Source organism: Saccostrea echinata, unplaced genomic scaffold (assembly GCF_033153115.1).
Source record: "Saccostrea echinata isolate AGI-Se365-2 ecotype Australia unplaced genomic scaffold, CSIRO_AGI_Sech_v1 ptg000054l, whole genome shotgun sequence".
Lineage (NCBI taxonomy): Eukaryota > Metazoa > Mollusca > Bivalvia > Ostreida > Ostreidae > Saccostrea > Saccostrea echinata.
This window is the reverse complement of record NW_026889803.1, coordinates 37,067,917-37,140,005: the sequence shown is the minus strand read 5'-3', so window position 1 is coordinate 37,140,005 and position 72,089 is coordinate 37,067,917. Positions and strand designations below refer to the sequence as shown.

At 32.8% G+C, this 72,089-nt stretch overlaps 1 protein-coding gene and 1 long non-coding RNA gene across 2 annotated transcripts; both read right to left on the bottom strand.

Moving 5' to 3' along the window:
• Nucleotides 1–50,128: 50,128 nt before the first annotated feature.
• LOC133171993 (twitchin-like) lies at nucleotides 50,129–51,584 on the bottom strand. Its single transcript, XM_061306788.1, has 5 exons — nucleotides 51,564–51,584; nucleotides 51,314–51,422; nucleotides 51,112–51,210; nucleotides 50,818–51,014; nucleotides 50,129–50,176 (listed from the first exon to the last, which is right to left on the bottom strand). Exons 1-5 carry the CDS (start codon nucleotides 51,582–51,584, stop codon nucleotides 50,129–50,131), a joined length of 474 nt encoding a protein of 157 aa, XP_061162772.1.
• A 144-nt stretch (nucleotides 51,585–51,728) lies between these two features.
• On the bottom strand, nucleotides 51,729–66,392 carry LOC133171784 (uncharacterized). The gene is made up of 4 exons (XR_009718869.1): nucleotides 66,336–66,392; nucleotides 62,228–62,444; nucleotides 57,584–57,689; nucleotides 51,729–51,802 (listed from the first exon to the last, which is right to left on the bottom strand). It is a non-coding gene; the product is annotated as an uncharacterized LOC133171784 (long non-coding RNA).
• Between the last annotated feature and the right edge of the window lie 5,697 nt (nucleotides 66,393–72,089).

Genomic DNA, 72,089 nt, shown 5'->3' with positions numbered 1-72,089 from the left:
AACATATTTGGGAAGAAATTCGCAGTTTTAGCTCTATCAAGATGCTCAGTTACTATATCTTATGACAGGCCAGAGATTATATTTTACTTACTTTGATATCCTTTCACATTGTGAGAGAATATCATTTTGGTATACTTTCACACTGTGAGAGAATATCAATTTATTCAATAAATAAATCACAGTATTTCACTGTTGAAAATGTAATATATATATATATATATATATATATATATATATATATATATATATATATATATATATATATATATATATATATAAAGCACTAAAAATGACCAACGACACGAACAATAATAATTGTCAAATTTTCGGGACAACCTGTCCCTTCCTCAGGACAAAGAAAAAAGTTAAGAAGTCTTAAAAACAAAGGAGATAGAGAAGCAAAAACAACTAGCACTACTACTAAACTACCAAACACTAAATATTTACAATGTTACATGTTTAATTTGGAGTTTATAAACAGTTGTGAACAAAGAAATCCGGAGCGCTATGAATTGCGTCCGGTTTATCGGGTGTACTCTGGTGAAGTGTGATTTACATAATTGAACGAATTAATTATCGCTAATTAATTACGGCCAACAGTAAATCGTACATTGTCTTATTCTCTCAAAATAGCGTAACTCTACATGATAAAAAGAAATTAAAGAAAGATAATATGGAAGGACAATTTTGAAATATGAATTTGGATATATTATAAATTTGGAAATCGGAAAAAAGAAATAAACAAAAATGTGAGCTGTAAATATTTGGGTAGGTTGTTCCAGGATTACTGATACGAATTAACGGTAAAGTTTACACTACATAGAGAGAATGAACTTGTTTGTTACAATCCGGGATTGGGTCTAGTTCACGTTCATCCTGGTGAAGTCATTAAGTTTGTTAATACCATTAGGGCGGAATGACTTCAGCCTGTGCATCCAGAACTTTTCCTTGCCTTTTCTCTGCGCGTCTGTTCATCTTGGATTATGGTCAATAACCACTACTGTCATGTCCTCCCATTTGTGTCCTTCAAGGTTGAAATGTTCCCCAACGGGTTCATTGAGTTTTTTGGTCCTAATGGTAGAAGGTGATTATTGACCCTCCTGCAACAGGGTCGACGTCATTGGTTTCTCTTCCAATGAGTGAGAGATTTAAGACATGTCTTTTTATAAAGTCCCTCCAGTTTCTCCCACATACACAATCTTATTACACTTTTTACAAAAAACTCCATATACAACATTGCAAGATTTACAATTAATATAATTTTTGATGTGATAAATATTTCCCTTATTGTCCTCAAACTGGCTTGTTTTAATAATATATTTGCAAAGAATATATTTCTTAGCACCACACGGCTCGCACAAATTTCCTTTCTTGAAAAATAAGTTATTATGTTTTTTATGAACTAAGATGTCTTTTAAATTTTTGTCTCTTCTAAAGGCAACAATGGGTTTGTGTTTGAACGCGTTTTTAAGATGATCAGAAATTTCCAGGATTTGTTAACGCTTTTTTAAAATAGTGTGAATATTTGGAAGTCCTTTTGCATAGGTAAGTACTAAGGAAACACGGTCACACTGTTCATTCTTTTATTATATCTCAAAAGATCCGATCGATCAAGCTTATTCACTTTTAAAAGTTGTTTTTCCACTTCGTTGTTTAAATAAACGCGTTTTCTTAAATTCGTTTTCACTTTTTCCCGTTGATGACGATATCCATTCTCTGTGGAGCATATTCGACGTGCTCGTAGACCAAGGCCGAACGGAATTGCGCTTTTTGTAGATTTGGGATGGCTGGATGTTTTGTTGAGATACATATGTTTGTCGGTAGGTTTGCTGTACACGTCTGTTGAAAGAAATCCCTCTTCGAGCGAAATTAACACGTCAAGAAACTCTATCTTTATTTTTGAAACACGTAAGTCGAGTTGAATGTTGGGGTGTATACTATTAGCAGTTGCATGAAAGTTGTGTAGTTCATCTTCTGTCCCTGTCCAGATTCCAAAAATGTCATCAATGTACCTCAGGTAAAAAAAATGGTTGTTTTGTACAATTTTCAAAAAGAATGCGTTCCCATTCTCCCATATAAACACAGGCGTAGTTCCGTCCAAGTTTTGATCCAATAGTAGTGCCTTCAGTTTGGATGTAATACTTGTTGTTAGAGCTAAAATTATTATTATCTAAGACAGCATCCATGTTTTCCAGTATACTGTTGGTGTCAACTTCTTTTTTCTGTCGTTCATTTAAAACTTTTTTCATGACTTCTCTGGCATCTTTTCTTGATATACTAGGATATAGTGCCTTAACATCCATACAAAACAAGATAGAATCCGGCAATGGTTGATTTAGGCTGGAGAGTTTCTTTAAGAAATCGGTTGTATCCTGTATGTAACTTTTCAACGATCTATTTGCGTTCTGAAGCTGCGACTCGACATACTCAGCTAGCTTCTCCGTGGGGTGTTGACGACCATTTACTATTGTTCTTAATGGGTGGTTCTTTTTATGTACTTTCGGATTAGCCTGTAATTTACCTGAACAAATTTCTGTTGGTAGAAGGTAGTATCGTAAATTAGATGAAATGGATCCTCTTTTATGCATATTATTGATAAGCTTTTTTTATTTTATTAGTAATTTGTTTGCTTCTGTCTTCTTTGACTTCAGTGTAAGATCTGCTGTTCAACATTTCATTTTCTACTTGATCAACATATTTGTCTGTATCCATTACAACTATTCCTGATCCTTTGTCTGCTGGTCCAATGATGATGTTTGGATCTTCTAGTAGCTCTCTCATAGCGTTCTCTTCTGACTTTGTAATGTTACTCGAAAGTGTTCCACTCAATCCCTTGATTATGTCTTCCTTTACTTGTCTAATATATTCACCGAGCCATTCGTCCCTTCCCTCTTCCGGTGTCCAATTTGTTTTTGATTTTGTGTTTTTGAAATGTTCCTCCTTTTCTAGGGTTTCTTCGTCCTCCTCATCAATTTAGTATTCTCGTAGGCGTATCCTACGTTCCCATGTTTGCAGGTCGGCTAATAGTTGCGTGAAATCAATGGTTTTCTTGGTAGGTACAAATTGTAGTCCTTTTTTCAGTCAACTCAAATGTGCCTTTGTTAGTTTTTTTGAAGACATATTGATCACATCCATTTCTATATTACTAGCATTCGGTATTTCCATAGACTCAGATTCCAATTCATTTTCCTGATAATCCAAAGTGTATATTTTTGGGTCTGTTGACGGTGGATGATCCGATATCTCAGAATTAGATAGGCAACAGTCGCAAGGATGACGTGAAGTTTTGATAAAATTGAAATGATTTGAAGAATAATTAAGACACATGAAATCTTTCTTGTGATTGCACTCATCAGATGGTGGGTATTTTTGCCACTGGGTTTGTTTATTTAAATATGATTTCACGAAAATGTCCATATCAAAACGGTACGCTGCTGCAATTATTTCAGCCTCTGTGGCCCAGGAAGCAACACTACCATCCAATAAATTGACATTGTTCAATTAAGGAATGTTTTTAAGTTTTGTGTGAGTTATTGGTGTGTAAATCACACAGACTTGTCACGTAGGCATATTTCATAAAGTGCGCTAGCGCTTCATGAAAAATATGCCTACGTGCAAGTCTGTGTGATTTACACACCAATAATTCACACTAAACTTAAAAACATTCCTTATATTTACATTTTACATGTTTAAATCCACCAAAATATACTTAATGTTTGAATTTCTCGCTGCCCTATATCGTCATATTTTTATTAACGTCTTTGTAGCCTCATTGTGACGTCACTTTAGCGCGAGTTTCTCCGTGTATATTTCTACCCGTGAGTATACACAAAAATGGTTTTTAAATCAATTTCTCAGTTGGCTTAGTAGAAAAACAAAGCAAATGTAAATATATGATCTTGAAAATCACCATCTATAAATTCTTGATAAAATTGTCTATTTGCACTCATTTCTTCTACAAAAGTTTTCCTAATATCAGCATGAAACTTTTGATCGTCAAATAAATTGTACGCAATGCATCTATAAAAGCAATTCCCATCTTCCTCTAATTGAATTCCTCTTGTTTCATTACTTTTGATTGAATTGTCTGCTGATGAATTATCATGCACATCAAACTCGGAATCATCTTGCACACTCCTACTTTTCGATAATGCAGAAAGTTTTTACTCTTAGTTTTATGAAGTTTTCTTACATTTTTTTTTCTACCTTATCCTCGATAGATGAAAGAGCTACATTGTATTGTTTTTCTCCAAGTTTTGTCTTTAAGTTTACGCATTGTTTTTCTATAGATGTTTAAGTTTTCAAACAGTTTCATCACAAACCATTACAGACTCTTGCAAAAGCTTCCTGGATGTTGAAATTAGGATTCCATCAAAATTTTCTTTGTTATCACATGTTGTATCCAAACTCAAAGTCCATTTAAGCTTTTATATATATATATATATATATATATATATATATATATATATATATATATATATATATATATATATATATATATATATATATATATATATAAGGGATGGCAACGAATAACCGAATATTCAAATATTCATTCGATGAGTTGACATTCGAATATGAATTTAAGATTCGAATATTCGGTGTTTTTCATTAAAAGAAGTACTGTGATTGATAAATTTTGATTAGAACAGTGCTGGGATTATGCCTGTTTAAGGTATTCAATGTATAACGACCATTTTTGTACCTAATAAATGAATGGTCTGACTTTTAAATCATGATAGCATTTTGAAGGTGTTATCAAACAAAAATATTCCACCAAAGGAATTTACCAAATTTTGATTATTGTATAATTAATTGTACCTTCAAGTTAACATTGAAGTCTATGGGCAGCACATGTGTTATTAAGATATTTTAAAAAGTAACTGGAATTTCATACAAATCTCTTGATGAATATATGCATACACTCTCTCCTTATTACAATATTAAATAAAATGAATCATTCACCATAGATATTTTGAAAAAAATAAAATTTTCTTCTTTTCATCAAGGGCAGATAACTCTTCAAAACTTTTAAGATGGAAAATGACTGGCTTCTTACATGTTATCTGTCCTGTGAATTTGGTTTATTTCACTTTCATCGTTCTCTAGCAATGCATTTTTAACTAGTTTAAGATGATTAAAAATTGTTCAAAACCCCTTCATTATACATTGAATACCTTAATTTACTAGCGATCAATTTCGATCGCCTGATTCTTTCTTATCTTATAGATCTACTAAATTACATGTATTTTGTTTTGAGTAAGGTGTTAAAGAATTGTACAATAAATAAATGCTTTATGTATGCTACAAAACGCACTTTCGTAGTTTTTTTTAGTTAGATATGATCGGATCTAGAATCGAGGACAACAAAATGAAATCTTAGAATGTCTAAAAGGCGTAAAGAGTACATATGCATATATTAATTGATCATTGAATGGATGTCCGATAGAATTAGTATTATGTAAATGTAATTAATATTGTAAAGGGCTTAATTTCAGAATAAATGTGTAAATTACTTGATTATCTCGGGTTGTACATAATCCTGAATTTTATATTCACTATCGGGAAATTAATTAATTACCTAGGAAAATTGTCTATGGATTTTTTTTTTTCATTGTATCAAAGATTATAATCATATCTTTTATTAGGTAGATAATTGTAATTCATTACACGTATTGAAATCTGAACAGTATACCGTTACGACTATCTTGCCCTTTGTGAGACGACTGGTTCCTCAGTTGGAGCAACTATAAACACACATGTTTCATTTGTTAAAATTATACTTTTCTACATTTAAATCAATTATTTATTTCAAACATTGACAAATATCAAATGAAATTTCTCTTTGTACACGTACAAAAGTCGTCGTACAATTTCACTTCCAATATAAGTATACCTACGCTTAACCTTTCATGATGCATATTTATATATATTATAAATGGTAACAAAAACCAAAGAAAAAAAAAAACAACTAGCACTACTACTAAACTACCAAACACTACGTATTTATGATGTTACATGTTTAATTTGAAGTAAATAACCAGTTGTAAAGAAAGAAATCCGGACCGCTATGAAATACGTCCGGTCTCTCGGGTGTACTCTGGTGAAGTGCGATTTACATAATTGAACGAATTGATTATCGCTAATTAATTACGACCAAGTAGTAAATTGTACATTGTCTTATTCTCTCAAAATAGCGTAACTATACATGATAAAAAGAAAACAAAGAAAGATAATATGGAAGGGAAATTTTACAATATGAATTTGGATGTATTATACATTTGGAAAAGTCTTTAGGACTGTTTATCGGATAAAAGAAATAATAAACAAAAATGTAAGCAATGAATCGGTGTGTGGGTTGTTCCAGAATTGATGATGCGAATTAACGGTAAAGTTAGCACTGTATAGAGAGAATAAACTTGTTTGTTACAATCAGGAATTGGGTCTAGTTTATATATACATGTATATATATATATATATATATATATATATATATATAGAAAGCACAGAGAAATTCACATTTTATAAGGATACCCACTTCCGCCCCAGCCCGGGGTTGAACTCTCGACCTACGGAATCTGTCTCCTAGCAGAACAGGAACAGCGCGCTAGACCGCTCGGCTATCCAGGCAAGTCAAAAAACTTGCTTTGGATGTCGATGGAATTCTCGCGGCGCTGTCCTACACTACACGGTCATTGAGAATGGAAGTGAGATACAGTTATTTGGACATTAGTTTATCAGAGGATCGTTACCAATACACGTTGTAATGAAATTTAATTTTATTTATAAAGCACATTTCACAACAACTCTTAAACTAACATAACTGTCTTAAGTGAAGAAATATTAATATAGAAAGCACAGAGAAATTCACATTTTATAAGGATACCCACCATATATATATATATTCAAGACTTGTCGATTACAGATTTTCCAACCAACTACCATCATTTCGATCGAGTAACCGGTTACAAACTGCTAATCCCTACCTTTTGTCACCTGAAGATCTGAACAACGCATTCTTATATCGTTACTGATAATCATGTCGATGAATCAATTTGATTAACAAATGCACTGAGAGCACGGGCTATTTTATTATTTATCCTGCAATTTGTGCATTTTTTCCTTTTCACTTTGAAGACATATCTTCGCTTTGTAGAAATATCTTGTGCTTTTCTTTAATGCTTACTTGTTAAAGTAATTTCTTTTTAATGCTTAATCTTGTTTTCGGCTGATTTATCTTAAACTTGTAAATAGATATGAAATCATGATTATTGATTGAAGAAGTTTCTGATTGAAGAAGATTCCTGAATGAGATTTTGGTACGCTAATCCATTGATATAGTGCAGTGGTGAAAGCAAAATTGTTTGTTTACCAATCTCCACACGCCAGTCATTACAACACTAATACTTCTTAGTTACACTTCCGCAATTAATTTACCTGATCCATTGGCTGTCTCAGTCTAGTCTAGTTAGAGTTTCTGAAAACTCCTCGGGTACAGCACAGGTATTTGTTGAACGCAAAAATTAATCGGTTCTGAACAAAGTCGCAGGGTGTATTTCATTTTACAAAATAGGGCAAATACTGTCGGTCAAAAAAAGCACGCATTGACATTTTTTATCAAAGAAATTTATCATTTATTTGTAGAACAGTCAGTATTGGCAAAGCCTGCAAGTTGTGTGCGGTGAAGAAAAACTTTTTTTTCTGAATTTCTGAATCACCATGTAGCTTATCAGTGCAGAAACAATATCTTGCGCTCCATTTTTTTAAAGTAAGGGGCACACTTTACAAAATGGATTTCCTATATTTCATCTTTTAAGAAAATTCTGAGGCCTTTTTTTTAATATGTACCATTACCTATCCATTGTCACTAACGAGGATATATAAGTTAAATAGGCATGAACACACTTACATTGCCGTTTTATTTACAATTTTAAATATCTATATTTATATAAGAGGGGGGGGGGGGGTGGGTTAAAAATGATGTTCTACTTGATCTTCGCTTTTGTGATTATTTTCGGCTAAGATTGGAGTTCGGTAGCGAAATTTTTCCACAATCGCCCAAAGGTTGGTAAAAACTTTGTTTTTATAATTAGTTATATAAAATTATATTTAAAAAATAATATACAATTACAAGGGTTTGATCCATAGGAATGTCACAACTGCTATAAAATCATTCATAATCAAATGTTATCAACAAAATTTAACACACTATAACCCTTATCTATTATGATTTTTGCCTTAAAACTGTATTTGATTATATAAAATACTTTCTAAAATATTAACATAAACACATCGTTTTATCTTAATATTACCGACGTCGTTCAGACTTTATTTTCAGTTCATCTGGATATATTTAAGAAAAGAGAAACGTCATATCGATGCGGAACATTTTGCCATGCGGCGATAGACAAGACCCAACGTTATGTTTCATATAAAGTATTGCATATTTTACGTATATCACATGGCATCAAGGGTTATACGCAAGAATGTTTGCCTCAAGGTAACAGGAAAGCCTACTCTCTACCATTGGTTCATACATTCACCTCTGTCGGTGGCTCTCGTATATCACAGTGATAAGCGCGGGAAATAGTGCGTTTGTTATAATTAAATTCCTGCACTAATATTTGTTTTTTAAGGTAGGTATTTACTTCTAGCACAACTAGATATATTAGTTTAATTTGAAATGCTTCTTGGAATATCAAATTCTTTTTTACCTTATGTCAAAAATTTTAATGCAAGCCCATTGCATTGTTTGAGAGAGGAACGAACGACAACTCTGCATAGCAGATTGAGGAAAGTCCTGGACTGTTATGTCTCCCCATGCCAAATATTCTCGTATAGTCACCCGAGAAGCAATGTGGTAAATGTTGTATAACATTAAAAAATAAAAAAGTCTAAATCGTTAGATTTTAGACAAATAATCCAAAAATATTTTTATGACGTTTTGAACTACGCTTCGTTGTTTACGTTTGCTTAGCAACCGACGTCATTAAATCTCGAACCCGAGTTATAATGTGTAGGGTAAGAGCACGCGAGAGGGAGGGTGCTATAACTGTTTCCGGAGTGTGTTATCACTGTTTCGGCATATGTTATTAATAACTGTTTACGGTGTGATTCAACATTCTTCAAGGTAGATAACGAATCATATTACATTTTTGATATAATAGAAAAAACTTATTCAAAAATGTTATACATCTGAATGAAATATATGGAGATAACGAACAGTATTAAATAAAATTATAAGGCAAAAGTCAAAATAGATAGAGGTATTAGTATATATAGTTTTGATGAAAACTTTCGATTATTGAAGATTTCATAGCAGTTGTAACAATTTACTTTTGGATCAACCCTCTTACAATAGTTTTCTACAAGTACGTAAGGCATGTGTATTTGTAAAACTAGACCCGAACTATTATATTCTTTTTTAAATTTACGTCTTTCTGTTTTTTTTTTCGATTTACTAACATGCACTACACACTTAACTGAACACAAACAGCCAGTGGTGTGTTGATTTTGCTTTCTTTTATTTCTATTATGACATTTCTTGATTATGTACTTGTTGTTTTAAAATCTTTATTTACACACCCCAAATTTCCCGCTTTTCTTATATATAGAGGAAAATTTTAAGTTTTGGAAAGTGCAAGGATGTTTGTCAACCAATCACGCTCCAACCTCATAGTTTTTATGGAATTTTCTGATAAAAGAAGTTTCTAAACTTTTAATATATCAGTGTGAAATGCCCTCGCAACATGTTAGACATGGAATATTAATTCTACCGAAATTTTTAATTTGATAGATATAAAGTCCAAAAATGTGTCCAAGCCCCAAAAACGCCGTTTTTCAAAAAAAAAAAAAAAACAAAAAAAAAAAAAAAAAAAAAAAAAAAAAACGGCAACTTAGAGTTTGCAAGAAGAGATTATGTATTCGTATTATTAATTTCATTATTCATTCCTGAAAATTTTGTGATTATAATTCAAATCAAGTGATTCGGAAACAAAGGCGCATATTAGTTCATCTTTCTTCAATGCATATTTTCACAATAGTTGCATATTAGTGACGGGGTATCCTCCCCTAGCATCTATTGAATTTTGAACAGTCTGGTTTGTTTAATTTTCAAGCTTGTACGTAGTTTTAATTAATTCCACTCTCGTACAAAAGTTTGTTCAAATTACAATACTAGATGGTGAATTGTGGCAGCGTCTAACTTTTCAATCAAAAGTACTCAAATAATGTTTTGTTCTATGGGGTTTATGTGTCAAAAAGTAAATATTCCTCAAAGTAAATGAAGATTAACTATATTACACTAAACCTTCCGTAGTTAGGGAAGATTTTCTCTATATAGTATTCATTTTGCATGGTAAAAACTGTTCAAAGCATGATTTGTTTGACTTTTACTCGAAGTGCTATACATGTACAGCATTTATAATCAGTATTTAATACTTCTGTTTAAAATATTTCCAATGAAAAGATTAGGAGATTACATTAAAAAAAAAGTATGTCTTTCAGGGTATAAAATGTTATATCTACCGCTACATCGGACTGATTTTTCAGGAAAATTAAACAAGGGAAGGAGAGAATATTACACCTATGTATCGAATAGAAAGAAGTTTATATCAAATTAATTATTTGATGACGTTAAACTAGTACGGTAACTACTTTGCACTTTTTTTTTTATCAAAATAAACCTTTTTTTCGTGTTTTGTTCAAATTTTTGCTGTGGCCCCACCCTTTCTTATTTTTTTGCTTGTCAAATATCCACAAACCCCTTTTGAAAAACGTTGCTACGAGCCTGAATCCCATACCAATATGCTTTTTAGAAATTTAGACAAATGATTAATATTTACAAGAGAAAACATTCTCATATCCTATACCTCGCTTCAAATGCCACGAAGTACTGAACCTTGAAAATTCGAGTTGACAAATCAAATAAACAAAATACACGTACATGTACATGTAGTCTGACATTACAAGTCGCTTGAAATGCTGTCCAGTACGGATCCAGGGAATCTTCAATCTTGAAAGGGAGGGCAGTCTGGTGTCGGGTAAGGGCCCACGGCACACCAATAAAAAATGATTTATTAAATCTTATGTATATTTTGGATACAAAGGGGGGGATAACGTGCCCCCTGGGCCCCCTCTAAATCCGCCAGTGTTTTCGTAAATTTTGTGATAGGTCTATAAGTCAAATACACTATATTTAATTATAAACGAATAACTGTCGAAGTGACAACTGAACTCTATACGGTATATATATATATATATATATATATATATATATATATATATATATATATATATATATATATATATATATATATATATATATATCCAAATATTTTTCCTTTAGTTTCTTTTCGGTGCACTATAAGTAACAGTGCACTATAAGTTGTGAATATATTTATATATCAAAGACTATTAGAAGGTTTTCTGTTTATCTGTAAAAATTGTATATTAATCACTGAGAGCATGGTGGCAATAAACCCGAAGAAAAATTGTAAATCGTAATGAACTTCCGTACATGAAAAGAGAAAATTAATGAATAAGATATTGTTTAAATACAATTAAAGGTGTAAATTTTGGTACTTTAATCAATTCCTTTAATTTTTTTTTCTCTGAATACTGTCTTTTGTATTAAATACTCGATAGTGGTATAAATTCAAATCCCCGCGCTTGCGCTTGATTTCATCTATAATATATATATATATATATATATATATATATATATATATATATATATATATATATATATATATATATACGAGGGGTTATCAAAAAGTTCGTGGACTGATGCGATAAAATTAATACTATGTAGTCTGTGCTTACAAAATTTGTAAGGAACATTAAACAACAAAAGTTTAAGAAGTGTTGAAAATTTTAGCTCGACACATAGAGAATTTGCCAAATTATTATAAAATAAAAAAGGCATTATATGATCACCTGGCGCTGTCGTCGTTTGGTTTCATGACGTCCGACAACGTCATTTTTTCCAAATGTCTGCTCCTTCTGTCTCAATACACTTATCTTAGTGATATTCCCTGGAGTTTAGTAAAACCTAAAACCTGTCTTGTTTATATGACATAACAATGTCATGAACAGCTGATTTCAAGAATATAAAATTGTGAATGAATCATTACTTACGGAAAGATCCTCGCTTGATTATGCCAGCATATTTTGCTTGTTGGGATTCAATATAAAACACATGCACATGATCAACGTCATTTTTTGACGAGATTGACTTTTCACATCTTGACTACAAATCGACATTAACTGCTCATCTCTCATCTCTTTGAATTTCTTTTGGCATTTACTAACAAGTACTCTGGATGCATTTTATTTCTCTGTAGCCAGTTTAAACTTTCCCTAAGTCTATACCAGTTTTTTTCAGGGGCAAAACTTTAAAAAATGATAGAAAAAGAAACCCCTCCCCCATTTTGACGTCATTTTCAAGCCCTTAATTGTATAGACACTCCTTATAAAATATACGATAAAATTTCATAGAACGTACAGAATAAGGTAAAAATTGCACATTTTGCGGAACAATTGTGTCCCATCACATGCCTGAATTAACGGAATTTTTGGATGTCAAGTGCTCATATCAAAAGAGTTTTTCCTAATTACACTCAGGTTGAAAAAACGTCATGTTCGCGGTTGCGCCGCCTGGACATGTCATTGCTTATAAAAACATTACTAATTTATTAAAAAATAAAACTTATGAATTGTGGTTTATTCTATAGATAGAAAAGTCGATGCTTACTTAATATTTCAAAATCCATTGATGTACCTAAAGCGGTTTTAAATTTATGGCGCTAGTCCACGAACTTTTTGATAACCCCTCTTAGATAGATAGATAGATAGATAGATAGATAGATAGATAGATTTCGTGCCAACACCCACTGAGTAACGGGACTTTGATCATCCAAAGGACCAGTCTTAAGGTCCGGCAGTGTATTGGAACCGGCGACGTAAGGATCAGTTCCTTACTTCGCGACTCTGGAGCAGAGGCTCCAACCACTGCGCCACGCGTGCAACTAAATAAATATTTTAAATTAACGAGGCTGAATCTAATTTGTTTTTTCCCTAGAGATTTTAATAAAATTTCTAACACAGATTTGTACTACCTTTTCAACGACTTTAAAGATTTTAGAAACGGACATTTACCGTTTAGATTTCTAAGGGGACCATCTCAAAGTCTTTCATATTTTCATTATTGGACCCAATGGGATTTCATTTAAAAAATGGCAATTTTTCATATTTTCCCATTTTTTTTTTATATTTCTGCCCTAGGGATTGTTTATTTCAGATGAATATATGAATGTTCTTGAAAATGACTACAAAATGATGAAATAGAACGGAGAGTCGTCATCCGGTTTATTTCAGGAACCGTCTCAAAGTTCATTTTTTCAAAAAAATTTCTTCCAGTTTTAAAATTTTTGTCCATTTATGGCAATTTAATAGATTTAGGTAATACTTATGTCTTTTTTTTAAATTTCAAAAGAGACACAAACATTTTAAAGAAATATTTGTGTAAAATTATAGGTACAGGCAATATTATTTCAGGGTTATGTCTCAAAGTTTGTAATTTCAGATAATTTTGACTAACTTGGAAAGTCGCCCGCGTGGCGCAGTGGTTAGAGCGTTCGCTCTAGAGTCGCGGAGTAAGGAGTTGGTCCTTACGTCGCGGGTTCGAATCCCATTGTGAAACGTGGAGACCGGTCTTTCGGACGAGACCGTATAAACCGAAGCCCCGTGTCGCAATAGGTGCTCAATAGGTGCCCTCACTGCTCAATGGCCCTGAGTGCCGAGTATAGGTCAAAATTTGCAGCTCTCTACCGACAAGTGGTGGCGTCTCCATATGAGTGAAAAGTTCTCGAGTTAAACAATAAAAAAACAAACTTGGAAACTGTATTTTTTTCATCATCACAGTTATAGTAAATTTCTGCTTTCTGTTAAAATTAAAAAAAAAAAATAATGTCAATTACAACTCATATGGATATTAATATGTTTTTTTTACCCTTTTTACCCTTTGATTTATTACCCCCACCCCCTTCCGCTCTTCTTAAATTTTCATATACATTAAATTCAATGAAATTTTGAAATTGAATATACCTTCTAAAAAAATGACCATGGACATCTCTCCAGGAAATATGAACCCCTTGTAATTAAATTGATTTGAAGAGCCATATATATGAAGAAATGAAATGTTTTGTTGTTTTTAGTAAGATTGGACCCCCGTTCCTCCACCAAGGAATAATATTAATTTTAATGCATGTCTTTCATTGAAACATGTAATAAAATAATGGGGGATCATGCAAAATTCATTTTTATATCCATGTTTCCGACAAGATTAGTGAATTATTGTCCTGCTAGCATTTGAAAAATGACAGTACATTTCGACTATCAAAGATCATTGATACAGTGTAATACCTTTTTTTTTAAGGGACTGTTTCAAAGTCTGATTTTACAATAATCAAATGATCACAGCAAGAATATACTGAAGATTATTTTCTTTAGTTCAAGCTTCAGCTAAATAAGTCTATGATGTAATCACATTCTGTTATATTAAACATGTGAATATCAAAATATGAAAATTGAAAAAAAAAAAACGGTCATGTATTTTTTTCGTCACTTTTATCTTTTAAGCGTCAAAACATTTTTGAAGTTGCAAAATCACATTTAAACAGCAACATTTCATGAAAAGCCAAGAAGTTAAGATTAAAGAATGGACTTTATACATTTATTGACTATTTTGACGGCAACATGCGTTTTGTCAGACCCAAGATCTAAACTGTTTGCCTGAGGCCGGTAGGCCTCATGCAAACAGTTTGGTTCAAGGGTCGACAATACGCATGTTGCCCGATAACACGGTCAATAAATGTTTTGTTACACCTTTTATTTTATTATATAAATGGTCAATTCGGAATTCCGTCACTGTCGAACACCAGCAAATGCAAATAAGATTTATCCCCCCCCCCCACAGTGTGACGTAGCGGTCCAATATCTCATCGACAGGTCAAGTATCTCATTGTGCGATCAAACATCGATTTTTTTACCGCTCAGTGAAACATTGGAAATGTTAGACTTTTTGTAAAGTATAGTTTATAGATATAGGAAACAATATCTAAAGGTTTAACAAAGTTGATTAATTCTCACCAAATTACGTATCAGTGCATAATCTTTTTTTAATTGACAAATGGTAAATGTTATTTATTATAACTTATTTGTCAATTCTGTCATTGAAGTTTTTTCACTTTCACTTGAAATAGCTATTTGTTATTCAAACAGGATGAGAAAATAATGATTCTACTTTCAAAATATAATTTGCCAAATCCCCAATATGTGATTCAATTGCAAAGGTACCTACCTTTTACCTTGTTTTGCCATATCACAATTGCATGTATGCACATTAATTAGTGCAAAATTCAACTGCAAACTCATAATGAAGGAGTAAAAAGACACAGTGCTATTGTGAAGTCAAACAACATTGCTCTGACGTTGAACGACATAGATCCCCCCTTTAAAGATAAAATCTTACATTTGATCCCAAACAACAGTGTGAAAAAATTCGGACATTCTTGGGATTTAATACGAGTCGCCCGCGTGAAAATTCAACACGCTAACCATTACGCTATCAAAGACCATCGCATCAAAGTAGCAAGTAATAAATTTTTAGAATATGGGTTAATCAATTTTTAAACAAATTACATATTTAGCATTCTGATAAGACTCTTTATCTAACCTATAAATATCATTAAAAAATAATGAAAAACAAAAAGTTTTTTAAAAAATTACCCTTTTAAATCACTTCCTGTGACGACCGAAAGTGGCGACAACACACGAAATATTTTCATCACACATCTACAAATCATATTCTATCGTACCTGAAAGTTTTAAATTCCTACCTTTAATAGTTTTTGAGAACACTCACGGACTAGATTTTTAGTGGAAAAAGTGAAAAATTGTAATAATTCCTGACCGGAAGTTAATTTTTCCAAACCTTTTCAATATCTCAAAATGGCATGACACGACACATCATTCCTGAAAAATTGGCTGAAAATCATTAAGTAGTTTTTTTTGTTTTTTTTTTTTTGAGATCGCGATTTGAAAATTTCAAAGAGAGAGAGAGGGAGAGAGAGGGAGAGAGAGAGAGAAATATTATTAACTAGAAACTTCCGTCCTATTCTCCATCCTTGTATTGTTGTATGCAATTAAACATATTTATATTTGTTACTAATAGTGACACACACAGGAAATGCGCACATTAAAAGAAATACTTAAGGTAAATATCACAATGAAATAGGTGTGTAGAATTCAACGCATACGTTTGAGAAAAATTGGATAATTGTAATAATTCCTGACCGGGAGTAATTTTTTCCAAACCTTTTCGATATCTCAAAATGGCATGACACGACACATCATTCCTGAAAATTTGGCTGAAAATCATTGAGTAGTTTTTTTTCAGATATCACGATTTGAAAATTTCAAGAGAGAGAGAGATAAATAACTAGAAACTTCCGTCCTATTCTCCATCCTTGTATTATTGTATGCAATAAAACATATTTATATATGCTAGTAATAGTGACACGCACAGGAAATGCGCACATTAAACGAAATATTTATTAAGGTAAATATCACAATGGAATAGGTGGGTAGAATTCAACGCATACGTTTGAGAAAACATTGGATCAAACTTATTATTCTAAGTTCATTTTATACCATTGCAGGAACATATTTTGTCGTTTAAAAAACAAGAAGAAGGGATACTCATAAACTCGATTTTTCATCTTTGTTAGGAAAGAGTTGGAATTTCTTACAGGTACTCACAGATCAGATGACTAAAGGCCAATAATTTAATGTCACATTTCATTATTTTATTGCCTTTGCAGGACAAAGTATTTATATTTTCGTAAACGGGTTATTCATTTCCAAAAACGCCATCTCCTCTGTCTTTAATTGTCAAATTACCTCTATAAAAGTCATTAATTTCTTTTTAGAAATCGGATAGAAAAGTCTTATTTGTATCAATTTTATATGATACTGAAATTAAAATAATATCTTTTATCCTTTTGATGAATCATTAACACTTTGCCTAAGAAAATAACCAAGGTGGATTGAAATTCAACTGCAAAGAAAAATTTCAATCCAATGTTTACTAAAAACGTCCGCAATAAACTCAATGCGGACGTCTCTTGTTATTGTAATAAAATGTTCTTTTGAATAAAGGACCTTTTGAAAAATTAAATAAATATTTTGGTCTTGTCAGTATTAACATGCAATTTCCACTCTGTACAATAGCATTCAAATTCATTCAAAGCATTCATTACAAAAGAAAAAAAATCGGTTGTCATGCCGTTCATCTTAAGTGATTTAATTCCTTGATACATATTTGTAATATACTTGAAGCATTTGCCTTTTATTCCATAATTTAAAAGTTTACTCTAGAAACCATTTCTCCAAACAGTGTCAAACGCTTGTTTGAAGTTTATAAAAGCATAAAAAAGTTTTTTCTTACACTTCATCAGTGTGTTTGATAGAAAGTGTAAAGTCAGAATATGGTCTAAAGTAGAATATCCTTTCCTAAAACCTGCTTGATTTTATTGAATAAGTTCAATTTCAGCTGAATATATTTCTAATCGCTTGCATATAATATACATGTGAAAAGTTTACCTAAACAACTCGATGAAGTTATAGGACGATAATTTTCTGGGGAAGTCGGACCACCCTTTAATTTTGTAAATAGGTTTAACAATACCCACTAACCACTCATGTCGGACCAGACCACTGTCAAAGATAATGTTAAAAAATACCTTGTACACAGGTAAAAAAGTATACAATGTTGATGAAATATGTTCATTTACAATGTTAACAAAACCAGATACTTTACCATTTTTAGTCCCCTATCGGTAAAACCGGAGGGGTCTATAGGTTTCCTCTGAGTCTGTCCGCCCGTCCGTCTAGCTGTCCGTCTAGCTGTCTGTCTGTTTGTCCCTCTGTCTGTCTGTCAGTCTCTCCCACTTGGTTTTCCGCACATTTTTTTTTCTAAACGCTTGTAGATATTGAGGTGATTTTTTGGTATGTGAGTGCATCTTGATGAGTTACAGATCAAGTTTGCATTTCGTTCCGCTTCAATGATTTTTGGCGGAATTACGACCTTTTCAATTTTTCAATTTTTTATCTAAACGCTTGCAGATATTGAGCTGATTTTTGGTATGTGAATTTACCTTGATGAGTTATAGATCAAGTTTGCATTTCATTCCGCTTCATTGATTTTTGACGGAATTATGACATTTTCAATTTTTAGCGGGAACCAGATTACACTTGCCAGTAGGGGACTAGTATTGCTAATGCAATACTCTCAGAATGCTTGTTAGTCCCCTACCGGTGAAACTGGAGGGGACTGTAGGTTTCCTCTGAGTCTGTCCGTCCCTCTGTCTGTCTGTCTGTCTGTCTGTCCGTCTGTCCCTCTGTCTGTCTGTCAGTCTGTCCCACTTGGTTTTCCGCACATTTTTTCCTAAACGCTTGCAGATATTGAGCTGATTTTTGGTATGTGAGTGTATCTTGATGAGTTACAGATCAATTTTGCATTTCGTTCCACTTCATTGATTTTTGACGGAATAACGGCCTTTTCAATTTTTACGGGTTTTCCGCAATTTTCTTCTAAATGCTTTCATATATTGATCTGATTTTTGGTATATGACTTTACCTTGATTAGTTATAGATCAAGTTTGCATTTCGTCCCGCTTCATTGATTTTTGACAGAATTATGGCATTTTCAATTCTTAAAGGGGAACCAGATTACACTTGCCAGTAGGGGACTAGTATTGTTAATGCAATACTCTCGGAATGCTTGTTTAATTTGTTTACTGCTTCAATAATTTCAGAATCACTTTTTTCACCATTGAGTATTTCATCAGAGCTTTCTCTCGATTTTAGTTCCCTTGCAACTGAATAAAAATCTTCTACATCAATCTCATAGTTGCATTCATGAATACCTTCAAAATATTTAAACATATCTTCGATATTTACAGCACACTTTGCTTCTTTAATATTAGAAGAGTTTAGTATGTTCCAATAAGCCTTAGTATTAGTAGTACGTAATTGCAAAAGTTTACGAGTTAGGTCACTCTTATGCTTTCTAATACATTTATCCATGGCTTTTTTGTAACTTCTACTCATCTCTCTAAGATTTTGTTTGTTTACTTCCGATTTACACACGTTATGAATTCTTTTAGCCAAGTGAAATTTTTTCCTAGCTGTTTTGCACTCTCTATTAAACCAAGGTATGTTTGTTTTTTATTATATGAATATTGGCCCGCGGAAGAAGTTCCAAATGTTTCTTTCGCTGTTCTGGTGAAAATATTACAAATGTCTTTTGCTACATGATTAATATCAGTACTACAAATAGTATTATTACTTGTTCGCATTTCAATAAGGTTACGCTCAATTGTCTTTACAGCTGAAATATCTATATTATTGCGAAATTCGGCTTCTCTGTCGGGGCACCATAACTTTACACCTGGCTGGTTTTCACCTGCTGAGCTTTTTTTGGACATTGAACAGGTGGACAATGAAAAAGACAATGGGTTATGTACGTCGGAAAATAGACTACAGAATTCATGGACTTCTAAATGTTGTAACAATTAATGTGTACATTGGCTATAACATAATCCACAGTGCTGCTGTTTTTTTACAAGTAACACCGCCTTTGTTTTTATCAGTACCGAATCTACTGTTCACAATATACATATCGTTATTTTTACAAAAATCAATTAATTTATAGCCAAAATTGTTGATAACTGTATCTTCAACAGATCTATCCAGAGGAATGTCATATTTCCCAAAAAAAGCCTTGATAACATGGAGGCTTCAAAAGCACCTTCAGAATGGGTCACGAGTGTCAGAAAATTATCTGCAGTAAAATAATCTTTTAAATTTCCAACTCTAGCATTAAAGTCTCCCACTAAACATACATATTTTTGGTCTTTTGAAACATTGATAAGTTCTTGTTCAATTTCTATAAAACAATCTGTACAACAGTATTTGCTAGATTCAGGCGGTATATACACAACTCCACATATCATATCTTCACACATTTGAAAAAGTGACTTATTTAACTTAAACCAGAACACATATTTACAATCAGTATTTACAATCTTTTTATCCCATGTTTACCCCTTTATCCCGTGGATATGACTCATTGGATAATTTTTTCATAATCCACAGTTGTGACGTCACAATGGTTTTTGCGTTAGCGCGATGAAGTAAAATAAAGTGGAGTCCTATATAAAACAGTGTAAAACATTGGTTGTGAAGTATTAAACATGGAATAAAAAGAATCTCCCATGATTTGTAGTTGGATATGACTTTTATCCAACTCGTTGTGTGTTTTTATCCCCTCGCCAAGGCTCGGGGATAAAAAAAACACACAACTCGTTGGATAAAAATCATATCCAACTACAAATCATGGGAGATCCTATATATATACTTGACAATTTCATTACGTACTGCTAATATCAATCCACCCGATCTTATTTTTGAAAGATACTTATATTTTTCATGAATGTTGTCTAGCCTGGGATATTTACTTCATCAAAATTATCTGTTTTTGTTTCCGTGAAAGATAGTATATCGTATTAGGTAATAAATTCTATAAATTCGGTGTAATTGAGACGGTTTTTAATTCCGCAAACATAAAAGGATAAACATTTCTAAGTGTTTTTTGTTCGATCAGGTGTCAATTTAGTATCACTACATTTTGCGGATGTCTGCTCTCCTGCCCCTCCCTAGTCGGTGCGGTCTGGGGTAGATCTAGGTAGCGGTCTCTTTTGGGATGGTCGATCCCTCCTCGGTTTTTGCTGATTTTCTTGTGCTGGTGACCTTGAGCCTATAAAAGTTGTTGTATCTTCAGTCAGCTCTGTTATCAGTGGGTTTTGAGGTGAATACACTTTCCTGTCTATATAAAGCACGTCTTGGACTAGCTTGACTGTATGATTGCAAGGAACTGCTCATTAACCCTTTGTCACATCCATGAAGTCTGTGTGGCGCTTTATTTCTTAAGTATTCACGGCTTTGAAGAAAGTGAATTTTGCCACAATATTTCTAGGATTGTCACTGAATTCACTATATTTTCCCATCCTGTGGACCCATTCAAATGAAATTTCGCAATCAATCTTGAATTTCTTTTGTAGAAAAACTTGCAGGAGTCTTTTATTTCAGTATTTTCATTATTTAATAATTTCAGTTCTTGCTCAATCTGTCTTTGTGCTGATATTTGTTCAGAACATGCTTTCTTGAGGTCATTTTTATTAATTTCAGCTTGTTTCTTAGCCGATTCCGCTGTATTCTTTACAGAGTCAAATACTAACCCCAAAGAACTTACATTTGACTCGAGATCTTTAAATTCACTTCGTATGGTCTTTATTTCTGAGTCAAGATCAGTTACTTTTGCTTTAATGTTGGTCACATCACTTTGAATAACATTTAACTGGGACATCTTACCCTCAGTTTCACACAGTCGCGTGTTCATTTGGACAAGTAACGCATATATTGACTGTAATGACACTTCACTGTCACTGGGGTTGGTGGTATTCCCGTAGATAATTGAATTTGTCTCTGTTATTATCTGAACCGTATCTGAGAGAGACATAGTTATTCATACACATATACAAACATAAATCACCACGTAACCTGAGTACAGCTCAGATCCAAAGTTGTCCCCACATGAGAACATTAAAACGGTCATAAAATACACCATAAGCAGCAAATAATACACAAATTGCTAAAAGTCAAACAGTACATATACAGGCAGATGTTACCTTACCATTATTTGGCCCGGGTAGGAGAAAATATCGCTGATGTTTACGAAAAATTCCCGGAGCTTTTTCACTGTCCACTTCAGGTCTCCATGACCCCTTCCGATCAGACTTTGTGCAAAGCTGCAACCATCTAATTAACTGAAGAATATGCAAGATACACACTGTTAATGTAAACAGAGGACATTGCCGTATCCTATAAGGTGATGACAGAAAGAGCTTCAGTGAGCTAGGGCGGACTATATTAACATTAATTATTTGACACTGTAACTTGCTTATTGTTGTTACCAAATATGTGAACCCTATATACAGCTTATTGTACAAAAGATGTGTGCACTGAGTATCAGTAGCTTTCTACCATCTTAGCTCTTAGAGGAATTATGAGAACTTTTTAACAAATTAGCTCCTAGCTAGACGAACTATGAGAGCTTTTACGATCTAAGCTCTGTCATGATCGGGTAGTAACGGAAGAATCCGTCGACAATTCAGTGTGTAAATAATGGCATAACAATAAGTATGGACAACGTCAGTTAGCATTTGTCTTAATGATAAATTGATAATATAAATGATCTAATGCTGCCTCTTATTTTTCATTTATTCTCTTAAAAACCATATAAATAGTGCATGCATACAAATTTACAGCAATTATGGAAGACCAGAGATTATATAATTACCTCGATTAAGAAGGACAGTGTCAAAAATTTTGGTGATAAACATACACAATTTTCTAAACAATGCTGGATCAATATTTTTCATCAAATTACAAAATTTTATATTATTTGGATGTACATAGTATTTCTGTAATGAAAACTTTTTCCGAACATAACATTCCAGTAACTAGTAAATTCATCTCCAATTTGATTGTTATTGCACAATTAACACGTCCCACTTCTTTCAACATTATCCCATTGCCCACTTCTAAGCAAAGACGACGATAGCTTGTTCTGAATTTTGCAAAAATATTTTTAAATTTTCTCGGTAAAACAGTTAAGTATTCTTCATATTCAAACTTTGATTTTAAAACTCCGTAATACCCTTACTGAAAATATTCATATCACTATACCGTTATTGTATAAACTGGTTTTTGAGCTTTTGGTTTATTGCAGTAGCAATCTATTTAACACTATGAAAATTTTGATCATTCCAAACATTACACAGTCCTGTTGTATTATGAATTTTCTGTAGGCACGATATTCATGGACTATTTATTTAAGTTTTGGTATATCTATTTTAAGATGTAAATAACATACTCGAGTAAGAAGGACGGACGTGTTTTAGATTGTGCCTTGTATTATGCCATGTATCAAATTGCATTTGCTGATAATGCCATAGGACATTCCCATTAACAGGTAAGACATGTTTCTTTTTTTTTCTTTTTTATTCTGACTATCATGATACTTAATATAATCAGAAAGGTATTTACTTATAATCGCACCATAATATAATTATATTTTAGATACCCGAATATATATGTTGATTGAACATAAGATTGGTACAATGGATAATAAGTAAGTGGTAATTTGTTTAAAATTTCCGTTGTTTAGAAATTAAATACCTACATTTTGTGCTTTCTTTTGCAAGAAGATGACAAAACTGAACACCAGAAAAAATCTAAATTTGTAAAATTTAGCGAAAGATAAATTAGATATTAACATGCATAAGCCCTTAATTGCGTTCTTAAGATATTTAATATAATAATTTATAAACTCTTGTATAATAATCATAATATTTCAGAAAGAAGTATAACAATAACTCGGCTAGAAAGTAAGTGACAAAACATTAATTTGCAGGGAAAAAAATTGTAGTGGAAATTTATATTTCCAACAAAACTATGCTTTAAGGAAGGATTCTTGCTGTTTCCGACTAAATAGAATATTAAAGTTATATTTAATAAACTGTCATTTATAACGAAATGCTTGGAATTTAGCATTTCATACCTTCCTTCCAATTCACAACTGTACAATTGGTATAGAGATGTTAAACTGGGTATAAAATGTAAAAAGGACTATACGTTTGGTGGATCATTGGAGTAGGATGATATCATGTTTTTTCTAATTTACTAAAATAATGAATTTTAATTAGTTATATTTTCAAACAATCGAAGCCTTGAGAGATTTTCTGAAGTAAATGAATTTCTTTGTCAATGGACCTTAGTTTTAGAATGTATTGAATGAATATCATTTTCCGAACATACTTCAATCTTGTAAGCTACCAATCTACATGTATATAAACAAATTAAAGAGAAAAATATCAATATTTTTTTCTTTATTTTCTCTTATTGAAAAAGATGTGCACCTGAAAGTATTGTAGAGTGATTTTTTTTTCATGAAGTAAACTTCTAGTAAGTATAATGATAAAAAATGAAAATACTACAGAGAAATAAGATTGACACATGCCTTTTTTCTTTGTAAACCCAGTTAAATTGAACCTGTTTGCACTTAGAAAAAGTTTGAAAGATTGATTTCACTATCTATTGTTCTTTTTTTAAATATTAAAAAATGATAAAACTTTTTTATGCAAATAAACACTCATTGATAGTATTAACAGTTTTTTTCAGAAAAAACATCTGATGTAACTATTTTGTAATCTGCATTTTGATTGGCTAAAGCTCTGGGGTTGACGCAATTAATTAACGAGAGTAAAATGTTTTGATTGAACGACGCAAAAACACACAATGACGGCGAAATAAGATATAAACACCAAACAAGATGCACAAATCGCATTAGAATAGGCAAACTATCTTCTCCTTTGTTATATGACCGTTAATATTTATGGTCTCAAACATCCATATTACCGGCTCCGAGTACACTTTCCAGTTTGGTATTTTATTTTTGCCAAATGTTCGCTCAGCAATCAGCAATAACGGTCGCAAATAACAAACACGAAGAGAGTTGTTCCTCTATAATTATATATATATATATATATATATATATATATATATATATATATATATATATATATATATATATATATATATATATATATATATATATATATATATATATATATATATATACTATTCTGAATATCTAGAATGTCTAGAACAATAACATGGGGTCATTTTTCATTTCTTCAAGTTACTGAGGTTATAAGTAAATTTAAATAAAAATATGGAATTTACTTTTCAAAAGAGTTTAAGAATATTTAGGATAGGTCGAGGGTTTGCTTTTGACAACAATTTTCGATACACAATTTTGACGATCCGAGCGATTGTTTTGTCACATTTCTTTACGACGTCAGTTACGTCACAAAGGCAACGTTGCATTTTTTCCCGTTTTATTCTCTTAACATTTCTTCAGAAATAGTGCGTACGAACCATGTATAATTAAATCAAGTACGTGTTTTGTAGGTAAATCTCGTATGATCCAACACTGCTATTTAATAAGTAAATTCTGATATGATTATATGTAATGTCTAGGTGTGTAAATATAAGAACAAACTGAAACATAATAGATACGATAACGATACAAGAAATTATTTATGTCGTAACTGTCAGCCAAAATGATTCAGTATAAAAGTAATGATTTGCATAAAGAGAGTTGTGATAAATTACTTAGCCAAAACCTACAGGGTGCATGCAAACTTTGAAATTAAATAGCACAAAAAAATACCTAGAAGACATATTGATTATTTGATTTCAATATATTTAATTTTACCTCGTCTTGACATTTGAAATTTCTGACTGATTCGTCTACGACTTTAAAAAAGTTATTCGACTTTTCTCAAAGAAACTTTTCTCGTAAAACTGATATAAAGACGCCATTTTTCTATATATTTCAACAGACAACGTAAAAATAGTGGCATAAACTATACTGTGTCTACAGTATTACTGCATTAAAACTCATTGGCAAATTTCCTAAAAATTACCGATAATATGCTGTAAATTCTGAGGAACATTATATCTAATTTTGAGGGTATGTTTTGCATGTTTTTTATGCAGTAAACCCGCGACCTACCTTAAGTAAAATATCGATTGGTTTATTTTTGAATTCAGTAAATTAAGACTTTGGTGTCTACTGTTTGTCAGATATCAAAGGTTGAGCATAACTTAAGAAGATGTTTAAAAGCCACTATAAAATCAAAATACATGTAAGTATTTATATGCATTTTTTGTTTGAAATTCTTCAGTAAGAATAAAAAAAGGAAAAAAATTCTTTAAACAGTATTTGCCTTTCTGTCTTTTAATAACACTATATTGCGTTGCATGTATACAATAATTTCTGGATATAAAAATAAATACTAAGAAAACATTTTAAAAAATATATCATGTTTCTTTGGAATTCAACTATAACTTCCTTTAAAGTTAATATGTTTTATTTATATTCACAACTTTTTTCATTAAACAAATTACACCCTTTAGTAAAGTTAAATGCATTTTCTGAAGCTTGTTCTTGTTGCTTGAACCACTTAAGGAAAACAGAAAAACTAAGGCTGAGTGAATATGTCATTTATTGCCAAGATAAATGACAAGGAGTGAAACAAAATAATGTATAATCTACAATTACTTACAATAATGTACATTAAAAGCTGGGATAAGGTCAGATGATGAATAATTTCAATTTAGATATGTTACATGGCAACTTAGTGCATATCCCAGCTATTGTTATATATAATGATTACAAAGTTTGGGCAACAAGAAGGTGGCGTACAAAAAGAGGCGCCACTCGTATGTTACTAACAGGAATAAAGGAAATGGGCGAACATAGCGTGTAGAAAGCCCAAAGCTTCAGATATATAAAAATCATGTTCAATTTGTGAATTTAGTATTTAGAGTAAAGTTATTATTGAAATTTATGAAATTATGATAAACAAAACTTTTCTGAGGAAAACTTTCTGGGCAAAATATATTCCTTTATTTAAAAAAAAATGTGGTATTCGTGGGATTCGAACCCTAGCAATAAAAAATCTGCGTATCATTTTATTTCGAGACTAGCACGCTAACCATTAGACTACACAAGTCCTAATGAATAGTGGCATTTAAATCATGTTTGTGATATGACCTTGACTTAATAGACTTCAAGTATTTCTCGAAAAGATGCAAATGCTATGTCATAAAAGTATATTTTTAAGGTATAGTGGGTCTTTGCTCCATATTTCTGTTAACTAAAAAATGTATATTTTTATGCAAACTTTGAGGATTAACTTTCAAAAAAATGGAGCGAAGACCCAATAGTGTTGTAGTATGAGAAAATGACTCTTTTTGTCCTCTTTAGTGTTTATAACATTCCATAAGCAAATAATTTCAATCTTTGTGAGATTTATGCAAATTGTAGAGATTTTACATAAAGTATATTTTAATGTTAGATGAAATATCAAGGAAAAATTTGATATAATTGAGATTTAATTTTTCACCTTAATGTTTGTCACACTATAGGCTTTTCGCTCGTCATGTTCATCCATCTTCTTACTGAAAGACAAATTCAAATAATTTGTAAATCGCAGAGAGAAAACACAATTTACATGAAGAAAAAGTGCATTAAATCCATATGGTAAGGATAGTCAAAACAAAAGTTTCTCAATTACAAACATTATCCACTAACATAATTATACATGGGAGGAGGAAGGGAGGTGGTGTTAAAATAACCATAGCCTCATGTTTCCACCGGATTTAAAATATTGGGAGCTCGATCTCGATTAAAGTTGAACCTTAATATAACATACTAATGATAACTGCAAAATTTCATTGACTTTGACATTAACAATGTAAAAAGCTTGCATATAAAACATTTTATGAAACATAAAATTTCATTTATGTATAATTGTATATTTCTTTTCATAATTACATCACCATATGTGAAAATCAGAAAATTCAAATATATGCAGCACGCAACCTTCATTCTTTTAATATGGCTTATATAAAATAATTTTCCCACCCACTTTTGATACTTAACTTAAAAATCTAAGATGTTTCACTAACCCCCTGTTAAACTAAAAATACACTAATATAGTATTTCTTTCATATAATAGAATTATTTTTTCTTCGGTTATTTTAAGCATTTGTAAATAAAAAAACCTAATGGCAAAGGGAAATAAAAAATTGTGGTATCTCTAGATAAGTTATGATGCGCTTTTTATGCAAACTTAAGGTTATTCACTCCAGTAGTTTTTGATAGTTTTTTAATATGTTTATTTCGATATTTTCCTTTGAACTCGAAATAAAAGATACCATAGAGTCTAACACATTTATTTCTTACTTGGATATTTTAGTAGAAAGACGTAAATGGTAACCTAACAACAAAGCTTTATGATAAACGTGATGTCTTCAACTGTTCTATCGTCAACTCCCCTTATTTATGTCGCAGTACGCCACTTTACCTGCATAGGAGTTTATGTCTCCCAGTTGATTCAATACCCAAGTGCATACTTTCTAAAACAAGGCAAGCTATTGATAAATACTACTAGTAAGTTGATGAAACAATATCAACAGTCTCGTTTAAAGTCAACATTTCGCAAATTCTATGGTCGATACAATGCCCTTGTCAGCAAATACAATCTATTATTATGTCGAATATTGACTGAAGTCTTTCATACAAATTGATAATCTATTATTTTCATACTGAATTGTCTACGGATTTTTCCGTATGCCCGATCACAACAAAAAGCACACGGCGGGTGTCACCGGTCGACAGGGAATGCTTACTTCTCCATGGTACCTGATCCCACCTCAGTTCTTTTCAGAGGTCCGTGTTTGCTCTGCTACAAATTTATATTGTTTCAATTGATCTTTGAGCTTGATTACTGTTCGTTCTCTTCTTATTTCCTTAGTAGAAAAAGAGTGTTTAATAAAGAGACGTGTGTTTTAATTAAAAAAAGAATCCTTTTGCATATCTAGACCTCCCTCAAAAAGTGTTTCATTTTCGGACAATTACAATTTACGTATCAATAACGTTTATTATTCAATAGCAATGAAAGAACATTTATCTATTTAACATATTACATGTAGAAGTATTAAAACGAGGCCTATCTATAAACCACGTTTTATGTACTTTTTTAATATCAGATTTTCAAAATTATTCATCCACAGATTTAAAAAGATAAACACATTACTTATTTTGTGATAATAAAATTACAATATAATATGAAGATTCACATTCTTTTTCCACGTCTGTAGAAGATATTCCTGACTGACAATGAGAATTCTGTAGTTTCATTAATAAGAAACTTAAGGACATACGCAACGTACCTTACCTACTGATAATTTTTAAAGATATTCTTAATTTAAGATTATAGTGCCATCAGATGTTCTTAGACAAAAATCAGCTTGCATTACCAGGGGTTTTGAAAAGATATCAATTGATGAAAATTCTTGTATAATTCAAAGAAAAATATACAAAAATTACTAAACATATATTCTAGATGTTTTGTTTATTTAAATTTGTTTTAGAAGAAATGTACAACAGCATACTGTACAGCAGGAAATTAACTCGCGGAGATGATATTCGCTATATTCGCGGAAATAAAAATTCTGCGAATTCAACATACAGTGAATAATTCTTCAAAAATTGATAAGGATAAATTGAAATATTACCGATATTTGTGATTAGATTCGGTAACTCTATTTACGTTTCCTTGTAAACATAAAAAGCAGTAATTAATATAGCAGAGATGTAGACTGTCTTCCTAATTATCCGGGTGTACGGATCAATCACTAACACGTAGTTGTTGTTTTTTTAAAAGCTTAATTGATATATAAACATCCAAAACTAACATTTAATATGCCACCCAGTAGAGGTGCGATGTAATCATCTATAAAACATGTATTGTTAGAATTCACCCGTGCGTATCACGCAGTCTTATTATCTTTAATCAAGGCACTTACGTAGTAAAGACAACACTGTTACACATTAATTCAATTTTATTAACAGTTCAACATTTTGACTATCGGTACTGAAAACTGATTTAGATTCAGAGGGATTAAAATGACCTGCAGTAAATACTACTCAGTACTCTACTCAAAACATACCGATTCATGAACGAACACCTGCCAAAGGGCTTCTTTTTTTTTTTTTTTTTTTTTTTTTTTTTAACATGTTTGCCATTAAATTGTTTGGGATACGACTGGAAATCATTTAAATATATCACTCGCGTATAGACTCATATGTATTTCAAAAATATTTAACAAAAAGAAAGAAAGAAAAGCAAGTTATATTTACAGTACTTTCTTTCGTTTGTAAGGGATTTATTGTACAGAGAGGCGTGGCAGTCGAGTCGCGCAGCGACGAGACTGTCACGCGCCTCTCTGTTCAATAAATCCCTTACAAACGAAAGAAAGTGTCTGTAAATGTCTTGTGTCATGGTCATTTGCATAGTCACTCCTTCAGCACCAAACTGCACGCGACATTACGTCATAGGCCTAGGTCCATCGTAAGTGAACAGGCCCGGTGTTCAAACAAAGCAGAAAGTACGAAGGAGATGGTTGCATTGACAAATCAAGCAATGTTAAACGAGTGTGAAATTGTATTTGATGGATTAATTTAAGCAGTATGAGTATTTCAAAAACCATAACAAATACAGGCACAATACTGGAAACCTGGATCCGCCCGCACTTTGACCCGCTACATTACTGTTACTAGGGATACGCTTGCATGTCCCGAGAAAATCCGAGTCAAGTACTGTAGCCACAGGATCAAAATTATGGAATGTAGTGTGAAATAGTCCAGATACAATTATATACGAACATGTATCAGTTTGCATGTAACTCAAAGAACTCAGAAAACAGTTGCTATTAAGGGAATCATCGAACTGCGCGTTTTCAATATTGTTAGATTTCAGTTATCTGTTGTAATTTGAATACATGTATTTCACGAAAGTCTGTGTATTTCTAAAATATTTCTTTAAATTAGTTAACTTATGAGTTTACATGTAATCCTCATGAAAATGGTTTTCACGTATGCATTTTCAGATCGAAAGGGGGGGGGGTGAAATTTGTGAGGTTTCTCATTTTTCCTCTGGATAGGTTGTAACGTTATATGCTTACAGAAATTGAAGAAAAAAAATTTCAAAACTATTGAATTCCTTTGGAAGTTATTGTACAGTACATTGGAAGTTATTGTACGGCTAAGCTCCGCCCCCTAGAAGTTATAGTACGTTGGAATTCAGCCAAAGGTTTTCTATCTGATTTAAAGTATGGCTAACATCAAAAGAAAAAGTACCGCACCATGACACAAGAGAAAGAAAGAAGAAAATTTATAAGAATGCATAACAGTGTAAATCGTACAACATTTTGTCTTCCAATCGGGATCAGTACGGTTTTTCAATATATTCGAATTCAGTCGGGTTCAGAATCGAAACAATATGCAAGGAAATACTTGCAGTGCGGAAAACGTTTTTGTATAATTTTCCTTTCCGTGAATTCAAATGACCGCGATTTGCTGCAAGTTGAACAAATCGCGATCTTTTCCGACCGCGATTTTAACCTGCTGTACAGTATATAGACATTAAAATGTAGCACACAGTTCCTTTAAGTATTGGAACTCTTCAACTCCAGGGAAAAAGACAATAAAGGTCAAACTACATTGCGTATGTCCTTAAAATAAATAATTCATTTAGCCAAAAAGAGAAAAGCTTTTTAAAGAAATTAAAAAATTCATACATGTGTATTTTCATTCAGAAATCTGAAGTCTTCAAAACAATCGGCACTTCGATGAATAGGAAAGCAGAGTGCAATGAGCCACTCTAATTTAAATGACAGATATTTCGAGTTATTTTCAGTCACTTCACGTGTACCCGTGTGGCGCAGTGGTTTAGAGTCGCGGAGTAAGGAGTTGATCCTTACGTCGCTGGTTCGAATCCCACTGTGTGACGTGAAGACCAGTCCTTCGGGTGAGACCGTATAAACCGAGGTCCCGTGTCGCAGTAGGTGTTGGCACGAAAAAGATCCCTCACTGCTCATTGGCTGCAAGTGCCGGGTATAGGACAAAATTTGCAGCTCTCCACCGGCAAGTGGTGGCGTCTCCATATGAGTGAAAATTCTAGAGAGGGACATTAAACAACATACAAACAAACAAACAAATGTTTACATTTTTGTAACATTTAAAGCTTACAAGGTGTTTTACACCATAGTCTTAAATATATTTTTGTTAAAAACTTACTGGTCCAAGGCAACATAGCAGCCCCGTTTGTTTCCAATATTTATAACAGAAAACATGTTAAGCGTAAAAAACCTGTCATTTGTTTAAATGACGAAAAATGTAATCCATAAAAGAATTACAGAAGAATTTGGCTGGGAGACATACCAGCATCAAGGAGAGCTTGATGACATATAAACTGTTTCTTGACTAGAAATGCAAGTCACCAAAATATTACACACCAGTGGTCTCCCAGCCACAATATTATTATACAACACATGCAATAATGCGATATAATATATATATATTTATATTAAGGATGTCAATTTTGTCAGTAATTCATATTCGAATATTCAATGAAAGTATTCGAATATATTCGAATATTCGATAAAATGAATAAAATCTGTTTTATCTTAAATATGCATCATCCTACTCTCATGAAAGGTTTAGCGTAGGTATACTTATATTGGAAGTAAAACTGTATGAAGACTTTTGTAGGTGGACAATAAGAAATTCCATTTGATATTTGTCAATGTTTAAAATAAATAATTGATTCAAATGTAGAAAAGTATAATTTTAACAAATGAAACGTGTATTTATAGTAGCTCCAACTGAGGAACAAGTCATCTTACAAAAGGCAAGATAGTCGTAACGGTATACTGTTCAGATTTCAATACGTGTAATAAATTACAATTTTCTGCCTGATAAGAGATATGATTATAATCTTTGATACAATGTAAACAAATATTTCCATAGATCATTTTCCTAGGTAATTACATGTAACTAATAACCCGATAATGAATATAAAATTCAGGATTATCTACAACCCGAGATAATCAAGTAATTTACACATTTGTTCTCAAATTAAGCCCTTTACAATATTAATTACAGATTATTTCTATCGGACATTCATTCAATGATCAATTATTATTTTTATTTTTTTTTTGATAAGTATACTCTTCACGCCTTTTAGGCATTCTTAGATTTCATTTGTTGTCCTCGATTCTAGATCCGATCGTATCTAATAAAAACTAGGAAAGTACATGTACGTTCTCTATTATACATAAAGCATTACTGTACAATTCTTTAACACCTTACTCAAAACAAAATACATGTTATTTAGTAGATTTATAAGCTAAGAAAGTAGAGAAAGAAACCAGGCAATCGAAATTGATCGCTAGTAAATTAAACAGGGATAATTCCAGCACTTTCTAATCAAAATTTATTAATCACAGTACTTCTTTTTATGAAATCTGAAAAACACCGAATATTCGAATCTTAAATTCATATTCGAATATCAACTCATCGAATGAATATTCGAATGTTCGAATATTCGTTGCCATCCCTAATATATATATATATATATATATATATATATATATATATATATATATATATATATATATATATATATATATATATATATATATATATATATATATTAGGGATGGCAATTTGTAATCGGTTAACCGGTTACTCGGTCGGAACGATGGTAATCGGTTACAAAATCTGCAATCGGTTAATCGGAAAAAAATAATGTGTAAATTTGAACACAATTTCCTGAAAATTCAAATTACAAATATACAAAAATATCTTAAATGTTCGCATTTTTAACTTTCTGTCAAAGCTGATTTGGAGACAATTAAGGCTCTCTGGATTGACATCATAGGAATAATTGGTCAGTTTTTGAGATGTTAATTGCTGTTTAAACACCTTGTTACACAGCCCGTCCTGTGTTTCTTTAATGATTTTACATGTAATTAAAAGATCGTTGAGTATCGTTAACTGATTATAATGGGTACCTTACTTCTTCTATTCTATGCAGTAACATATCAATTAGGCTAAGTATTATTCAACAAACATTGCAAATAAAGCGAAAGTTTAGACTTAGCTATGATTAAGGTTTAAATTGCAGAAAAATCTTGCGCTATATTTCTTCTGATTTTTTAATGCACTAATACTTCATACACATTCACTGGTTTCTTATTTTTTATTCATTTACTAGTATATATTTTTTGTCTGTTGAAAAACTGAAATAAAATACACATAGTGTTCTGATCAGATATAATCATAATATTACTATAAGTAACATTTTCATAGTCTTGTTTATTAGAGTTACAATGATGAAATATGTTGAAGAATTTTAATACGATTAACCGGTTAATCGGTCGGAACGTCTTGTGGTTAACCGATTGGAAATTCTGTATTCGATTGCCATCCCTAATATATATATATATATATATATATATATATATATATATATATATATATATATATATATATATATATATATATATATATATATATATATATATATATATATATATTTATTTATTTATTTATATATATATATACATGTATATATATATATATATCTGTGTCGTCATCCTCATATCATATATACGAAGGTTGTCCCATACCTTTAAACAAGCGCTGTTTTTTGAAGTAAACAGAATGTGATAAATTGATGAAGCCTTAGAAATAATATAATTGTAAAATATTGAATATTAAATGAAATAATATAATGCTAGACGTAAAAATGCTATGCAGTCCCACACATTGCTAATACAAACGTTTGTACGTGAAAAAATAAAATATCGGAAAAAATAATTTCTACCCAGAATTTCTCGAACAAAAATTACAGTTTTCAAATGAAATACATGTAGTTACATGTACCCAGCTTTAATTGCTCCATATGCATTGATTAATAACAAATTTATAAATATTTTTCATATAACCTGTTTGATAACTTACTAGCTAAAAATTGCATTTGAGTTGATATGGGTTTTGCTCTGAGTGTGATAAAATGTTTTTTTGAACTTGAATTTATTCCATCAGCGACATTTTGTTGTTTTGAGTCTTGTCTTGAGTAAGCGTGCCCTGTAGAACGGTCACCTCCGCCGGGTGTTTTTCGTCATGAACCGGTAAACGAAAAATATATCCGTATATAATTCAGTATGAAATAAATGGCCTAACAATTTGAATGAAAAACTTCATAAGCTCCATATTCATGTGATGATAGTACATGTATATTACTACATAAATAAGAAAAGTAGACGACAGAAATTCATCACGTTTATCATAAATCTTATTCGTTAGTTGCCATTAATGTCTTTCTCTAGTAAAATATAAAGACATATGATATATGTAATAAGACCAGAATTGGCAAAATAGGGAAATACTCATATTTCCAAGGACAGTGGGAAATACTAGTAATTCCCGGGAATTACTGGTATTTCTCTGGAAATACTGGGGGAAATAGGAAATAGCTATATTCCATAATTTTAATCATTATATTTGTTGTGTTATAGACATGTAGTACACATTACTGGCTAAGATATCCACCTGTCCCTGATTTCAAAGTTTCTGGTTTCCTAGTAATTAATTTTATATAAATATAACACAGTAAACTCGTATAACAGTCATGAGTGTCATCTGTTTCATGCTTTAGTCAGATGTTGTCAAAAAAGGTCCCTGAAAAGAACCCAAAGATCCCTTTTGGGTGTTTTATGTAACTTAAGAAGGGTCTAAGAAAATTATTGTATGTATTGCATAGTGTAAATATCCAACTTAACAAGCATTCTGAGAGTATTGCATTAGCAATACTAGTCCCCTACCGGCAAGTGTAATCTGGTTCCCGTTAAGAATTGAAAATGCCATAATTCCGTCAAAAATCAATGAAGCGGGGCGAAATGCAAACTTGATCTATAACTCATCAAGGTAAAGTCACATACCAAAAATCAGCTTAATATCTGAAAGCGTTTAGAAGAAAATTGCGGAAAACCCCTAAAAATTGAAAAGGCCGTAATTCCGTCAAAAATCAATGAAGCGGAACGAAATGCAAACTTGATCTGTAACTCATCAAGATACACTCACATACCAAAAATCAGCTCAATATCTGCAAGCGTTTAGGAAAAAAGTGCGGAAAACCAAGTGGGAGAGACAGACAGACAGACAGAGGGACAGACAGACGGACAGACAGACAGACAGACAGACGGAAGGACAGACTCAGAGGAAACCTACAGTCCCCTCCGGTTTCACCGGTAGGGGACTAATAATTATAGTGTACGAGGGGTTATCAAAAAGTTCGCGGACTGATGCAATAAAATTTATACCATGTAGTCTGTGCTTACAAAATTTATAAGGACCATAAAACAACAAAAGTTTAAGAAATGTTGAAAATTTTAGCTTGATATGTTGGTAATTTTTCAAATTATTCTAAAATAAAAAAAAAAGACGTTATATGATCCTCCGGCGCTGTCACTGTTTAGTTTCATGAAGTCCGACAACGTCTTTAATTCTCAATATCCTCTCTCTCTCTCTACCTAATACACTTATCTTGATGAGATTACCTGGAGTTAAGTAAGGACTTAAGCCCGTCTTGTTTATATGACTTAACAATGTCATGAACAGCTGCTTTCAATGCATATAATATTGTAAATGAATCTATACATAGGAAAAGATCCTCACTTGATTATGCCAGAATACTTAGCATGTTTGAGTTCAATTTCTACTACACATGATCAATGTCATTTTTCGACGTGATTGACTTTTGGCACCCTGACTACAAATCGACATTAACTGTGCATCTTTTGTCTCTCTGAATCTTTTTGGGCATTTAAAAACAAGTACTCAGGATGCATTTTATTTTTCTGTAGCCCGTTTAAACATTTTTTCCAGGAGCGAAACTTTATAGAATGCTGGAAAAAGAAACCCCTCCCCCTTTTTGACGTCATTTTCAAGCCCTTAATTTTTTTGAACACTCCGTATAAAATTTAAGATAAAATTTCATAGAACTTTCAGAATGGGGTAAAAATTCCAAATTTTACGGAACAATTGTGTCGTACCACATGCCTGAAATAACGGGATTTTTTAATGACAAATGCTCATATCAAATGAGTTTTTCTCAGTTATACTTAGGTAGAAAAAACATCATATTTGAAGTTGCGCCGCCTGTACAAACCATTGCTTACAAAAACATTAACAATTTATTGAAAAATAAAACTTCTGATTTATGTTTTATTCTAAAGATAGAAAAGATGATGCTAACTAAATGTGTTAAAATTCATTGATGTACCTAATATATAAAGCGGTGTTAATTTTATGGCGTTAGTCCACGAACTTTTTGATAACCCCTTGTATATAGAAGAATTAAATCAAGTTTATTTTGTTCTTGGATTTATAACTATTAAGCTTAATAATTTTACAGACCTGAAAAGAAACTTATATTAGAAAAGTTGAATTTTGTTCTTAAAATACAGCCAAGGAAACATGTACTTCTACAGAATGCTTATGGGTATGACACTTGAGTAGTGAATCACTTTGAATATGTTAAATTGAAGTTTGAGATATATTCAATATTATTTATCTACTGTTTTTATGTTTATTTTATTTCTGAATTTTGTTTAAGGTTGAATGGATAAAAGAAGTAAAAAAAACTTTACTTTAGCATTTCCCAATATTTCCGACTTTTGAAAGAATTTGAAGTAATTTCTGGGACGGGAAATACCTGTATTTACTACTGGTAATTCCTATTACTGGTATCTGTTGTCCCCCGCTTTCACTGAAAGTGGGGGATATTAATTTGGGTCTGTCTGTCCGTCCGTTCGTCTGTATTTCTGTCTGTAACGCTTTCGTTTCCGCGCGATATCTCAAGAACCCTTTGAGCTTTTGCAATGAAATTTTGCATAGCAACTCCCTATGGCCTAAAGAAGAACCCTATAGATTTTGAGGTCAAAGGGTAAAAAGGTCAAGGTCATAAAGTCTGTCTGTTTTAACACTTTCGTTTCCACGCGATATCTTGAGAATCCTATGAGCCTTTGTAATGAAATTTTACATAACAACTCCCTGTGGCCTAAGAAAGACCTCTGTTGATTTTGAGGTCAAAAAGTCAGAGTTCAAGGTTGTAAATTTATACATTCCGTCTGTGTGTAATACTTTTGTTTCCGGGCGATATCTCAAGAAGCTTCTGAGCTTTTTCAATGAAATTTTATACCATAACTCCCTATAGGGCCTCTCTCACCCCTCTCAAAGTGTCCCGCCCCGTTTTTTAATTATTATTTACATGTACTGTATTAAAAGTCGCATGGCACTATTTTTAGCACAGCGGCATGTGGAGAGTTATTACGTATAATACAGGTTGTCGGCGGACATTATATTCTTAATAAATCTATTAGAACTGTTTAGTAAAGGCTAAATTAGACACTTTGTATTGATTAAAATTTTTGACAATATCGAACGTGAATATAAACATTATATGTGACCTACTGTTTGCATTTAATCAGCTATATGATCAAGTGCCTCTGTGGTCTACGGGTATGATGCTGGTTTAGCCCGTGTTCAAATCCCCGACGATTCCTTCTTTCTTTCTTTTTTTTTTATTATTAACTAAATGATAATATTCAACATGTGAAATGAAAATGTTATGACGACTGGTGTGTACAAACTCATAAAATCATTATTATAGTGTGATTAATATTCTATATGAAAAGAATCTTCTTTATACATTTTAAAGAATAAGCAATCAAATCTTTATATCCATATTGGCATTTTTTATTTCCTTCAATGTACATGTATACATTTAATAATTCTACAAATCCGGTGAGGGGGGGGGGGGTCCAACACCCACCCCCCGAACTGCGCATGCTTTTCTTTTTTCCCTAAGCGGAGGACAAAAATTCTCTGAATTAGCTTGTTAATTGGTAATCCACCTATCTATAGTTCCTTTTTTCATTGTTACCCGTTTCCGACTGTTTGTCAGACATTTGAACATTTTCAGGTAAAGAAAAACTAAAAATTCTAAATTAAAACCTGAGATTCATGATTTCAGCTACTCGGGACTAGAAAGGGGAAGTTAAAGCCGTACTTTCTCGGTTGAAAAAAAAAAACAACTTCAGACAGATCCATCAGACTCTGCGGTGCCTTTTACTTTGAGTTCACTGGGATATATCGAATCAGCGCAAGCATGAAAATTTAATGAATTTGTTAACTGATAAAACGTCGTCGATATTATTAGTTATTCAGGTCCAATCAAGGGTGTACTGGGATTTACCCAGGGTTAAATATTCCATACACCCTTAGGCCGAAGGGTGTATGGAATACAACCCGGGGTAAATACCCGTACACCCTTGATTGGACCTGGATAATTATAACGAATTGATTTTCCTATGTACCCCCCAAAAAATCTTTGTAAACAAGTCAAATCAACTGTGTTTCAAGCTATCGATAAGATTTACTACGTCCTACAATACATCGTGACGTCATGTTATTTGCTTTTTATCATAGAGAAACTATGCATTGTGACGTCACGTTTTTTAACCCCCGGCTCATGTTGGGTGTACGGGTATTTACACCCGACTTTGTAACCAATCAAAGAAAAGGTGCGTAGAATTACTCGTGATGTTTGGCGCGAAATAATGTAACTTGCCCCGCCTTTCATAGTAAAGAAATGGATTGATGCAGTAATATAGAAGTGCAGAAAGAATACTCGGACATGTCTGTATATATTTGTTTGTTTTATTATTGTTTATCGTCCCTCTCGAGAATTTTTCACTCATATATATGGAAATGCCACCACTTGCCGGTGGAGAGCTGCAAACTTTGACATATACTCGGCACTCAGGGCCACTGAGCAGTGAGGGATCATTTTCGTGCCAGTACCTACTGCGACACGGGACCTCGGTTTATACGGTCTCATCCGGAGGACCGGTCTCCACGTTCCACAGTGGGATTCGAAACCCCGACGTGATCAACTCTCTAACCACTCTCCAAACGCTCTAACCACTGCGCCACGCGGGCGACATATGTCTGTATATAGAATTGCATGTAATGAAAAGTTGAATGCATAAAAAATATATATATGTGTGTGTTTCCGGTACCCGACCCACCCTATTTTTTTTTTTCATCCAAATTCACGACCCTACACTTTTTCCCGGAAAATTACGAATTTCCATTTTATTAACCGCCTCTTTCAAAATTGTAATGGCGGCGCACTTGTTGGCTGCAAGAAGTCTGTGTTCGTTGCCGTTTCATGTCGTTAGTATTATTAAAAAATCATCCTTTTCAAATTAATTTGAAAGGGTAATGTAATTAGTTGTCACATGTAAAGCCGGGTTTACAGTAGCAATCCTGAAAATATCAGCCGGAATCATTATGGGATCGTACCAAATTAGTGAAGCAACATACATCAGATAAATGACCACCGATGTTTCAAAATTAATTATCAAATTATTTCCATGCCATTTAAGACACCTTAATGTTATACCGATCTGGAGAACAATTACAGATATCATGACATCGTCAATGAGCTAACTGTTTATACATGCATAACGGACATAAACAGATATGGGTCTGACTAATATCAGTAAACGTACAAAAATTGTTGTCCAATCATACATGTACGCCTAGTAAGGAAAATATATTAACCATTTGTTTTATTTAATGTTACTTGCTTTCAACATAGAAGAAAGCAATTATTTCTCATAAAAATATATCTGCCAAACATTTTTTTTTGTCAGTAATAAATCTTAAGGGACCAGGCTAAATTCATCATAATGATGGGACCGGTACAAAACAAAATTCTCCTAAAAAAATTAAATGTCCAATGGCATTCGCTTTTTTAAAAAAAAAATATTTGTCCCATACCTTTAGACTTGTAAAACAGTTACTGTCCCTTGGTTATATCTTGATGTTCACGAGATTATTAGAACAAAAATAGCAAAAAGTGCATTGTTAACAATTAGTTATTGAAGGAGTCTTTCAGATTACAGATATGTCAAACATCGATGAAAATTTTTTGGATTGATTAAACGATGAAAGTTTTCTGAATTGATTAAACTTGAGACACCATTCGTGTGTAAAGTACATGATTGATTCTGATGATACTGTAGAATTTGTTAGTAGTATGATTATCATTAGTAGTAGTATCATTAATGCATGAGATTTATTGAAATAATTTGTTTGTTCATTATATTCACAACTCTTATCAACATTGTTACTATGTTAAGTTTTCCATTAATTTGAAGATTTATGTTACAATTTGTATCCTTCGTTTGAATTTAAAAGATATGACGTTTTTTTGGAATTTTTTTTAAAAAATATAATAAAGGTGTCTCTTGAGTTAAGTATTGTAACTCATTTAAAAGAAGTTTGTGTCCCAGGGGTACTTAATGCTAAAAAAGTTGTTGTTCCATGGTTTTCTTCGATGAAAAAAATCATTGTACCATGCCTGTTTGTACTGGTCCCATCACTGTGATAAATTTTGCCTGGTCCCTTAAAAAATGTTGAACCGTGTGGTTTTGTGCATATTGATTTATCTTATGTAGATCTGAATAAGAATTCAATTACAAAATTTAAATTCATATTGATTAATAATTTATGGTTTTTTATGTTTTAATATGAGGGGAAGTAAAAGTAGTTAACCAGAGGTGTATCAAGCCCCCCCCCCCCATAATTTTTAAAAACTTCACCCTTATTTACATTGAGGGAGAGGGAATTTAGGTCTAGGTGGTTAGACCTTGACTAAACCTAGATTTATTTCTCATTCATTTTGAATCTCGGATACCCCAAAGCCATAATAAAAACAAAATGCACCTAACTACCCTATTTTAAAATTCCATGTAATGAAAAGCACAAATTTTATCTTTTGGCTCAGAAGTTTCCATCAGTAACAGATTACTTCTTCTGCTATTAATTATTGTTAAAACGCAAGTAATAAATGCGAATCTGCTTGTACAAAATTTGGCTGGTAGCTTTCATCCTTAATTTCGCACTATGAAAATTTTTTTTTTTTAAACTTTTAATAGCAATTCTCTGTAACCACTTAAACTTCTTAGCCACGCATGGTCACCGATTTTGATAAAACTTTGCCCATTATTACAACTTGACACCAGAAACATATATCAAATAAAATTTCGTTGCTATGTGTCTTGGTTGCCATGGTAACAGCCAGAAAAGTTGAAAAAATAGAGATTTTCTGCTACTTTAAATCTTTATTAAGTCTTAATAAAGACTAAGTAAAACAAACAAACCATTCTCCCAAAAACATGACACCTTGTTGCCACTTATGCTATAAAGAATCTATTTAGAATTAATCTCTAAGTAAGTGGTAACCATGGGTACATTTGGAATACATTTTAGATGCTGAAAAATGCTGAAAAACGCTCTATAGTCACAAATGATAGATGTTACATGATCAAACTCGATCAACAACGTAAGAAAAACAATGAAAAATATTTGACCTCATGTAATTACGCATTTGCAATATTATTCTAAAAATAACTTTCATGGTTGCCATGGTAACACAGTGTCACCATGCAAAATCTGTTGCTATGATTGGTTTAATGCTAATATCTTGAGGAAATACAATAAAATTCATGACTGGCACATATACATCCTTAGGACCTTGCAACACCGACAACATAAGAAATATTGGGATTAATTGTTACTTTGCAGTGTAACCATGGAAACAACGTACTAGTTGTTTAAAGTGATATTTTTTTGCTGCTTTGGGTATTTACTAACCTTTTAATCAAGAAAAATATTATTTGAATCACCTTGAATAGTACTTATCTCGTAGAACTAAAGTTGAATATCATATATTGATAAAGGTTATTGAAAAATACAACACTGTTGCTATGGTTACCAAGAAGAGAAAATGTTCGATTTTGTTAATTTTTTGTCAATATTAGACCCTATGTGCCACCTTTTTGCATCCAGTTAGAGATTGGGTGATAGTCAAAACTGAAAGTCAGGTTAGTTGTTCACATATATCAATCATTAAAGTTTTGGGAATCTACATACAACTGTACGTATCCAAGGAAACAGAGTATTTTTCAGATTTTTATGCATGTTTTTTCGCCTTATTTCCATAGCAACGCACTATTTAAAGAATTGAAATTGAATTTTTTGAAATGTGAAAATTAGGGTCACACCAAGGCCTTTAAAAATTGATCATCAGTTATATAGAAATATGCTTTTTAAAAAGATAGGATAAGATTAAAACACTAAGAGAGTAAATTTAAAATCCCTTCGTGGTATTAAAACCATGGCAACCATTGCCAACCTATAAGAAATATCATATTTTGTCCTTGGTATATGTTACAAGGATCTCTTCTCTATTAATTGCTTGCATTTCAACCTATAATTGTTTTTATTCTTAAGTGTATGACTTTATAAAATTAAATGAACAAAATTATTACTTTTGAATACTTTGTTTCCATAGAAACGTATGTTATAGATGATTTACCAAACATGTTTATCATGCATTTAAGACACCAGGCCTTCAACTTTCAGAAACAGTCCTTGCCACTTGTTTGCTTTGCTGCAAACGTTAACTGTGGGACTCTGAAGATGTTGAAAAATGCCATTTTTCAAACTTTAGGACATGTTGCTATGGTAACCATGATACGTAGCAACCAATTTTTGCCTGATCTGAGTTAACAATATCAAAGACTTTTATCATAGAGAGTTTGGAGAAATTCTGAGACTATGCGTGCCACAGCTCCTATATAAAAGTTCATGTCATTACAGAGAATGGCTCTTAACCTTTCTGAAGCTCGTTACGTCAGGCAATGAGTACAAAGTAAACATTAATGATGGCTGGTACGTTGCGCTGGTGTGGTGGTTTCCGTATTACATTTTCACACAGACGATCTGGGTTTAATCCTGACTACGCCGGCCGATTTTTTCCTCATTTTTAGCTTAAATTTACATTTACGTAGTTTTCTTTTTTAGATGTTTTGCTGTGTGTGTGTGTGTGTGAATTATGTGCTACTTTCATCTTTCAGTAAATAAATGTCTTCAAAATCCTGTTATTTTTTACAGACCAATGTATATTTTTAGATTTCTTTACCACGGGAACATATGAATGTAGTGTTACATGCAAAGAATATCACATACACAAATGGCTATTCGGACGGAAGACCTCTCTTTGCTCGCAACGAGTATCTAGTTATTTTTTTTTTCTTACGAATCTTGTGCACACGATATTTAAAAAATTGCTCATTATACTTTCATGAAACTTTCAATAGAGATTAACCAAAACATGAACTAAATTCTTGTTCTTTTTTGTCGAAGTCACTTCCGGTTGCGCTTTAAGCAAGAGAGTAAAGGCTAGGTTTAGGCGTTTCTATGCAAATAAACTAATTGAAATGTCCAAGGACTATATCTTTTATACAGAGAAAGTTAAAACTTATTGTCTAATACAAACTCGGTACCCACAACATGATATATAGCCAGTACGAATTATGGCGTATTATAGTGTATTATGACCGTCTTTGTTCTTTACTGCACAAGATAGTAAAGCATATCAACAAAAGTGCTTCGGCGCAAGGGCATGCTCTATTTTATATAGCTGAAACAAGGTATATTTAGAAAGCAAAATATGCAAGGGATAAAGGGATTATTGGTATTTCTGCACAAATATCAATGGCTCAGTTATTTAATTACTAATTGTAAAGTTTTAAGTTGAAACAGGGTAAAATTGTACAGTCCGGTATAAGTTTCCTCAAATTCCGATCAAATGAGAAAATGCCTAGGATTTGTGCAGCAGTTTTAGTAATTCATAGAATACTAGATGAAATCCCGCGCAAGCGCGGGGAATTGAATTTATACAACTACCGACAGAAAAATTCCAATAATATATATTGTAGTTTCTAATGACAACCTACAGGATTATAGCAGGAAGAAATACTTTTTTCGAAATCCCACATTTAGTTTTGGAACAGAAGTAGATGTACGTCTCTACCCCCCCTTCCCGTTTGGTAAAAACTTGAAAAATAATAATTTCATTAATTGACGTTTATTGTTATACCTGTTACAGTGTATACTTTTATACTGTGTTATGGATATTGTACTTGAGGTGCTCTTATTTCATTTCCGTCAAGGATAAAAGCAGAGAACATGCACAATTTATTGTCAAAATGATTTTGTTGTTGTTGTAGAAATTAGCTTTTAATACCCTATGAATAGGCCGAGTATTTGATACAAAAGACTGTATTCAGAAAAAAACTGAAATGTATTGATTAAAGTACAGATTCTAACAGCTTTAATTGTATTTGAACAATACCTTATTTATTAATTTTCTCTTTTCATTTAAGCAAGTTTATTACGAAGTACAAATTGTATTTCGGGTTCGTGGCCACGATGCTCTCAGTGAGGAATATACAATTTTACTGATAAATTTATATTAGAAAAACGAAAATTTATTAGGAAAACCTACTAATAGTCTTTTGATGTATAAATATATTCACAACTTATAGTGTTATCAATGATTTACCATTATTCCAATGACGATTCACATAAAAGTTATATAATTATATACACACACACACACACAGACACACCCTCACACACACACACACACCCATACGTGTACAACCGCAATTCTCACTACACGAGGTTTTACACCTGAAAGTCACTACACTATGTTCTAGCAATGCTAACAAGATAAACAGACCATAACTGTGATTCTATGGGTCTTTGTATATGCAAATGAGGTTCAGAAAGATGAAAATTCAAATAATGAAAAAATGATTTTTCACCTAAAAGTCACTACATTTGGTCACGTGATTTTGCTCAATCACACACCGGAAGTTGACAAGTCACTACATGGCTTTACCAGGACACACACAGGAAACTCAGTACATAAACACTCTTGTAAGATATTATACAAGAAAATCACTACATTCAGTAAATTTTGAATGTGTTTCCCGTAAAAACACCAATTTTTCCAAAAAATTGTCGAAAATACATGACAATGTCTGCATGAAATCTGTATGCTATAGAAAAAAAAATTGTCAAAGGATATCCGACAAAGTTAAAAGATAAAAAATTGGCTTTCAGCATCTGTATATAGATTAATATAAAGCAAATGAAATGAGAAGAATTAATTAACAGTCATGACAAAGATTTAAAAGTATTAACGGCCAGGCACGTAACATCGTTTTTGAAAGTCGGGGGGGGGGGGGGGGGGGGGCAGAAAATACAACTTAATACCCGAAAATCTTTGGCAAGCAAGAAAAATAGGTTAACTTCAAAAAGTCGAAAATCCTATTGGTGGGTTGAACTTTTGTGAATCCTCCAAAAAATTTCTTTACAATAACAGACCGCATTTAAATACATAACAAAAGTGTGTGTAGGGGGGGGGGGGGGGCTTTTAATGAACACTTTCACAATAAATTAAAAATAAAACTTTTAAGTTTGAAAAAAGGAGGGGCCAAGCTACCCCTCCCCTCTGCTCTTACGTCGCTGACGGCAATGAATTGCCGAGTGTGCGTTGATTCAAGACTTGTTTCGTCAAGAATATTCGTTTTGGGTTTTTTTTCTGTTGCATTGAGTAAGACAAGTAGAAATTGAAAATCGTTCCCCAATTTTAAATGCAATCATTATGTTTTTTATGATCTTAAAGAGTTTATTTTTTTCTTAACAAGAATTTTATAGGATTACAAATTACTTAACTACTGTTCATGTAATAACATCTCGTTCTTTTTTATGTGGATGACACCACAACCAGCATTCAAAGGAAAATTTACAATAGCAATATAGTATATTCAGAAAAAAGGGGGGGGGGGGTGGCCTCCGCGTTCTACGGACCTGAAATAAGGGGAAAAATAATGATCCCTCTTATTTATTCTTGCAATTTAATGACTTCAAAAAACTGAAATTACTTTGGTGGGGAAAGTCCACTTCATTGTTTTTCTTATGCATAACATTCTATCATTTCATATTCATCATTTCATTTTCCAATTCAGCATTTAAAAATCCCATTGCTCAAATATGTTGGTCTCTAAAACCATGATTTTTTACGAAATGCAGTTCATACAGCACCCTTTAGTTCTCTTATCCCTTTGCTCAAATGTTTTACAACATTTTGAAAGATCAAACAAAAAAGACGGTTTGTTTGCATGAAACAATTTAATTGCATCAACTATACAAAAAAAAAAAATACATGAAAAGAATGCTGACATGAAATAAGATACACATGTATAAGCCAAGTGTTAATAGATAATTCTTGCTGTTAATTTTTAAGGTATCCAAAATAAGCTTATTTTCACAGAAGAACAATCAAGGACAATCAGTCAGTATTTGTGCAAAATATAGTGGCATTTTCTTAGTGCATTAAACAACATACAAGTTTCGAAATAAAAAAAAAAAACTCTCTAAGCTTAAAGCTGACAACCAAGCAAGAAATATAAATATCATGCAGTTAATAACTTCCTGTGTTTAAAATGCAACAAAAGGCCCTAGCCTTTGACTATTACCTGAGTATTATGAATTTCTCAGGCTGTGGTCATTTCAAAACCGCCTCGATCTAGAAATCTAGACCCATGTAACAAAAATCGTAAATTTTCACAAGAATTCTATATTTATTATCATATTGATGCAGCTGAACTCCTAGAAGTTCAGAAGTAAAGAGGATAAGGTATACTGGCTAATACTGTATAAAACATTCTAATTTATGACTAACTCTGCCTTTTCATGGGCCTGAAACATGAAGGAGCCTTCAATTAGAGGGCTAAGCATTAATTAAGATTAATTTTAGAGGTCCATGTTTGCTCTGCTATGAATATGGATTATTCTAATGGACTTCTGAGTTTAATTACTATTCATAATCTTCATATTTAATTTTATGCCTGCTAGTTTGCCTGCTAGATGTTCACCAGTGAAGGATTTTTTAAAACTTCAATTTACAGCCCATAGCAAGGGTTTCAAAAGTAGGGGGGACTTCAAAAAATATCTGACAAGCAAAAAAAAAACATTATTTACTGAACCGACCTTATTGCAACAAAAAGGGGGGGGGGGGCAACCAGGATATAAAGGATACTTTACTACAGCAAAATACTATACTCAGAAAAAGTGGGGGGGGGGGGGTTCTATGGGCCTGTTGCAGTGTCAATATAAATAGGTAAACCTTGCATGAACAATGGGTCATGAGCGATAAATTTCACAAATTTTGGTTAAACAATAATTACTTGCTTAAATTATGCAAACAGCTGTCTGCTACATGTCCATGAAAAAAAATTTATAGGATATATTTTTTCAATATTCAGCTCCATCCTGAACCTATATGCAAAAATGAATCTCACAATTTTTTGTACTTAAAGAGCTATGGGCTTATATGATATGCATACCATCAATTGGCCTGCTGGCAAAACTTCTCACAAAAGAGACATGAATGTTTTTTAGTATCATAGTTCCCAGACGATGTTTTTGGCCTCTAAAAACTGGTCTTTCGCTTCTCTGACTGTGGTAAAACTTTGCCGATATCATCATGATCATCTTCACATTCACTGTCCTGTTTGCTGTCACTTGCAAGTGCAGCTTGTTTCTGCTGCATTTCAGATTTGAGAGGCTTACTGGGCATATCTGAAATTATTATATATGTACATGTATTGACAAAAGGGATTCATCTTTATTTTTATAGAAGAGGCCAATGGGCCACATGGCTCACCCATGTCACAATGGCCCTGCACATTTCCCCCCTATATATTCCTATGTAAAGCTTTTATTGCCTATTATGGCCTCATCTTACCCATTCAAACCTAATGAAGAGGTATGAAAGTTGTTTTTCCATACTTCAATCTGTTAGGCATGATTGAAACACTCTATTTAAGCTCCTTATGGAGATATTTATAATTTATAATGCTGGCTAATGAACATCATGTTAATGTGATGCAAAGGAAAGTAATTTATTTAAAATGAATTTTGTCAATTTATCAGACTGTGATCATGTCTGGAGAAAAAACAACTTATGGAATTAATCCTTAACTGTAATAAAGAAACAGTCATACTTAAAATTCAAGACAGAAATTCTGCCAGAATTTTAATTCACTTTAAACAATCTACATATTGTACAATGTAATACATAACACCTTATACAAGAGGCCCATGGTCCATGACACCTGAGCCCTTTTGCAAGAGAAAAGCAGAAATCAGTTCAGTATTGAAAAGTTTGAGTAATTATACAATTGGTGCCACCCTATGCCCTGTGGGTGATGATTTGAACAAACCTGAAACTACTTCTCCCATCCTACCCCTTGATGTTATGATTTGAATAAATTTGAATGTACACTACCTGAAAAATACTCCTGTATTAATATAACAAATCATGGCTTTGTTGTTCTTGAGAAGGCCTTTAAAGACATTTTCTATATAATTCCATGTAAAAGTCTTATGCCCCATTGTGTCCCCACCCTTCTGCCAGGGGACATTACTTGATAAAACTTCAAGCTACATTACCTGAGTATGCTTCTGTATTAATATGACTTGTCATGGCTTTGCTGTTCTGGAGAATAATTTTTCTGACCCACTCAGACCTGTTTAACTTTTCTAACTGATGTCAGTATTCTAGAAGTTGTCAGTATTTTGAGCAGTTTGTCAGTAAAAATGCAACTCAGCTTATTAGACATTTTTATATGAAGAACCCCTTGTTATACAAATACTAAGCACTAACTACGCATGTCACCGTATGCTGTCTACTGTTGCTTACATATTTTACATTTGCCTTAATTATATTGTTTTTAGATTATTTTTGATAAGACCACTTCAATCAACAAGCTTCTTTATCAAACTGATTGGCAAATTTCAGGAACGACCCTGATTTTTTTCCGTCTTTAGGGAAAATTTGTATATTTTCAACGTGAATCTGTAGAGCACATTTTTACTCAAAGATTCATGGGAAATACTAAAAATCTGTACAAGTAAACAACTCTGCCCATTGTTTCTGGAGAAGATTTTTTTAAAGATGCCATCAAATTTACACTTATTTTTGATTATATCCCCTTAAAATAGGGTGATGCCTTTCATGTGAACAAACTTGAATCCCCCACCCAAGAATACTTTGTGGCAAGTTTGGTTGAAATTGACGCAGTGGTTCTTGAGAAGGAGCTGAAAATTTGAAACAACAATGACGCTGGAGATGGACAATGGACAAACTTTGATCAGAAAAGCTTACTTGAGCTTAAGAAAGTTCTGTTTTCAGCTTTATTACCAAGATCATTAATGGTATCTTCATCACAGCTTTTTTCATCGCTTGAAGGATGGTATGATTCATCATCATTACCATCATCATACTCGTCTGCTTCATCACTTAAAAGTGGCCCTGTATCATATCCTATTCAAAATTCTAAAAAAGAAATTATCATTTTAAGACTGTTCATTTTTATGGGGTTAACTTTTAATTTGTAACATCCTAACAACATCATAAATATAGATTACCATTCTCATTGACAACATCATGACTGCTGCATTCATTTACAAATGATTGGTGCGATTCCTCATCCTGCTCAATTGCAAAAGACTCTGTCAAAACATTCAAATTAGATATTAAATTGGAAAATAACACTTTTCTTAAAAAGTAAGATTCAAATTTATGAATACAATAGGGGTTATCTATTTTTTTTTTGCCTTTACTATGCATGCAAAGAAGAGTCCCATGGGCTACAACATTTCCCATGTAACTTAAAAGAAGCTTTTCTTAATGTTTATAAAGAGTTTTTCTCCTTAATTTTCCCATGCAAAATTGTGAACTCATATTATGACCCTATCCTAACTCTAAAGGGTCTCTGAACCCCCCCCCCCTCCCTTTGGCCATGATTTGAACAATAAGGAAGCTACAAGAAGGTTTAAAAATACTTTTTGTGGTCCAGTTCTTCTTAAGAGGATTCGTAAAGATTTTAACCAGTACATAAATGTATGTATATATTTCGAGGTAAATCTTTGATCCCCTATTGTGGCCCCATCTACCTCAAAGGCCATTTTTTGAACAATTTAAAATCTTTATTACATCAGGAAGCTTTCACATAAATTTCAGCTCCTGACCAGTAAAGTGAGAATATTATGGGCTTTGAGAAGGAAATACACAATATGGTTTAATTTGACCTCTAAATCTTTTTTCTAGTACCATAATAATGTACGATACATTTATTAACTTGACAACATACCAATCTTCTCCTGGATTTTGTATGCTGGTGAGCACAGACTGGGCTCACAGTTTCCAGCAAAGTTAACAGCTGTAACTCTAAACTCCCACTCTGAGTCCTAAGGAAGATCGGTGACAGTAAAGAGGGGTCAGTGCAGGGGTACTCATTACACTTACACCACATCTCTGCTCCCTTAAACCTCTCTTCCACAAGGTAGTCTACAAAGATAATCAATATTATCAACTGCTACAGTGTTTATGTGGTTTTGAACAGAGATCAACATTTCCCTTTTTTATTCTACTTTTAAATTAGTACCTGTAATTTTACAGCCACCATTATGTTTAGGTGGTTCCCATTTCAGATAAGTTATAGAATTGTTGACAGCCTCTGGTACACCAGGTGGCAAAACCTTGGCTAAAATAAAAGTTTAAAAATGTGAAAGAAAAAATAATTGAAATTGAAGTACAATATGGTAATTGTTTTTTAAAATGTTATAATTTTTTTCAAATATACTTACTGTATTTGGGCTTGGGAGTTATGGGACCAATCACATCACTAGACTCACTAAAACCTTCAAGATTCTTGGCCCGTATGTGGAAGTTGTATTCCTTGTCCTTTTTTAATCCCTACACTGATGAAAAAATTCTCAAATTCAAGTTTTGTAAACAAAACAAATTTCAAGAATCACTTTTGTAAAACATCTTTTCACAGTTTTCAGCCATAACATACTAATTACATGCAACAAAAGGACATGTAAATCCACTTACTAGTTTATAAGAAAGATACATGTGTCAACAAGTAATCAGTTACTCCCCCTCATAAACACACTCATCTACTGGGTAGTCATTAGCCTGCCTCCAGTGGTGGGGTCTTCGTATTCTATGACATATCCTATAATCTTCTTAAAACCATCTGATTCATTTCTTGGTTTGGTCCAAGAGAGAGAGAGTGATAAAATCTTCATCAATGTCGAAAACACTTGGATGTCCAGGAGGATCACAACAAGCTAAGGGAAACATTTAATATTTTCAAAATTTTTCAACCCAGTTCATCATGCAAGCACAAAGACATTCTTTTAATTGTATACACCAATCAATGCTCTAATCTTAACATATCCCTTCGTATTGAAACGAAGTCTTAAAGTTTGGAATTCATTTGATATCTAACAATTCATGTTCAACAGAATTATCACTTCACTTCAGCTTAGCTTCAGGGGAGAGATCAAAATTCATACACATCTACAAAAACTAATCAATCACCTGAAAATGAATTTCTTTGGCTACCACTTAAATATTTAGATGACTTGCAAAATAAAGTGGACAGACAGGACAGTATATATATAGGTTGAACAAATAGGGATATACTAAAATACTTAACTAAATGTGCATTCTCAACCAAATTTGTGCACAGTGCACTATTTAATGAATGTCCATACAAATTAAGTAGTCAAAATACCAATCCCAAAGATTTTGAACTTTGCATTTTACAATTTTTTCCTCATAAAAATAGATGAATTCAAAATTTGATGAAAAATATCAATGCTCTCAAACTAGGAATAATTAACATTTTTGGTGGAATGGCTCTGTTCAATGGTACCAGTTATGGAAGAAAAAAAATGCTGCTGTTTGTTCTTTATCACAAAATACATTGTATTTAAAAAAAAGTTCCATTTCTTTTTTATTTTAAACATTTTTTTCCTTTATATTCCCACAAAAAACTTTAATCCACTATTGTTGTGCCACTCTACGGGTACCTCTAGGAACCATGATTTGGGAAAAAATTGTACAGCACTTTCTGAGGATAACAGCTAGGACATTAATATCACTAATCAATGTCCTGTTGTGACATACATTCCAATGAAAAACTTCAATCCATCATTGTAGCCCTATCCTACCCCACTGTAGATGCACTTCATTTATTTATTTTTAATTACAAAAAGAAAATTGAACAAACTACCATGTTATGACTGCATCTTATTATGACATTTTTTTATATGTTGATGTAAAAAAAAAATACTGATTCCATACTGGTTCCACCTACCCCATTAAGTCAGATTTGAACATGCAAACTTGAATCTATACCACGTCAGGACACTTCCACATAAGTTTCAATGGTTTATAAGAAGGAGATTTTTATATGAATCAAATTTTCACTGTTTCATAGCTATTTCTCCTTGAAAAGTTGGTCACCTTTCATTTAAACAAATTAAAATTGCCAAGTGGTTCTCCAGAAGAAGTAAAATGCTCCTGAGCTTTTGAGCAGATTTTTGTCTTAACCTGTATTTCCACTTTTGCATAGTGTTTTAGTTCTTACAATAAATTTGGATTCTACAATACCAATTAAAATATATTCAGTTAAAACTCCATACCAAAAGCATTAAGTGAGGAACTACTGTATGTGTACTTTAAAAATCAGGCTTCATATTTTAGGGGGCCCTAGGCGCAGACAACAATGCACTAATTCATGAATACCACTAAGAAATCATTTATAAATACAATATACGGTACAGACATTTATAGCGCTAATTCATAATGTCGCCAACACCTCAAAACCCAGTGATTTCGCTAAATTTTGAATACGCCAATTTATGTACACGTACAGTATATTTTGTGGTGGAAGGTTTTTTAGAAGAAAATGATCATTTCTTTCTCAATCAAAGTATTTAAAGTATGTTAAGTTTGGATTCCTATTTTTCCATGCAGCCTACACACAGAGTTATTCTGAGCCATAAATTGTTTTATGCTGGTCCTAAATTATATATCAAATAAAATATCATGAATTCTATCATTATATTTGGTAAGTATAGCAAATATATTGTGAAAATCCAGAAAAAATAGCCATAATTTAAAATTAGCTTAAAATTAGCACTATTTTGGTAATATCTAAAAATTAACATCACAGACCCCCACTTTTAATTTTCTTTTCTGAATATATAAAATACTTTTAACCATTCTTCTTAAATTCAGTAAAATGTCATTATTATTGCTTGTTAAATTTTTTAATGCCAGAAAAATATTTTCTGAGTGCAAAAAGGTCAAATAATTGAACTTGCGAAGTAATTTGAAAATTTTTTGTTGTCACAAATTTTAATACACCTATTCAAGGTGAAATAAGACTGCGTTTGTTCCCATAATTTATTTGAAAAAAATATTGGAGGAAAAACTTTAAAAATTGATTTATGTGTAAGACGTATTTACAGTGCAAAAAAGTCAAACTAAATGCTCAATAGCGCAAAGAGAAGCACATTAACCCCCATTTTTTGTTTTGATTTTTAATTAAGCTAGGTGTGTAGATTCTAAAAATATACTTGATAAAAGATTCTCATTACTTTTGAATTTAAAATTTCAAAATTATGCTTTGTAAAGTAGAAATCTGGTGTCTGATTATAATCGATAACATTGAAACAGAAGCTGATTCCAAACATTGATCGAAAATGAAAATAAACCAATGCAAGGAAACTCACAACATCTGTGTGATAAATGTATACAGACAGGGAAACTCACTACATTTCGGTAAATAATGCACTCTGGCAAGGAAACTCACTACATGTGTGTAAATAATATACTCTGGCAAGGAAACTCACTACATGTGTGTTAATAATGTACTCTGGCATGGAAACTCACTACATGTGTGTAAATAATGTACTCTGGCAAGGAAACTAACTACATGTGTGCAAATATTGTACTCTGGCAAGGAAACTCACTACATGTGTGTGATAATTTTAAACAGACAAGGAAACTCACTACGTGTGTGTAAATAATATACTCTGGCAAGGAAACTCACTACATATGTGTAAATAATGTACTCTGGCAAGGAAACTCACTACATGAGTGTAAATAATTTACCCTGGCAAGGAAACTCACTACATGTGTGCAAATAATGTACTTTGGCAAGGAAATTCACTACATCTGTGTAAATAATGTACTCTGGCAAGGAAACTCACTACATGTGTGTGATCATTTTAAACAGACAAGGAAACTCACTACATGTGTGTAAATAATATACTCTGGCAAGGAAACTCACTACATATGTGTAAATAATGTACTCTGGCAAGGAAACTCACTACGTGCAGTCTTCGACAAATTCCAGGAGTCCGAAGCCTGGGACCTGGTAAAATTGGAAGCGGGCATGTGGAAATTGCATACTTACAAGCCCGAAGGGCATGTAAATTCTGAGGCCTAAGCCTCCGTATTATCAACTTAAATAATACCAATAACATTAAATGTACTTAAAAGTCTGATTTTTCATCTAAAGTGGAGCACCAAATAAAATATTAACGATAGTTTATTCTACCGCAATTTCCAAAGAACTCTTTTGCAAAGGAGACACAAAAAGTATACGCATTGAAAACAATACGTGACTTCCAAGAAACTCTTTTGCAAAGGAGACACAAAAAGTATACAGGTTGAAAACAATATTAATGGCGAGACAATAGATCTATAGAAATGGATTTCAGATCATTTCCTTGGCATGAAAAGGCAGATAAGAATAAAATTACTTGATAAAATTCTGGGCATGTAAATATTTGTTCGGGCTAGCGTAATAAGTGGTTAAACCTGCCCGAAGGACATGTCCTGAAAAAAAGATTTGGTGAAGACTGTACATGTGTGTGTAAATAATATACTCTGGGAAGGAAAATCATTACATGTGCAATTACTGTCCTCTGACACGGAAATTCACTACATCTGCATGATAAATTTTAAAGTTAAAGATAGAAACTCAAAACGTTGACACAAATACTGAGGTATGTGACTAATAAAGAGATTATTAGATACTGTACGTGGCATGAAAAAAATTGCTGGCTTCACATCAATGTTGCTATGGAATGAAGGAATCAAAATAATCATCCCAAATTAAACATACATGTATTAGACCATTAGAGAGAAACTAGGTATGTCACTCCAGTTTGTTTACTTTGTACCCCACTGGTTTTTCTGAGTTGAAATCCTGTTTTTATTTCAAAATGAAATGCCATTTCACATTCTTTTGACATACAATTCAGTCTGTCTTTAATTTGATGAAGCTTTTAAATTGGATTTGCATCTCATAAGAATACTACAATTTATTCTCAAATACAAATCAATCAGTGTTTTGGAAAATCCTTAAGTAAAAGCAAAAGGCCACTCAATCTCATTCATAACAGTATGTCACTTCTTTTCATATCCATGCTCAATACATTTCACTCTGATTCTTATTCTTCATAATTTCAATACTTTGCCGATGCTTTATTGTGTTAGCTATGTATACCAGTTCTTCTTACTTTTATATTAATTCCAGTTCTTAACTACTGTAACATTATTTTTAAATTTGCAAATTAAATCTCTGTTACAAATATCAATTTAAATATTTTTGTTGTAGACAACCAAGAATTCAAGTAATGTGAGAAAAACAAAATGCCAGTAATATGTCTTCAATTATGTGATAAAAATGACTCTGGCCATCTGAACCGAGCAGCATCCAATCTTATAATTATGTGTTGATACTAGTGTTGTCAAATCGGACAATTTTTAGTAACTTTTCCAATCAAGTAAACGGTTACACGGATGGATTTTTTTTAGATAATATATGTAACGTCATTACAATTTCCATGTTTAACATTTACATACTGGCCAATATCAAATGCAAATGCACTGTAGATGCATTTCATTTATTTATTTTTAATTACAAAAAGACAAAATACAGCTTCTAAATGAATTTGTTCTTGAATATCCTGTAATAGTTGGCAATTTTTGCGGATGTCCTAAATATAATGTTACTTTAGTTTCGTTTCTGTGTATGTTAATTTCATTTTACATATTTTACACTTTTCAGATTTAAATTCTTTTAAAACATTTCGGAATCTATGCTTTTGATGGCTGTGGAGGCATCTTGTTTAAAATTAATCCTGTACTGCGGACTAGCACAGTATAAGTGAGTTAATTATAATTAACCCAGGTTTTCTACATTGTATACCGCTTGGCAATCAAAGCCATCAATTAGATAAACTGTGAAAACTAAGTGTTATCAAAACAAATTGGTCATGTTTGTGAAACGCTAGATCAAGTCTAACGTTAAATAACGGTAAATAAAACGGTAGAGGTGTACATTCATTTCTGAACAAAATAACATTTCTTTTCTACTTTTGTCTATATATCCGAGTAACTGAGTAGCAGTTTTACTATCTGATACTCGCATTGTTCGCCGATTAACCCGTTAACCAGGTACTCATTGACAACACTAGTAGATATGGTTAAAATGGCATCACACAAAATAAAGATAAATTAATTAATCAAACAACAGGGAATAATACAGTAAAACATGCTTACAATAGCAAAGAGCCGGGGACCAAAATATTTAATTCTTTATAAACATAAACTTTCCATTTACAACACTTTTAAATCTATGGGGAAGGAAATCACTTCAATGTAAGCATATAAATTCATTTTAAGCATGTTTGCTATAACAATGTTCTGGCTGATTGATTTGAAAATTTTATAAATGGTTCTTCAATGATGTGCACAATTTAGGAGACACTGCAACAAGTGGAAGCTAGACCACTGCTCCTTGATGAAAATATATCCTTGTTCATAACCTTATTATAAATCTAGCTTAATAGTCAGACTGGGTGAAGCCTATCTTTATGAAGTATTGATACTGATGGTGGCATTACATAAAAAAAATAGTTTGTGTCCAAAAACATGTGAATAAACATGATAAATATTAAATCCCTCTTTATGACATTATCATGAAATTAGCTTAACAGCAGACTGGGTAGTGCAACTTGTATAATTATATTTATATATATTACCTGAATTAATCTCATCATCATCATCACTGTCAAATGAATTTCCCATGGAATTCCCGACTAAAAGGGTCCGATTCCACTTCCACATCTGAGCTAGCCGTTTGGATGTCTAAAACATCAAAGCATTTAGATTCAACATCACCTTTTAAAAATTAAAACTGTCTTCAAACAAGAGGCCCATGGGCCACGATGCTCACTTTAGTCAAATAGGTTCAATAAAAGACTTACTTATAGACACAAAATATTACAAAAAAATTTATCAATTCAGATTCTGAGATCTTATTTTCCAGGTATAAGTCTTCTGTTAAATGTGTCTTTGTGTGACATCATATTGTAACTAGGGGATTACTCTAGAATCAGTCCCAGTATTTCCAATTTGTTTAAACATCATTTATGTTAAAAATTATACAAAAAATATTTTTTGGAAAAAATATACAAACTTAAATTTAAATACAGATCAATCTGGATTTTAACTTTTTTGCACAAAACTATAAATTAAGAGCATATAAAATTATAATCATGTAATGAAAAAATATGAAATTCAAGCAATATTATTCTTTCTACATCCATCCACTTTACAAAACAAAACCACAGATGTTGAGAGTAAATTAATAATATAAACTTACTTTTATAGTCTGATATAAATTTGATCCCAAAACCTTTTTGGTCAAAGCCAGCCTGGCAGTAAAAATCTGCTTCTGATGAAGGTGACAATCCTCTTCTCTGAAAACAGATGTGATCAGGGAATACATAAGCTTTAATTCATAACATACTATATAAATGGTGCCTGTTTTGGAGGATAACAAATGAAATTGACACCCTTTTGAAAACCATTGTTAACCTTTTGTTTTGTCATTGAAATGATCCCTCCTGAAATATTTTATCGACCAAATATTAGAAGATTTTTTTAAAATTTTAATCAATTCTTTGCCTGTAATTAAATGACCACCAAAACTTGTGTTCGATCTAAGGGAAAACAAGTTTCTTGGTTGACTAGTGATACTTTTTACAAAAAAGTTAACTGTTTATTGAGTTTTTTTTATCAACATATAAACATAGGTAATCAAAGATTACAAAGCTCAATGAATGGTACATGTGTATCTATAAGTAAGGTAAATCTTGTACCAATATTGTGTGAGATCAATTATCAATGCAAGTTTGGTTAAAGTAGGACTTATAGTTGCATGGGAATAGACCTGCTCCAAAAACTTTAAACTTAAACTGTTTACTCATAAAGAAAATGTAGGTCAGTTCCAGCATCCATAGCATGTCTGGTAGTGTCCATCCCTAGTTTCATCATCCAGGCAAGTTTAGTCATAACATGTCATATAGTGATAGAGCTACTCCAAAGACATTACTCTGGTCACATATCTGAACAAGAGGCCCATGGGCCACGACGCTCACCTGAGTCAATATGGCCCTGCTGTTCTTTGTCAGCAGATTTCTTCTTCTATATATTCATACGTAAAGCTTTGATCAACTGTTCTAGGCATAACCTATCCCCATTTGCCATGTTTTGAATGAAATTGAATCTAAACTTTCTGAGGATGCTTCTATATTCATATAACTAATCATGGTTTTGCTGTTCTTGAAACGGAATTTTAAAGATGTCTGCCATCCTACCCTGGGGGGAAGGAAGGGAGGGGGGTTCAAGATTTGAACAAACTTGAATATACACTACCTAAGGATGCTTCCATATCAATATGACTAATTATGGCTTTGTTGTTCTTGAGAAGAAGATTTTTTAAGATATTTCTTATATATATTCTTTTGTTAAACTTTGATCCCCGATTATGGCCCCACCCTACTACTGGAGGATGCCTTGAACAAACTTGAATCTACAATACTTGGGGATGCTTCAATATCAAAATGACTAATCACGGCTTTCCTGTTCTTGAAAAGATTTTAAAAGATTTTTCCTATTTATTCCTATGTAAAACTTTGATCCCCCATTGTGGACCCACCCTACCCCCAGGGGTCTTGATTTCGACAAATTTGAATCTACACTACCTAAGGATGATTCCATATCAATATGACTAATTGTGGCTTTGTTGTTCTTGAGAAGAAAATTTTTAAAGAATTTTCCTATATATTCCTATGTAAAACTTTGATCCCCCATCGTGGCTCCACCGTACCCCCGGGGGTCATGATTTGAACAAACTTGAATCTACATTACCTGAGGATGATTCCATATCAAAATGACTAATTGTGGCTTTGTTGTTCTTGAGAAAAAGATTTTTAAAGAATTTTCCTATATATTCCTATGTAAAACTTTGATTCCCTATCGTGGCCCCACCCTACCCCCGGGGGTCATGATTTGAACAAACTTGAATCTACATTACCTGAGGATGATTCCATATCAAAATGACTAATTGTGGCTTTGTTGTTCTTGAGAAAAAGATTTTTAAAGAATTTTCCTATATATTCCTATGTAAAACTTTGATCCCCTATTGTGGCCCCACCCTACCCCCGGGGGTCATGATTTGAACAAACTTAAATCTACACTACCTGAGGATGATTTCATATCAATATGACTAATTGTGGCTTTGTTGTTCTTGAGAAGAAGATTTTTAAAGAATTTTCCTATATATTCCTATGTAAAACTTTGATCCCCCATTGTGGCCCCACCCGACCCCCGGGGGTCATGATTTGAACAAACTTGAATCTACACTATGTAATGAAGGTTTCCCATAAGTTTCAACTTCTCTGGCCCAATGGTTCTTAAGAAGAAGATTTTTAAAAAAAAGACACCAAATTTTCACTTATTTTTAATTATCTCCCCTTGGAAGAGGGCATGGCCCTTCATTTGAACAAACTTGAACCCCCTTCTTCCAAGGATGCTTTGTGGCAAGTTTGGTTGAAAATGGCCCAGTGGTTCTGGAGAAGAAGTCGAAAATGTGAAAAGTTTACAGACGGACGGACGGACGGACAGACGGACAGACGGACTACGGACAAAATGTGATCAGAAAAGCTCACTTGAGCTTTCAGCTCAGGTGAGCTAAAAATGTAGGTCAGATTCAGCATCAAAAGCAAGTCTTCTTGTGTCCATCTTTAGATACATCATTCCATGCTAGTTTGGTTCTGGTAAGGCTAATAATTACTCATCTGGAAAATAAAGGTTAGATCCAGCATCCAAAGCAAGTCTGGTAGTGTCCATCCCTAGGTGCATCCTCCATGCAACTTTGGTCCAGGTAGGGCTTAGTTAATTGGAAATGCATTGACTTGCTCCAAAAACTTTAACCTGGTCACTCATCTAGAAAAATTTAGGTCAGATCCAGTATCTGAAGCAAGTCTAGTATTGTCCATCCCTAGATGCATCATCCATGTAAGTTGGGTCCAGGTACAGCTTATAGTTACTAGGGAATGGACTTGCTCCTAAAACTTTAATCGGGATGCCGACACAAACGAAAATCAATAATTATGATTTGCCATCTAAATCACATGTTCTATTTCAAGTGTGATTTACAACATTTTCATAATTTTATTCGGTAAACAAATAAAAAAAATTACAAATTCATTTTTAATGGACCCAAATTATAGCTTGTATAGCCACTGTATTAGTGTAAAACGTGCACTGCGCCATTTGGCTGGCCCCACAAAATGCAAGAAAGCCTGATTTTCTAGTTTGTAAGTTCATTGCAGTCTGCACTCTTGGTATTCGTCATCGAAATTAAATGATATCCATGATGTATCATATAACAAGAGGCCCAAGGGCCTTAACGGTCACGTGAGTATAAAACAACAATCCATAGAGGATCCATAGAGTATAAAATAAACTGATAGAAGAACCTTAATTTGTTGCCCAAAAGCAAGAAAAATAGGATGATCATGATCATCGAAATAATTAGTCTAATATTCAGTAACAACTGTTCTAATCTGTCCCCCATTTAGATTTTTTTTCCTATAAGTTTTATTTTCTAATATGGCCCCACCCTACCCCTGAGGGTCATAATTTGAATAATCTTGAATCTACACTACTGTAAAACACTTTTTATTCACAAGAACTTTATTTTTGCGTAATTACGTGAGACAGTGTGCTCGTGAAAATTTCATTCTCGCTTATAAAAGTATTCCTAAAGATTATATACGGCAAACACATTTCGTGAATATTCTGTCTCGCTAATAAGGAGTCAGTGACTATCTCGCGAAAATGAAGTGTCCCGAAAATTTAGTGATCTACAGCACCTGAAGATGTTTCTGTATTAAAATGACTAATCATGGCTTTGTTGTTCTTGAGAAGAAAATTTTTAAATGGTCTTTCCTATATATTCCTAACTAAAACTTTGATCACCTGTTGTGTCCCCTCCCTACCCCAGGGGGTCATGATTTGAACAAATTTGAATTTACATTACCCAAGGATGCTTCCATATAAATAAGACAAATCATGGCTTTGCTATTCTTGAGAAGAAGATTGTTAAAGATTTTTCCTATGTATTCATATGTAAATCTTTGATCATAAATTGTGGCCCCACTCTATATTACCTGAGGATGCTTCCATGTAAATATAACCAATCATGGCTTTGCTGTTCTTGAGAAAATAATTTTTTCAAGATTTTTCCTACGTATTCCAATGTAAAAATTTCATTGTTCATTATGGCCCCACCCTCCCCTGGGATCATGATTTTAAGAAATTTGAATCTACACTACCTGAAGATGTTTCTACATCAGTTTCATCTTTCTTGGCCCAGTGGTTCTGGAGAAGATTTTTCCAATGTATTCCCATGTAAAACTTTGATCTCCCATTGTGACCCGCCCTGCCCCGGGCAGGGGTGTGCAATTACCATCGCCCAACGCCCAGGGCTACCAATTTTAGAGGTTGGGCTATCATAAATCTATACTGCATTAGCCTGTCGGGCTAGTAAATCTGAAATGAAAGTATACGTATATTTACATCGACTGAATTGATGTACGAATTAACTTTGTTGTAAAATCATAATCTTTAAATCTTTTCAACATATATGTATTGTGTGTTGCTATCGCCAGTCGTTTCAGTGACAATTATATTCGATAAAAATAGGGAGAAGTACCTGACAATAACATAGCGCAAACCATTATTTGTTTTATTTATTTCAACTTAAATGTTTTTTTTTTTTTTACCTTTTTGTTATACTTATACAAGTATTGTTTTCGGTAGTTAATGGGCTAGTGATGATTGTCAACCTCGAGCTAGTAACTTTGTTACTTCCACTAGCCCAGGCTAGTAACTAATTTTTGTAATTGCACACCCCTGCCCAGGGGTCATGATTTGAACAAACTTGAATCTACACTACCTGAGGATGTTTCCACATAAGTTTTATCTTTCTTGGCCCAGTGGTTCTGGAGAAGAAGATTTTTAAAGATTTTTCCTATGTATTCCTAGAATGTAAAACTTTGATCGTCCATTGTGGCCCCACCCTACCCCTGGAGGTTATGATTAAATTAACAAACTTGAGTCTAAACTACCTGAGGATGTTTCCACATAAGTTTCATCTTACCTGGTCCAGTGGTTCTTGAGAAGAAGATTTTTAAAAGATGCCATTAATTTTTCACTAATTCTTAGTTATCTCCCCTTGGAAGATGGTGTGGCCCTTCATTTGAACAAACTTGAATTACCTTTACCCAAGGATACTTTGTGGCAAGTTTGGTTGAAATTGGCCTGGTGGTTCTTGAGAAGAAGTTGAAAATGTAAAAAGTTTACGCAAGACGCACACCCGCACGACAACGGATGAAAACAGATACATGTAGCAATAGGTCACCTGAGTCACTCAGGTGACCTAATAAAATCAGAGCCACCAATCAACATATTGACATCCACTGGCAAAGCAACAAACTTTTCCTCTGATGTGGTTCCTAACTCCAAAATATCAAGTCATTTTGCATGGCTGCACCACAGATTTATGAAATTGATGTGCATGGAAAATGTTACCTTAGGCCATTCCAAGTTTTTTCTATGTTTAGCATCCACCAATCTTTCAAATACCTCCCTACCTATTCGCAAAAAACACACAAACCAAAAAGTAAAACACAAGTCATTATAGTCATAAAAATGATGTCATTCAAAGGATATGATTCCATTAATCTATTTTTCTCATAGAAATATTTATTCTTCAGCAAAATCAAGGTACTAAATGCTTAAAATATTCCAAATATGGCATATTGTAGACAAATACTTAGAGAAATTGACAGAATTCAGTGATTTCGACCAGAATAAACAATTTCAGGACTCCTGATTTTGTTCGTTTGTTTTTTTGTTTTTTTTTTTGATAAGGGATGTCGAAAAACCAAGGCACATGAGGACGCTAAACATAGAAAAAACTTGGAATGGCCTTACATGTACAATGAAATACCATACTAATAAATTCTAATTAATTATCTAGGCTCGCTCTTTGATCTCTAAAAGTTGGCATTAAAAAATGATTTTGGTTTAAATATATTTTATTCTAAATATTTGCTGTAATAGATGACAAATCTCCATGAAGTTCTAAAAACAGAAAATTAATTTCCACATATCTGTTATCAAGGTGGCAGGGGATAATTTTTCTTTTCAATGCCAAACATGTGCCGAGGGGGTAGACATATGCATGAGGTCAATAAAAACAGATACTTTGGGGCAGTTTCTTGGGTGCTAATTAATTGCACTTCATATATCTAAAACTCAAAAAATGTGTCAACATATAACATGTAACCTACATATTAAAGTGCACATGTACTGAAAATGCACTTGGAGGTCTCCAAAGATTTTGGCTTGTTTTTCCAAGATTTGGGCCAATGTCGCACCTATACAGCCCATCCCATTCCCGATCGAGCAGGATAAAACACCCAGTATTCTGTAGAACAATGCATGCCCTAATGAAAATTCACCAATTGATCTGGGGCCATTACTTTTCTGGGGGGTTCACACGGAGAGTTTAATTCGAATAAAACATAAGTTATTGCGAATTAAATTTGGACCGCGTTCACACAGGGAATTTAATGCGAATTAGTTTAATTCAAATTAATTAACTGCACATTAAATTACTTCGCATTAGCTCCGTATGAACGCTAAGCGAAGCTAATTCGAATTAAATTTTGACGCATGCGTAATGGCACAATTAAGTCACATGCCACATGTCTGTGGACAGATATGGATACTTATGCTATTTTTTAGTGGAAAACAAAGAAAAATTATGTTAATCACTGAAATGTGCATAGACACTATGACAGAATGTAATATGGGTTTGCTGCGCATAAGGTGATGTGATTTGAAAATGACGTCATAATAGCCTTACTAAATAGCCTTACTGTAGAAATAAAATTTTAATTCCCATTAGTTTACTTCGCATTAGCTGTCGTGTGAACACAATTTAATTTGCATTATTTTAATTCACATTATTTACTTCGCATTAATTTACTGTGAATTAAACTCTCCGTGTGAACAGGGCATAACAATTTAATGCATGTTACTGTCAACCAAAAATTGTTTTAATCAGTAAATCATTATGCAAAAACTTCAGAAGTCAGCATAAACAACTTCACTAGCGAATCAAGATCCCATTCAAAAAACATTGGTAATGTAATGCAATATCATGCACTCAAGTATATAATATATAATTTTCTGATCGGTAAAATAAAACAATTGATACCCCATATGAGTTCCACATGGTGAAAAGAAGGACCCTTGACATGACCGACTTGCTAACCAGACCTGACCTCGGCCACTATGTGGCCTTGGTCAGGTTAATTAGAATAATCTAACTGTGTCTTGGGACAGGCCCTCACTACAGTTAGAATGCCTCCCCTATACCAGTAATATAGCAGAAAACTGCAGAATCGCTCCGAAATGATTTTGGAGAAAATTAATGAAGTTGCATTGAAAATAACAGTCAAATTAATCATAACAAACCTTTTTGAGACTGTAAATACCTTTCATCTAAAAATTTAATCCATATAATGGAAGAATTCAACACTTTTTCACCAACATTTTTTACTCGTTTCAAATTTACACACCATGTTGACATTCAGAACTCTCAGGATTTTTCATAGTAAATGCACTAAGTTAGAGTTATCTCCCGTATTTTCTTTGCTACATAGACAATACATGGAATGCATTCTATCATTAAACAGGGTCCGTAGGACATTTATCATTTTAACGATAGAACATTCTATGTATGGTCAGGTCAGTTCACCTCGTAGACCAAGTCTTGGGTCCGTATTTCACCATGTTGACCTCAAAAGGGGTAATAAGTTGTTAATATTGTTAAGTTACGAGTTGTCATCAATTTATATAGGGGAGTCAGCTTGTAACAATTCTCCTTGTCGTTTCATTAATATGAGTTGACCTATTGGGTTTGATCTGATCTACTCAACATGCTAGAGGTTCACGGCGATATACTTTTGACTTGGCGCTCCGAGGTATATAAGGAGCGTAGGGACGTTTAACCGAGGCTCTTACTTGTAGGAGATCTGACCTAGATACGATCATACGAGTTGAGCAAAAACCCTTAAACAGACACTGTAACTTTTCTGTGTTTCCCAATCCCAAACAAGGATAGACTGTAATGCAGGCCCAACTGTGTTCATTGTACATGTATAAAAAATGAACAAAACGGGCACTATAAAGATTATCGTTCCGAAAAATTGACACATACAGCTGACCTAGTTCGAATTTTCTCAACTAAGTGACAACTTTCCAAAGTTCACAGTACTACATACGATGAACTTCAAGCATCTTCTAAATTTCCATCTTCAAAAAGTAACAAGAGAAGACTTTTATACTTTAAAGCTTACAAATACTTACAAAACTGTCTTTCATACGCAATGCAGTCTCGGTGATCAGTTCATGTTCATGTTGCATGTTATATGGTGTTACCTTCGCTTAACTGGTTCTTGTGAACTTCCGGTAACCAGCACATTTCTGAAAAATGAAAATCTTGTAATATGCAGGCAATATTTATGACTTTTAGTGTGGGACAGTTGCAAAGTATGATGGCAAAGGTACTTATTTTGGCCATTTTAGGGTAGGACAAGTCATTTTAACAACAAAAGACCCTACATACACAGTAACTGTAGGGCAGTGGCGGATCCAGAAGGGTGTCTAAAGATTAAGGGCCTGGACACAAATTATAAATGCAATATTTAGCAACAACAAAATAAAATTTCTTAATCTTTATACGAATAATTTTGGTTATAAAAGGGGAGTTGCCCCCCCCCCCCGAACCCCCTCCTAGTAAAGGTCCCTGATTTTATTATGAAATGAGAAAAGACTCCTGAATAGTAATTCAAAACCATGAAATAAACCCTCTAATCACAGGTTCCTCCTAGTTTTTGGACAATTTAGACCTGGCCTTAAGTGCAAAACTGTCAAATTAATCAATTCAATCAAATTATCAGGAAATTAATTAATCAATTTAGATTTAGAAAGTATGCTACATTTAAGATTTAGACAGTATGTTAGAAGCATATAGTATACTTTTAGTCAAGAGTGTACAGGGATTTACCCTGGATTGTATTCCATACACCTTGAGGCTGAATCAAGGGTGTAGGGGATTTACTCTGTGTTGTATTCCATACATGTGTGCAGAAGGCCCCAGTGCTTTTCAACTATGCCTTGTGACATCACAATATTTAACCTTTGGCTCAAGCTGTACATAGTACATACTAAATTACACCAGCTGGCTTGCTATACAATCAAATTTTGTATTACAAGTTAGCTTGCTGCTTCAGCCTCTGAGGATGTATAGAATACAATTTACCAGAGGAAAATCTCTTTACACCCTTGATTGAATTGCAGTGGATTTATCCCTGCTAGAATTACAAGAAAAACAATCCATGTCATATTTCCTTAGAAATAAAAAAGTGTCATGGTCAAGTAAGATTTTATACAACTTTCAAACATTTTCAGGTTGCATGATATCCAAAATCATGCACATTTAAAATTCCCAAATATATCATTTCAAAAAGGAAATCACCAAATATTTTGCAACTGAATGGAGTCTGTACCCTTCAAGTAGTAGCCATCTATACCACAGCCTCAACATGGCTGATGAAGGAGAAATTTAAAGGTCATATTATATTGTATATATGTACAGGTGTATTTATGAACTTTAATTTACTTTGATTTAATTTTCATACAAAATGAGGACGGGAAATGTATTCTTTCACTGCATGGAAGGTATGGGACCAATTTATTTAAGACTTTATAAATCTATGTTTATGCACTGGTCCCACTCTGGTGAATAATATTGCCTAGTCTCTTATTCATGGACTATAAATTTGTGGAAACTTGAATGTAATTGATATTGCAATTCAAATTATCCTAGTAATTAAGAATACGAAGCCAAATAAACTTATTAAGCGGATGTTGCATTATTTTGTATGCTTTCTGTGGTTCATGACATTATGCTGAAAATTCTTTCCAAAAAATATTTACTTGTACATACGTATGTTTATCTAAAGTGTTCCAAGAAAAAACATGTTGCCTGCTTATATAGACTCATAAAAGTTGTAAATAAATCTAAGGATGGTCAGGTATTTGCTGTACAGTGCATAAAAAAATACACAAATAGGAAGGCTCTGATAGAAATTGACAATATAATAGAAAATGTTGAATATGATTCCCCTACCCTCAAAACTAAAAAAAATAATATTACAATTAAATCAGAAATAATTATTATTTAATGCATTTTTCCAACAATCCTCTGAAAGTCTGACTTTCCCTATTATATTGACTTTACTACACTTGAATTTAACATTCAGCTGATTTTCAAAGGAAATACTTAGTATTCAAGATATCTTTATCTAAATTCACACAATGATATATTGTGAGAACTATTCAAATGTGTCCATTTTTTCTGTTCAAAATTTTTTTAATCCAAATACACATACAGTGTACTATCACATGTTGGTAAGAAGTATTCAAATGTGTCCTGAATTTTTTATTGTGACCCCTATGATATTGACCCTGGCAACTATTTCAATCTGCATTTAGCTCAATTTCAAAGAAATTATTCAAGATATTTTTATCTATACACATATCTGAGAACTGATAAACTATGTCAATTTTTTTTATCTTGATCTTCCCTTTGACCTTGACCTCGCTATTCCTTATTTTGTAGCTTAGTCTTATAAAAATCTTTTAATTTATTTTTATCTATGCACTTGCACTGACACATATTGGTGATAACATTTCAACTGTGTCCAAATTATGACCTGTTCCTTTTGTTAATCATTAATCTTACTATTTATTTTAGTTGCATCTCTTTTTTTTTAAAGAAAGTATTCATAATATTTCTATCAAACATACAATAACACAAAATTGGTGAGAGTTATTCAACTGTGTCATAATATTTCAAACCTTTATAAAGTTTCCTTTGACCTTGACCTCATCATTCCTCCTTTACTCTGATTTTGAACCATAGAAGCCTGATACTTTTTTCCTTGTTTCATCAAAATTTATCCTGGGTAAGGCATTCATGTCCTGTTATAGATTTTAATTTCTTTTGATGAAGGTTGTTACATAATGTATCTAGAATACTGATATCTCAAATACCAGGGATACATGTATGTCGAAGTGAGTTGGCACTCCCTAAAATCTTTTTTTCAGCATTCTTCATGTTTTTAACCCTTGTCATTTCCAATCTTTCTGCAAAAATTTCAAATTGTTATTAAAAAAATGAATTGCAATGTTTATGCCTTTATAAAAAAAATTTAAACAAAATAAAAACAAAATTTTACCTATCAACCCTATTTTTTATTAGCAAGTAATGGTACATGTATACAAGCATGTTTTCTCCCTTAGGCCTGATGTCTTATAGATTTCATTCCAGTTAATAAATCTTGTTGATCGATTGATTGTTTGTTGTTTAATGTCCCTGTTGAGATTTTTTCATTCATATAGAGATGCTACCACTTGCTGGTGTAAGGCTACAAATGTTGACCTATACTCGGCACTCAGGGCCAGTGAGGGATATTTTTCGAGCCAGCACTTACTGTGACAAGGGACCTCGGTTTATACAGTCTCATCCGAAGGACCAGTCTCCACGACCCGCGGTGGGATTCGAACCTGCGACGTAAGGATCAACTCCTTACTCTGCGACTCTAGAGCAGACACCCTAACCACTGCGTCATGCAGGCGACAAGAAATCTTATTAAAAAGTCTAATAAACTGTAGCTCTGTACATTGTATTTACCCTAAAATGTGCGAATTCAATGCATCACCAAACTCGATAAATCATGATATCTGTATAGCAACATATTGCTGTTTTCTAATTAATGAGAATTAGTTTGTGTATATATATAGTGCAAACATATAGTGCATATGCATATATGCATAGTGTATATGTATATAAACATATCAAGTTTTCATGCAGTAATTACTTAAATTGAACTTCAGTATCCATGACACTGATATATTGAATATCATGGATATGTTGAAGGGATTTTGAAGTCCCAAACCCTTATTCTTTGGGTATTTTGCCCTGGATATCTTGAATCCTCAGATATCAAGGTCTGACTGTATTTAAAATTTTTGGAGTTTCATTGTTATTTTGCTAACCCAGTTAAGCAGGTATTACTATTTCAATCTATACTATATGTCTTGTTAATTCCTAACCCATACTAATTATCAGACTAGTAATCAATGACTTCCCTAGGTAAGTTGTGATTTATTGACCACTTTCAGGTACATTAACAGTGGCAGATTCAGGAACCCCCCCCCCCCACTCCAAAATATTTTTTTTAAAATTGTCATTTTTACAACATATTGCATAAATGAGATTGTCTCTTTGCTATATCCAAACACATTGTTCTGTATTGTATTATATGTATTAAAAAACCCAAACATTTACTTATTGTAGTACTCCTAGATAGATTAAAGGCCGACTAAGTCATAATTTTTAATATTATACTTTCATTTAAATTAGCTGAATCTGATTCGTCAAGAAACATTTGTTAAAAACACTATTACCCGCTGAATAATGAAGCCACACCCTCCAGGATAACAACAGTCGACATTACTTGACTACAGGTGATATTTCAAAAAAATATTGACTCTGCAGAATTTATGCGCGCAAGGTTCACTGTAATGTGTTTGTTTGTTTGTATGTTGTTTAACATCCCTCTCGAGAATTTTTCACTCATATGGAGACGCCACCACTTGCCGGTGGAGAGCTGCAAATTTTGTCCTATACTCGGCACTTACGGCCATTGAGCGGTGAGGGATCTTTTTCGTGCCAGCACCTACTGTGACATGGGACCTCGGTTTATACAGTCTCATCCAAAGGACCGGTCTCCACGTCCCACAGTGGGATTCGAACCCGCGACGTAAGGATCAACTCCTTACTTCGCTACTCTAGAGCAGACGCTCTAACCACTGCGCCACGCGGGCGACTCACTGTAATGTGTATTTGTATAAAACATTCAGTATGATATAAAAAATACTTCATGTAGTTGCAGTTGAGGGTAACATTGAAAATTTTCACCCCAAGAAAACCATTGTCAACCTCAGCTGTGCATCAGTTGACAATGGTTTTCAAAGGCTGAAAATTTTCAATGTTACCATGGTTACACTCAACTACATGCAGTATTTAAATAATACAATTTCAAACTTTATATTACTGAGAAAGAACTTCAAGATTCCCAAGGAATCAGGATATCGAGGGTTAAATTATATAAATATTGCATGAAGTTGAGTGTAACATTGAAAATTTTCACCCCAAGAAAACCATTGTCAACCGAGGCGCAGCCTCGGTTGACAATGGTTTTCTTGGGGTGAAAATTTTCAATGTTACACTCAACTACATGCAATATTTATTATATTATGCTGAATGTTTTATGCGAATACATATAAAAGTGAACCTTGCGCGCATAAATTCTGCGCAGTCACTATTTTTGGAATATCACCCGTCATCAAGCATTGTTGACTGTTGCTATGCCGGAGGGCATGACTTCATCATTCAGTGGGTAATAGTGTTTTTTAACAAATGTTTCTCGATGAATCAGATTCAACTAAGTTACATGAAAGTATAATAAACTTAAATAATATATGGTTGGACCACAAAATCACTCCGACATATCCATGGTATTCTAGATAGCAGTGTTTGAGATACTGAATCTCAACCATTACGGTAGTTATTAATATATTAAATCATATAAAGGTTAACAGATTTTAACAAATAGACCTCATGTTTAAGTCAAGTTTGCTCAGTTTTTACAACAGTGTAAAATTGGAGTGTTACAACCTGTCTGGTGGCAGTTCAAATGAAAAATTAATTGATAAGAATTAGGTTAAAAATAGAAAAACACATTATTGGTCATAAAATTAAAACTATTCAATTGAATGGCAAAATGAATAAATAGATAAGGGGAAAAATTAATAAATGAAAATGAAATTGATTCAACAAATTTTACATGTAAACATGATCACATTTAAAGAATCTCAGTTACTAAAACTCAGCACTGACCCTACAGCAGCAGAAATAATCTGAAAACTGAAAGCCAACCAAAATGTTAGTCTAAAAATGTTGATTTATTTTGCTCTCGTCCTTTTGCATAA

Excerpts from the sequence above, each read along its gene's own strand:
- LOC133171993 (XM_061306788.1), bottom strand. The coding sequence starts at position 51,584 with ATGTATCTTTCTTATAAACTA. Across the intron at positions 51,423-51,563 it reads TGTATCTTTCTTATAAACTA|GGATTAAAAAAGGACAAGGA; the intron begins GTAAGTGGATTT and ends TCATCAGTGTAG. Across the intron at positions 51,211-51,313 it reads AACTCCCAAGCCCAAATACA|CCAAGGTTTTGCCACCTGGT; the intron begins GTAAGTATATTT and ends CTTTTATTTTAG.